Source organism: Cryptomeria japonica, chromosome 7, assembly GCF_030272615.1.
Source record: "Cryptomeria japonica chromosome 7, Sugi_1.0, whole genome shotgun sequence".
Lineage (NCBI taxonomy): Eukaryota > Viridiplantae > Streptophyta > Pinopsida > Cupressales > Cupressaceae > Cryptomeria > Cryptomeria japonica.
Window position 1 is genome coordinate 686,766,815 of NC_081411.1, and position 72,089 is coordinate 686,838,903.

Here is a 72,089-nt window from a genome sequence, read left to right on the forward strand (position 1 = left end):
TTCATCCTTTTAGTCTAATTATCCTTAGATTTCTGATGATTTCAAAGATGATAACACCAATGTCAGTGCTACTTTTTAAAGGGCCATGGACATAGCTTTCTATGAACCGATCAACAAAATTATCCTGATTTATTTAGATGATCTAATCATGTTTTCAAAACACAAATAAGATCACTTTGACCACCTGAAACTGGTTTTCTAGAAATGCTTAGAATTTGGTGTCTCCTTGAATCCAAAGAAGTGCACCTTTGGGGTACCAAAAGGAAAGTTGTTGGGACATGTGGTGTCAAAAGAATGAGTATCAATCAACCTAGATCACATGAAAGCCATCAAGGAGCTTTCCTTGCCAATGAACAAAAAGGGCGTCATGTCCTTTTTAGGAAAAATCAACTTTATCAGCAGATTCATTTCAGATTTTGCTGGTATGGTGAGGCCTATCACACTCATGCTTAAAAAAGATGCATTTTAAGTGGACCCCTGAAGCCAAAGAAGCTTAAAAAATCAAAGAAGCTATCTCGTCTGCCCCTGTTCTAGCTAACCCAGACATGTCTCAGGATTTTATAATGTACATCTTTGCGAGCGATTTCAGTATTATTGTTGTACTAACTCAGAAAGACGCGGAGTCTAAAAGAGAACACCTAATCGCCTTCCACTCCAAAATCTCAAAGCATATTAGATCAAGTACAATTTTATGGAAAAGAAAGCATTTGCCATTGTAAAAGGTCTGAAGAAATTTAGGCATTTCATTGATTGCAACAAAATGACAGCCTATGTAGCTCACCCTGTGGTCCATGAGTATATCATGGAAGGGGAGATCATAAAGAAAAGAGCTAATGGGATCACTAAGATCCTCAAGTACAGCATAGATGTAAGGCCTACCAAAGTGATATGAGGCAAAGGTCTTTGCGAGTATTTAGTTCAAGAGTCTGAAGAGCTAAAAAAAGCTCAAGATGAAATAGTGTTGATGCATATAGGAGAAGAGGAAGAGGGTTGGATGGTCGATGGCCAACATTTTATGTAAACTAGAGTTTTCCCCCCAAATCTCCCTACGGAGAAGAAAAGGTTTTACAGGCTCCAAAATAGTGGCTATCTGTTGCTGGATAGTCTTTTGTTCAAGCAAAATTTTGATGGAATCTTATTCCATTGTGTTGATAGGCAACAAGATGAGGAAATTCTGCGTGAATTCCATAGTGGTTCCACAGGAGGCCACTTCTCAAATCAAATCACTATCATGAAGATCATTTGCACGGGCTATTATTGGGCCTTGTTATTCAAAGATGCACACGCTATGATCTGGGGATGCAAAGAATGCCAATTCTATGATGGAAAGTGGAAAAATGCAGCTATGCCACTCAGGCCTATAGTAGTAGGTGAACCTTTTTCTCAATGGGGATTGGATTTCATATGAATGATTAATCTGGTCTCCTCCTCTAGTCATAAATAGATCCTTACGACCATGAATTACTTCACCTGCTGGACAAAGGTGGTGCCCCTTAAAAATTCCACTGAAATGGAAATTGTCAGTTTCCTCAAAGGGGTAGCTATGCATTTTGGTTTGCCTAAGACCATGATATCTGACAACTCTAGAGCATTCATCGGGTCCAAAGTTATCTAGTTCGCTCTCGATCACACCATTTATTTAAAGACCTCTTCGAATTATTACCTGCAAGCGAATGGTTTTGCCGAGTCTACAAATAAAAATTTGATTTGACTTATCAAGAGGATTGGAGTAGAACATAAAAGAGAATGGCATTGTCATCTACAAAGTGCACTTTGGGAAAACAGTATCACCCCTAAGAAGGTGTTGAAAAAATCCTCTTATAAGCTTGTATACGGGAAGGAGGCACATTTCCTAATCTCATCAGAGATTCTAGCACTACAACTCTTGAAGTCTTTTGAACTAGAAGGGAAAGAGCCCATGGAAGTAAGGCTGACATAGCTCATGGAGCTTCAGGAAGAAAGGGAGGTGGCCTTTGAGTCACTCCTATAGTGTCATAAAATTGTGACCCTAGCAATTTTTGACCGCATTAGGGTCCTCACGCATGCAAGATCGAATCCCCTATCTTGATTAGAGACCGGAGATTGCACAACCCTCAGAAGCTGCTTCTTTCTTGGCCTCTACACCACCCTATTTACACTTTTCCCTAGAGAAAGGGGCAAGATAGGGGAGGACAAGGGTGTGGTGCCCCTGTCCCTGCCCTATTTTGGGGTAAGACCTTTCCCAAGCATGCATTGTAGGTTATGAAGTGAGCGGGAAAACTCCCTCAATGTCATCCTGTGATGAAAATCAAATTCATTAACATGTATTTAAGGGGAATTTGTCATCTCATTCGCATAATTTAAGTGGGAGAAGTTGGTCAAGTTGCATAAGCAATAAAGCATTCAAGAGCATTCAAACATTCAAGCATCCCTTTCAAGCATTGAGCATATCAAGTCTCCCTTCAAGGATACGTGTTGCATTCAAGTCAAAAATTCAACCATTGAAGAGAAGATTGATTCCAACATTCAATTCCACACAAGCATTTCTATCAACATTTCTATCACAACCTCCCTTGAGGTGATTTACATTTCAGTCTTCATTTACATCTACTTGCAAGTACTTTCTTTCATTACTTGGTTAATTCCAAAACTAGGGTTTGATATGAAGGCAAACCACCAATCCCAAACCCTTTTCATCTCTTTTCCATGTGTAGGTTGCAGGTGCGTAGCTATACTTTCAAATTTGGACTCCATTTGCAGAGGTGGAAAAACCCTTTTCGTTTCGCGGATTTTTTGGAGGACCGTGTACATTCCTGCCATGGTTTGGGCAACTTTTCCTCAAATTCACAGGGTGACTTTGTCTCGACATAATACTGCCAGATCCAGCTACACAACTTCATCCCATACTCTGATCTCAATTTATAATCAGTTCTTTGTCACTTTTGCACTACATAATTCAATCAATTCCTTTCCATTTCAAATAGGAAGAGGGGATCAACTTATCATTCACATTTCACTTAGAATTCTATCTTCATCTTTGGAGGTTGAATCTAGTGAATTTTTCTCTCCTCTTCCAATATAATGTGTGAAAAGTGTTTGAAGGGAAATCCATAGTGAAACTCTTCCTCTTGATCTCTCATTGACACATTTTTCATCCACCAATACATTTTGGTGAACCCGACATCTTGCATGCTTTCCTTATAACAAAATTGCATATTTTTCATTTGCAAGTTTCAAATTTCTACAAAATTAGTGGTTAAATCATTACAAACCCTAGTTTTTAAAATTAAAATTGAACTTGTGATTTGTAAAAATTGCTTGTGGTTATCTGAGATCTAAAAATTGTTTTGTTTGTCAAATTCAATTTCTTCATTGTCTTGTCCAATTTGCAAATCAAATTTCAAAATTAAGCGGTTACTTGTTAAAACCCTAATTTTCAATAATCATCTTGAACTTGTGCAAAAATTGGATTTCCATTTAATTTTTAGATTTCTGATTGTTCTCAGACTTGTTTTCATTCCTACAATTCAAATTTTCAATTTCCCTCCTTTTTCCCAAAATTTAAATTTTAAAATTAAGTGGTTAGGTCATAAAACCCTAATTTTTAAATTGGATTTTGTGCAAATTTCACTCAATTTCATTCAAATTCAGATTTCTAAAACATTTTCCAAGGTGTCCCTATCCATTAGGTTTGACCATTTTCAAATTTGCAATTCAAATCCTCTTTTTCTTCAAAACCCTAATCGGGTCCTATTTTTACATTCGAACCTTCATTTCGCCCATTTAGAAATCATAAAATTCACCAATTTTTTGGGGTTAGCTTTGAAATCATCATAATATTCATTCCTGAAAATTTCAAAAAAAGTTGGTCGTACCATGTGCATTCTCGCCACGGTCCTCAACTTTTTTCCCAAAATTTCAAGAGACTATTATGACTGTATTTAATAGCCTAAATCCATAAGATTGGTTGATTTTGTCATTTTTTTATCCCTCTAAAATTGGAAATACCTCCGAAATTCAATATTTCAAATTTCAAAAAAAAATTTAAAATTAAGAGGTTAATTATAGTTTGCATTGATTTTAAAATTAAGTGGTATTCCCTGGGCCCTAATTTTAAAATTCCAATTTCCTTTCATTTTTGGAAATTGTAACATCCTCTTCCTCCAACAAAGTTCAAATTGTGTAATCATTATTTTCTTACATTTTGCATTACTCAATTTTGTAAGCTTTATTCCAAAATTCAAAATTCAATTTTTCCCTCTAGTGCATGAGTTTTACCACTATTAGTCCTACCTATACTATCCTTGATAGATGAAACATTATAATTAAGGCCTCCAAAGGTTTAATTACTGAGGAGATGGAGCCTAATTTGGGTGTTTTCTTTAATGAGGATCATGTTAATTCTTCCTATCCTACTCATGTGCCTATTCACCCCATTAATGAATCCCATGATGAAGTAGAAGCTTTAACTAGGGTCTCTATAGATCAACTTTCCACATTGGACAATCAATTTGATAAATTTCAACAATGGATGTCCCAAGAATACCCTAATAGTGAAGCTCTTCCATTAATTGAAGGCCTCAAGCGCATGATTTAAAATGATAAGAATGGAATTGATATATTATGTGGCATTGCACATATTGTTGATTCTAATGTCATGCCTATCAAGAGTTGTGTCAAAACCCTAGGTTATTCACAACCTTCAACACAAGTCAATCCTTCAATTCCTGTGACTACTCTTATGACTAGTATTCTTACTCAAAAAACAATTGGTCATGGGGGAAATCCCTCTTCTTCATTCAATCCTCCATCTTTACCTATGTCTTCCATAAGTATTCCTATTATTCCTCAACCAATCAATGTGACATAAGGGGGGAATTCCTTCAACAACTTTGTTCCTCCTTTAAGTGTCCCTTTTCCTACCCAATCATCACCTATGCCTACTTATCATAATGTCCCACCACCTTATTCTCAGTCCATGCCTTCTTTCAACAACATCACACCACCTTCTCAATCACCTATGTCTAACATAAATTCTTCCACCGAAATGACAATCAACAATCTTGCCCAAACTGTGTCTTCTTTACAATAACAAATTGCTTCTATGAGTTAATCCAAGTTTAGTGTACCCACCTTTGATGTTGTGAGCCCACTTTCTCTTAATATTGTTAAAGTCGTGCCACCTAAACATGTTGAGATCCCTCAATTGGAACTCTATAATGGAAAAGGTGATCCTCTTATGCATGTCTAAACACTTCAAACCTTGTGTACTTATTTTGCTTATGATCAACGTTTGCTTGCAAAATTGTTTACAAGAACACTAAGAGATAAGGCCTTACAATGGTATTGCTCTTTGCCTTCTTATTCTATCACTTCCTTTCAACAACTAGCAAATGCTTTCATCCAACAATTCCAAAACAACATTGGTCATAAAATCACTTTAACCGATTTAATGCATTGTAAACAAGGTCTTAAAGAAAAAGTGACCGATTTCATTGGTAGATATATGCATTTGTGTGCTCAAATTTATTTTCATGTACCTGATAATGATATTCAAATAATTTTCATTTCTAATTTGCAAAAAGATATCAGGGAAAAACTTCTTTTGTTTGAGTTTACTTCCATTACGCAGTTGTGCGCAACACTCCACAATTATCAACTGGTTGTGAGTCAAATGGAGCAATCCACTCCTATGGCTCTAACTAATAAGGGGGAGAGTGTTCAACAACCATTTGTGAAGTTCAAACCAACAAAAAGCTTCATCAAGTTCAATGATACAATCAACAACAACAATGTGAATGCTACAATAGGTGTGCCTTATTTTTCCAAAGAGAAAGGCAATTTACTTCTTTGAATGAATATTTACATAGTAAAGAAATGTTATCAAACTTCCTCCTATAAAACCAGTTGATCCTTCTGAACTTGCATCCCTTTATTTTCATAACAATTCATTTTGTCAATTTGATCGTCAGCCTGGTCATGATACTGAGAAATGTTTCGCATTGAAAAATAAGATTCAAGATTTAATTGATAATAATACTATATTTGTGGTAGGTGTGAATGATAAAGGGAATAAATCAGTAGCTACTCCTAGTCAAAATCTTAATATTTTCACTTATCCCTTGCCTTCTCATACCTCTAACATTATTGACATTGTGCCTAATTCTTTCTCTTCCAAGGAATTCACTTCTATGGCTCCGAACTTGGTAAATATGATAGAAAAACAAGATACCCCTATGGATCCTTGTATTACATTTGACCCTAGTGAGATCATTAGAGCACCCGATGACCCTTTATACATAGTTGCAAAGGTTAAGGATATCCCTTGTTGTCATGCCCTTATTGATCCCTCTTGCATGGTTAATGTCATCACTGAGGAGTATCTTTTTACTTTACGATTGCATCAACAAATATATGATGCTTCTAATGTGGTTGTTAAGTTATTTAATAGATTCTCTTGTCCTACCATTGGCTTCATCACCCTTCCTATAGAATTCATACTAAATCCATGGATGTTGACTTTATTATCATACCCTCTTTTGATTAATTCCATGTGAAGTTGGGCTATCCTTGGCTATCTTCCATGAAGGAAACTGCTTCTCCAATCCATAAATGTCTTAAATTTCTTCACAGTGGAGAAATCATAACCATGAACCATATCTTGTCTTGTCCATCCGAAAGAAGCCTCGGTGTTCCTATTGATTTCTTTTGGCCTAAACAATTTCAATCTCTTCCATCAAGGAGCGATACTCTTTTTCAATCTTATAAAAAATGGAAGAAACATATGATCTTATCCTTTAGTCAGCCTCGATCCCCAACACTTGACATTCATATTATTCTTCAGGATGAGGTTCTTCCCCTCATGGATATAACTAATCTCCCTCCCAAGGAATCTCATTCACCTATTCCTATGGATGTGACTATACCTTCTCCTAAGAAGAACAACAATAGTCTTCCTAAGGTTAGACCTGTACCTCCTCCTCATGATGGACATGGTATCCTTCCTACACCTAATATTCCTCCTTCATATAGCATATTTCCACCTCTTTCCTCTTAATGAGAGAAGAGGTCGGCTTCTCCTCTAACCTAAACCTTCAACTATCAAGGAGAGAAACATTCCTACTTTTTCAAGTGTTCCTCCTCCTTCTTAGCCTTCCACTAAGACTCGATGGAATCGTTGTGCGAGAAAACATTGATGAAGATGTCATGTTCGAGTTCGTGAAGCTATCCCTCAAAATACTCAATATCCTCAGACTTCGACAGTTGACATGATTCCCTTTTCTCCTAAGCAAGATGTTCAACCTACATCTCCAAATTATAAGTTGCACAAAACATGTGATGGCTTTACTCCTATTCATGTTCTTGCTCCTCTTTCTCTAAAATTTGATGAAGAAATGGGTGAAAATGTTATTCATAATGACAATAAAACTCCTAATGCTTCTGATAGTGAGTATGAATATGTTGATGTGGACAAGCATTTATCAAATCAATTTTCACAAACCCTAATCTTAGCTCCTAGAATCAAACAAAGTGACTTACAACATGAACATAGTCTTTGTTTGGATCTTGTGATAGCTCCATCTTCTATGCTGGATGTCGCTCCTTTGGTGTGTTTCTCGCCTTCCTGAAATAGTGATCAGCAAGATCGGGAGGTGCATGTCGTGCTAGATTAGTGATATTAGCACTGTATATTTTCTCTATGTCTCCTTTCTTGCTCTTTTGTGAACATTCTTCTGTGTGTATCCTTGTGCTTCTATTGTTCCCTTAATTTCTACTTGGGGATGATGCAAAGCATTGAGATCTTTCCTTGGTCTCTTTCACGTTGACTCAAAAGACATCCTCTCCTCCCTTTCTTCCAAGGTAGTGTCCTTCTTTGGGGAATGACAATAATTATATGCACATACATATATGATATTCATGAGTTATCATACAACATACTGACCCCGAGGAAAGTGACACTACCTCGTATTTTGTGTTGATTATCTTTGGGTTTATTCCTCGATTGGGGGCTAAATCCTTGCGATAACATTCTCCCTCTCTTCTCTCTCTCTCTTGAGTGTATCCTACCTTAAATCCATCGCTCCCGATAAGGCGCATGCAATCACTTTAACGTGGGGGCATACACTCCGCTCATATTTTCATTCTTGATACTTATAATTACTTAGTGAACTTTGTTTTGCTTTGTAATATTTGGTATCCTTGCTTTCGTGACTCATGGTGAGGGGAAATTTGATACTTAAAGGCATGGTTCTCCCCTTCTCAATCTTGCTTTTTACTTTTTCAATTGAAGTCCTAAGATCCTAAGTCCACTAGGGGCTTGGGGCATCTTGCCTCCTTGACGTGGTAAAAGTCTTTCAATCTTATTTCCTTGTACTTTACCGACAGTACTGACGTACACTCATACTCCTGTTAAAATGGGGGCTAAATCTAGTGTCATAAAATTGTGATCCTAGAAATTTTCGACCGCATCAGGGTCCTCACGCATGCAAGATTGAATCCCCTAGCCTGATCAAATATCAAAGACTGCTCAACCCTCTAAATATGCTTCTTCCTTGACCTCCGCACCACCCTGTCTGCACTCTGCCCTCGAGAAAGGGGCAAGACAGGGATGTAGCACCCTTGTCCCCCTAGGATAGGGGCATGGAGCCCTTGTCATCCCAGGACAAGGGAATGGCGCCCATGTCCCTGCCCTATTTTGGGGCAGGACCTTTCCCAAGCATGCATTGTAGGTTGTGCAGTGAGCGGAAAAACTCCCCTGATGTCGGCCTATGATGAAAATTAAATTTATTAACATGTATTTAATGGGAATTTGTCCTCTCATTTGCATAAGTTAAGTAAGAAAAGTTTGTCGAGTTGCATAAGCGATCAAGCGTTCAATGGCATTCAAGCATTCAAGCATCCCTTTCAAGCATTGAGCATCCCAAGTCTCCCTTCAAGGCTAGGTGTTGCATTTAATTCAAGGATTCAACCATTTAAGAGGAGATTGATTCCAACATTCAATTCCACACAAGCATTTCCATCACAACCTCCATTGAGGTGATTTACATTTCAATCTTTCATTTACATATACTTGTAAGTACTTTCTTTCATTACTTTGTTAATTCCAAAACTCGGGTTTGACCTGAAGGCAAACCCCCAATCCCAAACCCTTTTCCTCTCTTTTCTATGTGTAGGTTGTAGGTGCGCAACTGTACTTTTGGATATGGACTCCATTTATAGAGGCTGAAAAAACCCTTTTTGTTTCATGGATTATTTGGAGGACCATGTACATTCCCGCCACGGTTCGGGCAACTTTTCCACAAATTCACAGGGCGACTTCATCTCAACATATTACTGCCAGATCCAGGTGCACAACTTGATCCCATACTTCGATCTCAAGTTATAATCATTTCTTTTTCACTTTTGCACTACATAATTCAATCAATTCCATTCCTTTTCAATTAGGAAGAGGGGATCAACTTATCATTCCTATTTCACTCAGAATTCTATCTTCATCTTTGGAGGTTGAACCTAGTGAAATTTCCTCTCCTCTTCCAATGTAATGCGTGAAAAAGTGTTTGAAGGGAAATTCATAGTGAAACTCTCATCTCTCCTTGGAGCGAAAGGGTGGTTTTCCTCTTGATCTCTCGTTCACACATTTTCACCCACCAATACATTTTGGTACCATTACAACTCCAAAATCGCCAACAAACCATCAAAAGATGGTTCGATAGAAAGAGTTCAAACCCTAGTTTTAAACCAATGGATCTTGTCCTAAGATACAATGAGCATGATGCTCAGCCGGGACATCATGCCAAATTTGACAGTTTGTGGGAAGACCCATTCTGCATTATTGAATGCAAAGGTTTTAATACTTTTGTGTTAGAGGAATCACAAGGAGAGTTGTTAGGGATCCCAGTCAATGGGATCCACCTCAAGGCATTCTATTAAATCTTATCCTTGTGTTGTATGTAAATATTGTAAATAGTGTGCTTTTTGTTCTTTAGAGGTCTTTTTGTCTTTGTTCTTTGCCCTTTTTAAGTTATGTTCGAACCAAACCAAAGCAAACTTTTCTTTGTATTATATAGAGGTTTATTTACATATTTACAATGCAAAAGAGTCTCTTAGGCCTTTGTATCTTCGAGACAAAATACAAAAGAAAGAGAGAAAAGAAGAGGCGTTGTAGACAAAGTGTTAGTCTAACCATCCACTTCAGATTCAAGCTCATGCTCATCATAGTTGACATCATCATCATCATCTTCGCCATTTTATTCATCCCCAAGGTTGAGATCTGGGTTTGAATCTGAATCCAAAAAGCGCATAACCACCTGAAGTATGGGAGGATTTTCAGGGGTAAGAATCCTCATGAAGATGCAGTCCCAAAATTTAGAGTACCAAGCCACTCTAGTTGCTTCAACCAACATATGTACTCTTAATAAGAATTTGGCTTCCCGCCATGCTCGACAACAATGTGTTAATATAGACATGGTTTTAAAAGAAGAAATTGAAGGCAGACATGGAACCACTTCATCATCATCAATGAATCACCTCAAATATGAAGCAGTAGGTATACCCCAAATAGGGTTTGCATAATGAACTATCTCCTCCATACCATCTAAATATAAATCATGAAAAATCTCTTTAGTGAGTTGCAGGACAAGATGCTTAGGCACAACGATGTTAAGCAGGAAAGCCACAAATCTGGAGGTAATATACGTGTTCACATGGTAATGGTAATGGTCCTCGCATCCTATGAATTCCTCTCACATAAACCACTTGATAGCAGCTATGATGATAAGATTAGTATGGTCTGTCATCCTCTATAGACGATGGTCTGAGATAGTTCCTAAAAAAGAAACTTGTCTGTTTGTGCTTACTAGCCTAATGGGGGTATTCATTACTCCTATTCTAAGAAGCAACTCAAGCTTGTCCTAAACTGATAAGGATTGATTCTTTGTATGATCAAAATTGCCTTCTCTAAGTGGTATTTATAGAAAAGATTAGGCCAAAATCAGCTTCAGTGACTCTAGCATTAGCATAAGTTGGCGTTTAATGATGGTTATTTCTGTACAAATCAGCCTTAATCATCCCTCCTGCGTAGTCTTTTTCGGAGAATGTGTGAATAACAAGCTACCACCATGCTTCCGACCAAAATATTTCCTTTTCAAGCAAATCTTAAGTAATCTCTCGTGTTGGTATGTGCGACAGTTTTTTGTAAATATGTTGTAAAGTGGTAAGTCCTCAATCCAAGAAAATCGTACAACCCAGTACAAAAATATTTTAAATGGTGGCGTTAAAAGGCATCATTATCTCGCTCTTCAATGAGATGACAGTAAGGCACACGATATGCTAATTAATCTCACATGTATGTATGAGTTGGCCTTTCCATGAAGTTAACTCTCGGCTAACTTACCATGCAACGTGATTTTAAAGGACTCCATATCCATGAAAGTGGTTTTGTTAAAGAATAGACTGCATGCAACAACGAAGTGGAATAAGAACAAATTTTTCTGCCTCGAAGCGCAGACCCTGAGAAAACACAAAAATGGTATCATTTGCAGGAGTTTCTGGAACTGCTTTCAACAACCAAAATGTGAATATTTTCCAAGAAGCATCTTTCGCTACTCATGCCATGCCTCCTAAACTCGATCATCCTTTCACAAAACCAAAAGGAAAGAGTTATGTCAAGGATACAACCGTGGTCATGTATAGATTCAAAGACATTTTTGACCCAGATCTTCGCATGCCTCCAAAAACCCTCTGAGAAGCTGCTTATTAGAGATGGAAGAAAGGTGGTTTAGGTAGGTCTGCTTTTTAGCTTTGACACTTGGGTCTTCCGTAGTACATGGTTCCTCATTGCCCTAATTTCATTGACATGTGTGCTAGGAAGTTTACTCTAGAACCTTCAATAATTGAAGGGGAAAAATTGAAGGTGGCGATAAGTGTTGAATCCATCAGAGATATATTGGGTATTCCCCATATTGATTACAATACGATGGTTTTTAAGAAAAAGAGTTCAGAGGGTTATTGGTGGGACAGAGACACTGCTGTTAGTTTCTGCAACAACTTGATGAATAGGAGTCGGGAGAACATTAAGCCTCCTCGGTTCCCGATAGCTTATGGTGCTTTCGATTAGAAAGATGTAAAATATGTTGAATCCATGTTGACATACATTTTCGGTTTGGATAATGATCAAAATATTAACCCATTTCAAATGGATTTCCTGTTCAAATTCTGCAAGCAGAGAGAAGTTTTCTATTTCAACTTTGCAGATGTTTTGGTGCATGAGATGGTAGAACAACTGGTGAATTTTAAAAGTCACTGCAGGTTCAAGTATACCTCTTTTCTTGTCCATATGTTTCTGCACTAGAACCTTGGATTCTTTAAAGAAACCATGGAGTTTTCCATGTATGACAATAGAAATAAAAGAAATCTGGCAATAGTGTGGGCTCACTTGCTTTCTGCCAAATACGACGCTTATGCATTTTCGGATGCCTTCTTGGCTCCGGTAATGCAATATTTAAGTAAGAAAGATATAGATTTGATCACACGCTTTTCATATTTACAAATCACCTAGTTGACATCCAATTTGCTCCCATGTGATTGGTATCTAAGGTCAGATTTTTCTTTTATCACGACTCATGGGTTCTCTAAATAACCCTTTCACCTCCCGCAATCCGTTCTGGATGGTACTTTGGCTTTGGAAATGTTCAAGAAGCTGGTCATTATTGAACAATGAATAGGGTTAGGAAAGCATGGGGTTGGTATTTTTAAGGACAACACAATAATTGGACTTATTGTTGTTGTCAAAAGATGTGAAGCCGAAGGCATACTCACCTCAAATCTGGTTCAACTAGGTTTGATGGTTATTGATGATAAATGGAGTTATGACATAGATGAATGTTTAGCCAAAAGGAAGAACCCAATAGTGCATGTCTCACATGGCTCTATTTGGGATTCTTGGAGAAACCCACAACAAGATGACCTAACGGTATATGTAAACCTACACACCATTCCAAAGGAAGAAAGACTGCCCTAGTTGGCCTTCTACATTGTGAAAGAGAAGTATGATCTTGCCGAGAAGTTACCACTCCACTTATCCATAAAGATGGGGGAAGATAACTGGCTCGAAGATAAGAGACAGGCCTTTTGAAGATATAGACAAGAGATCAAAGAAGTCAAACTAGGATTGAGAAATCTTCATAGTGACAACGAATTCGAGCTAGAGTAGCGAAAGTATAATAGTGATGAAGATGATAATTATAATCCTCTTCCTTGTGCCATCGATGAAGGAGCTTTCACGGAAGTGGTTGAGAAACCCGAACGGAAGGGAAAGAAAATCAATATCATCTTCCCAGGCGCCACACCTGATACTACTTTCCACTCTATAAAGAAGTTTGTCTGCAGGCCTAGGTCTTAGACCCCAAGGAAGTGGTCAAGTCCATCACAGTAGTAAGGTTCTCCAGAAGAAGTCTCAACCTCTCAAAAGAAGTAGAAGAGAATTCCTAGCAATCTGGAGGCTTTGCAGACCCAAACTCCTGTATCAACACAAGCCTTGCTTGCACCAACAATCACTCCAGTGCAGGTACTTTTTTTTGTCTCTCTTCTTTCTTCTCAATCTTTGGTTTCTGTGTCGGTGTTGCCCTCTATCAACCCTGTTATCTTGCTAGATAGTCCTAAAATAGATGTGTTTCCCACGTTGTCTATGCAAACACAATCAATTGTAGCCTTCGCAAGCACATTTACATCTCCCTCACCTAGGATTATCACCTTTGATAGCTCAGCTAGCATGGCACGCTCTTTTCAGACCCCAAGTTGGTTGACTGATGTATCCTCTGCTTCATGTGCCCTTGGGTTTGTAAGTTTTTTGTCTGCCACTTCGTCAAGTATTGGGTCATTGTTCTCCTGCTTGCTGGTGTTTCCCCTAGGAATTCCCCCTTTTCCCCAACTACGCTCTACTTGACAGCTCCAACCTAATTGCAAGCTAGCCTGACTTCTATTCCTTTCGCCCCACCCCTAGGAGCTCCTTTCACAGGACAAATGATCTTTGTTCCTTCAGAATTCCATCAATATGTGGATCAAGTCAAGCTTGACCGTGCTTAGAGGTCATCAAAAAGAAAGGCTAAAGATTCTCAGAAGCCTACTGAACCTTGCATTTAGAGTATCTTTAGGGAGGATCATCTGAATTTAGTGTTTGTGGACATTACGCCAAACGTTGTCAAGCCAACAAATCAAATGCAGCCTAAAGACTATTCCATGCATGCCATTGGCATTGATTTGAGCAAAGCCCGACCACAAGACAAAGTAGAAATCATGGAAGAGTCCCATAAGGTGGTCTACTCGGACCATCTAAAATGTTCCCGTCGCCTAGAGAAACTCACGATTGAGCTAGGAAGAGTAAAAGCTACAAATGAGTAGTTGGTGAAGGAGGGGAAGGCTAGAGAATAAGAGATAACTCACTTACAATCTGGTATACTTCAAGAAAAGGTTGAGAGAGACAAACTTCAAAATGCATTAAACATATCCAAGGGCCAGTTCCGAGAAGAGCAGAATGCTAAGCAAACAAACTTCTAGGAACTACTTGATATAACACATGAATTATCATGTATCCAATCTGCCTCTTCCAATATGGCCCAAATTCGAGCTCAGTTGCAAGAAGCCGTTGCAAAAAAAGAGAAGGAACATCAGGAATTGGTCGACAGTTAAATCCTTCTGGCAGAGGAAAGAGCAACGGAAGATAAAGTTTTGCAATATTTCCAGACCTTGCAAACTTTGTCCACCCAAGAGCTTCGTGAATCTCAAGCGGCCATTGCAAATCAATAGGCAAAAGGCAAGTGATTGCAAGATGGGGTTCAAGATAAGCATACTAGGATAATAGAATTGCAGCACTAGGTAGCAAAGCAAGCACAAGACTTGAAGGAAATGCACAAGTGGTTAGAATCCAAAGAAGTCAAAGTGGAGCTCCTCTCAAAGCCATCTATCCATCAGCCTGCTCCCCCTATAGATTTCACTTATCTAATGCGGGAGCTTCATAATGCATATTGGGAAAAGATAAAGCAGTTCGCTCTTCTCTTGGAACCAACTCTGCGTTTCTTAATGGTTTCTCAAAATTTACATGCTAAGGTTGACCCTTTCATTGAGCATGCCATGCAGGTTTTGGCCCCTAAGATCCCCGAAGCTCAGAGGTTATTCGATTGTTTTTTATGTCATTTCTCCCAAGGGTTAACTATAGCGGGAGTCACAGATTTTGAGGGAATAATTCAAAAGACTAAGCACTTCATCAATTGTAGTAAAATGGCCAAACAAGTTGCTTCAAGTCTGTCAACTTTAAAAGACTCCATCAACCTTGTCACAGAGCGCCTCGAAGACTTTGTCAAGCTCAACCTATCTTCCCCTTTTCTTCTGGATGGTGCAATTACGTGAGCCGAGAAACTATCAGGTTTGATAGTGTAGAAGTAGCAGGATCAATCATCCCTCTAATCATTAAGTGATCTCCCTGAAGTAGATGAGTTCATGGCCTTGTTTCTTCCTTTGGCTAAACTCATTGTTGTGCTCAAATTGACAATGAACCAGAAATAGTTCCTTTCAAGGATGTTAGCGAGTTGGATCACATTTTTCAAGCTCTTAAGGCTCAACCTATCCCTTCCGAGGAAGATTAGTCTCCCCTAAAATAAATTTTGGATAGGCTCTTCAAGCCAAAAGCATAAGCTTGTTCGGCGAACCAGGATTTTTGGGTATTGGCATCCCGCAAGCGATATTTTCTCAAAAGTCACCAAGAAATATAGACTTTAAGTCTCCCCTATCACATTCGGGGAGTTAGCTTCTTTTATTTTTCCCCGAGCCTTAATTCTTTTTTGCCTGAAGGTTTTTGCCTCTTCGTGTCCGTGTGGCAACACGACTCGTAATGTTCAAATTTATCCTTTTCTTTTGCTAGGAACCCGAGCGGTGTTGACATGTGGCAGTGTGTTTTTTTCACTATTTTGGTGGGCCCACATCTCCAAGCCCATATGTTAGCAATTTTTTCACCCACGCTACGTCGCAGTTCCTCGTGAGGCTTTCTATGCATTTTTATTGCGTCCCTAGGACACTCCCTCCTGCTGCCACGTTGAAATTGATGCAATCTCCAGGCATTGTTGTTTACCAACCTAAGAAGATGGGTTTTTGGTCACCAGTGGCTTGCGGTTTCAATAGTGGCTGTAGATTCATTTGTTCTGATCCGTCGTTAGAAGACTTGATAGTAGTTGTGCGAACAGTTGAATCTTTTCTGTTTTAGCTTTTGGGAGGTTGTTTCACGGTTGCTAATAGCATTTCCAGTGATGCTTGCGGTTTTAAGCACTCTCTTTGTTTTCTCCGTTGGGCCATTGGCTTGGGCTTATTTAAGAGATGCTTTTTGCTTTTGTAAAGGTTCAGAAATTAGGAAGGAGAATATAGACAATTGCTAGTAAAATTGTGCCTTTAATTTGTATTTATACTTTTGAGACTCTAATCAAATTGTGCCTTTGGCCTTTGTGATCATGGTATTTCAGTGTGCAAGGACTTGTTTCTATGCAATTTTGTAATTATGTACGACTTCAGGAATATATGCTATAAGACTCTGCAGATTGAACTATGTTTTTATGAACTTGTTATCTAGCGGATGAATGGTACTATTGCTTTATGTCAAATGAGTTGTTGTTTATATTTCATTTTCAAGTTTTTGGGCATGTAGATTGTTGAATGGGCCTCAGAGCTGCATGTTTATGAAGTTATCTTTGTGCCTTAGTTCTAAAATTATCTCAGCGCATCGCTATAGAGTAGTTTTGCTTCCAACTTTCCTTTTATCCCTTTCCTCCCCCAACATATGAAGAGTCGTCTTCTAAAATACCAGAGGTCACTTAGTGTACACACGCAGTTCCCCCATCACTAAGTTTCCCATAAGGTTGTTATCATAGAAGTATTTTTATCGATCAACAAAAAGTTTTGAAGTCTAGTTTACATTGAGACGCCTACTAGCTCTACCATGTTTTTCTTGAGCATATAATGGCATTTAAATCCCCCTCTAAAACTATATTTTGATTTGGAAAGAGAGCATGCTAAAAATTTGTTTCCTCCCATGTTTTCCTTTATCTATGGGGTTATTAGGCCTATGACTATTAAACATAAAAACAAAACATTATTATGAAAAGTTTTGAAAGATTAGATTGACCAATTAGAGATTTTGGTCACCACTTGAAGTTGAACACACTAAGGATTCCATGCCATACCTAGGCCTTCTAATACTACTATAGCATGTGAAGTAATCCCAAGCCAAGGACTAAAACTTTCAATTGCAATAGTTTTATTTCTTGAATGAATACCATATATGGCTTATATAAACAAAGTTGGTTTTTAACTAACTTCCTTTAATTAGAACTTAGGGAAATTCAAGCACCTAACATTGAATTTTTTAAACCACCTACAAAAAAATGTTTCCTCTTTATCATTACCTTAGAGTTGGGTGGAGCTACATTGTCAACATTTAAATTTATCCCAAAAATACATTTATAGCTCATTTAAATTTGAACCTACATCTATCTATATATTCATGTTGGTGAAAATTAGCAATACATATTTTTGTCTATTTATATGCTTACAATTTGATACATACTCATAGACAAAAGAGCTTACTTTATTTATTCGTAAATAACAACAATTTGTTATTAAATGACCATTGATTATTATGAGTGAAATTAAATAACTCATAACAAATCTATAGAATGGATAGATGCCCTCAGTCCTTAATCCTAAATTGAAAAAATTCACCAAGTGCCTATTAACTACTTAAAAATGTTCGGAAATATTTTACTAAAAAAACAAACAAGAAGTTGCCATCAATCTCCTAAATACATTATTTTTTGTTCTTGATGTATTTTTTTTCAACATATTGTCAATCAAATCAGTATCCCAGGCATATCTTTTTAGTAAATAGGAATTAAGAGTGCTCACCATATAATCACTCGATTTAGGAAAAAATAGCAACCACAATGCATTTGCTGGTTGTGTCAACAAATTTTGTTTAATTCACTACGACCATTGCAAAATGGTTTATAACACTGATGAAACAGTACGAGAGTAATTAATGACAACATGATTTTATTTATATTGAAACAATGTAGAAATACAAGAAATAACAGGTTCGAATAATCACAACATAATTATTAGATTTCAAGACAACTGTCATTTGGGAACGAGCTGGATGGTCGAATCCATGGATACACCATCGTCATCGGCCATATTTGCAAAACTCTGCTGCTGCTTTTCTTGTTGACTTGCATTCATCTCATGGCTGCTGCCAAAAGCTTCACTTGTTTCTCTCTTATAAACATACAGCCGTGAAACTACCAGAAAGAAGATTATATTCAAGAAACTAAGAACAGCCAACAATGCATAATAATAGTAAATCCGGGATGCATTCAGATTATCTAGAATCCAACTTGTGTGGCCCTTTTTTCCAGTTATATCAGCCACTGTAGTCAGAAGAGAACTATTGATAAAATTCCCAATGCCTAACGTGGTGGTAAAGAGTGCAGTTCCTATGCTCTGCATGCTCTCAGGTGACTGGTAATAGAAAAATTCTAACTTACCCACTTCAATGAAGGCATCTCTGAATCCCATAAGTAAAAACTGAGGAAGCAAGATGAAGACTGTGAGGGGTGCTGCTTCTTTTGGGTGGCCTTCAAGCCCATGTTCTTTCACAACCCTAATCCTGTGTTGCTCTGTTATTGCTGCAATTACCATAAGTATTGTATCAATAACTAGACCAATCCCCATTCTTTGCAACATAGTTATGCCTCTGGGATTTCCTGTAAATTTTCTGAAGAGCTTGACAAGGAATTTATCGTAGATTACAATAGACACCAGCATTGAAAGGGTGACAAATGCTGTGAGGCAGCCAGAGGGGAATGTGAAGTGAGGGCCCATGTTCCTCTTTAGTACATTTCCCTGCTTTATGAATAGTGTCTGTACTTGGGCTAGTATGGTGCTTGGTATGAACATGGCAACCCATATTGGGATTAGTTTTATCATGAGTTTGGTTTCTTCTACTTGAGTCACAGTGCATAGCCTCCATGGACTTGATGTAGGACCGTCCTTTGTTGCTGCCTTATCCAGGAATCTGAATCAAAATAAATTTTAAGCGTTACTATTACTATTAAACATCAAATGTATGAGGCAATTTGAAGTTGACTTAATATGAAATAAGATAAAAAAGATTAATATAAAATCATAATCAGTGCCTTTAAGAATTAATTATAAAATAAAATCTGTTCATTTCATCTATAGTTAATCATAGAAGATAGAAATCCCATTCCCAGATCCAATAAACTCACATCAACATCCAAAATCAATCAAAAAAACACTACCAATTTGGCTGCTAGGCATTACAAGTCTCATCTATGCAAGCATAAAATGATTTTCTAAACACCAGAAGGGTTAAAAAAATTGCCAACAACTGATTTACAGGGGATTTTATCACAGATGCAATATTGGGAAACCTCTCGTTACAGCCTCTAGGAAAGCTTAATAAGATTAAACTAGTCTGTTAAATCAAATGATGCAACAGGGCAAAGTATTGTTAAACTCACCTCAAGATTGGAGTGTTAGATATAGGGAATCTTCCTTTGGCGAGATAGGCTTTAGGCTCCAGCTCATAAAGCTCTTCTGCATCAGCAGGTACCTTCACTCTCCATTTACGAACTGCTGCAACTATTACCTGAGCAATTCGACCAAAAGGATTCCCTTTCTGAAGTTTATATCTGTAATATGGAGTACCCACTAAGAATATAGCCACTGATATAATCAAGCCAAGAGTAGGAACTCCATATCCCACAGGGAATCCAATTTTTTCCTGGATGTATATCAGAAAAGTATTTGCAAACAGTGCTCCAAAAAACACACTGAACATCCACCAATTGAAGAAGGAGACCTTTTGAACCCTCTCTTTGGGCTCAAACTCATCAAATTGATCTGCACCAATGGTGGAAATATTGGGCTTTGTGCCACCTGTGCCCACAGCAAGCACATATAATGCAAAATAAAAAATTCCAACCTGAAATGTAGAGGCCTTTGGACACACACTCACATCTTTACCACATCTTGGTGGTCTCAGAGATGGCAGTGAGACAGCCAATGTCAAAAGAACCATTCCCTGCACACAATATGCCAGCAGTAAAAACCTGATCTTCCCAGGTTATGTACATAAAAATATGTGGTAGAGATAAAGAAAAGATGCAGACCAATATATAAATGAAGGAAAATATTGTGAAGGTCCAGTAGCGTCCCCAGTGGGTATCTGCAATATATGCACCAAGTACAGGAGTGATCCAAATGGCACCAGTCCAATTGTTTACATTCCTTGAAGAAGTCACTGTGCCCTCATGCAACATATTTGTTAAGTAATTCACTAAGTTGGACGCAATTGCAAAGAAGGCCATCCTTTCAAATATTTCATACCCTGCATGTAACCACCAATTCAATCAATAATTTATTAGGAACTAATACAATCTTTGAAATCGATTAATGAGATCTAATCAATTTTATGAATCTATAACTGAGATTTAATCATTTTTTTTTAATTGTAAATCTGTCATGAATAATGATTACAAGATTGATATGAAACTTTCTAACAGATTATCCATCCAATATCTAAAATTTCTAAATTTATGTGAAATTATCTATTTTTGCTGCTCTATATTTTTTCATTCTGATAATAGATCAGAGAGAGTGATCCGAAATTAACAATAGAATCCATAAAAACAAGATGTAATAATAGTTATCTGTCATCACAAAACACAACATATTTAAAAATCACTATATTTTCTTAATATATTTTACCAACTAAAAATGAGCAGGCTTTCCATCTTCCAGTTTTGGATCTGAGAACAGGCCTGCCCTTCAAATCAACAGAACCATCCATAGTGAACCCTTCCTCAGATTCCATCCTACTTTCTTCTGTAACTTTTTCAGTACTCATAATTTTACAAGAATTGAACTTATTACTTAAATAAAGATGATAAAAGATTGTAACCAATTCTCTTATTCATATAAGAAAAATCCCTCTCCTTATAAATTTTCTCAGAGAATTATTGTGACAGTTGAATTTAGTAGCAGAATGGTCAGTATGACAATTAGCTGAGGACTAACATGGATTACATCAATTTGGACTGATATAATCCAATACTAAATTATTTAAGTGCTGCATAATCCAAAAGGTCATGGCTGGTGGTTGAAATCTAAATAATTAAATTGGTATGATAATGATTTATCTCCTCGTATAAGTTACCAGGTTGGTTAAAGATTTTTCCAAAGTCCCTTGTGAATGGCCTATTACAGAGGCCTTGGAGGTCCTTCCAGCTTTGAAATGTCGTTTAATGAGCTATGGGCGGACTGTTGATTTACATATATTTCAATCTGGACAAACAAAACTTTTATAATTTATTTTTTTATACAATAAATTTGGCTTGGGATGTTGATTTTACTACTATAATATAATATGATCGATGTTAACAATGTGAAGGAGAAAATAGTTTTAAATGATTTTTTTTTTCTTTGGGTAGGTTTCTAATCGAAGTAATATGATTACTAATTAGATTTGTTATAAGATTTTTCAAAAAATTTAAATGATTGATTTTGTATCTATATTTTTTTTTTCAAATATTTTATTTTGTGAGGTAAGGATAAGAAATATCTATTATAAATATATTTTGGATAAATTAAGGAGTTGAGTAGGATAAAAATAGTTTGAAAGAAAATTAATTGAATTGATTATGATAGAGTAGGGCTCACCTTAAAATTAATGTAATATGGAGTTTGAATAGTGTGAGAGACAAAAATTGGAGTTTAAAAGTTGATATGATATCAAAGGCTTGAAGCAATCGAGACTTATGAATTTGATAATCTAAGATAAGGTCATGTCTATTGAGATTAAGATGTCTTAACCTTAGAGTCTTAACATGTTGATTATTTTATTTTATTGTACCATTGTATTTTGCTCCACTTTGTCTTTTATGCTATCTTTCCTTGAACTGTTATCCATAGAGGGATCCATAGACATTGAATAAGTCACATAAATGTCTCCAATCTTAAAATTAGCTTCTTCTATAGAAATTGATGAATCATTTGATGTATGCATGTTAAAGAAAGCTTCTTGAAGAGCTCTCTGAATATATTCATGCAATTTAGATGGAGAGGACAGGTTTGAGTCAACCAACAAAGCTGCTTGTCCAAAAAATTGAGCATTCTAATCATTAGGAGGAATAACATAATGATAGGGTTGAACCCCAATTCACTAGGGTGGTCATGTGGCTTGATTTCCCTTATAATCATGAAATATTATATTTGGACAAAGGGGAGTGGAATGTTCAGTACAGAAGCATTTCCTACACCTAAAAGCAATGCTTTCATAATCTACTTGTCACCTCCAACAATGGTTGCCCATTTAAATAAAGAGATTTCAACATAAACACAATTATATTATAGCCACGAGGAAGCCAAAAGTAGCTTTATTCCAAATGTGATCGCTGAAATATCATAGCTTACCAAAATCAAACCGATAGAATCACCATAGAATTCAACCAAATCTCTTCTCATGGATTCAAAGTACATCCAATCTCACGATTTAAACAAATAAAAATGAGTTAGTCAAGCCACCCCATCCAATTTTGTCTATCGGATCCCTACCACAGTACCGCCTTATCCAATACTTGACTGAAATATAGAGAATCCATTTGATCGATCAATTTAAACAGTCTTTATCAAATCTGGCCACTCAAAAAGATTATAAACAATCAAATCCCCATTAGCACAAACACCTAGGTTTGCCATGTAGTCTGCGACCTTATTGGCCTCTCTGTATACATGGGGTATCTTATAGTCCCCGATCTTGCATAACTTGGCTTTGATTATCTTAACCCATCTTAACAACTTCCAATTTGAGATGTGCTCCCTTGTAATGTCGTTGAAAGTAAGAAGAGAGTCGCCTTCTATATCTAAATTGCAAATTCCCTTACTTATGCATAAAGCCAATCTGCTATCCAGTGCTTCTAGTTCAGCTTCATTGTTGGTGGTATTCAGATTTGCAATAGGCCCATACACAATTACCTCTGTTGGGCAAGTGAACAAAGATGGGGGACCAAAAAGGTGGTCCAAAGACCTTTTTGGCTTTCATCAAGCCTTTTGGTGTATATAAAATAAGGTGTGCACCAAATAATGAAAGTGATGTAAAAACTTAAAATTCGCATTTCATCTTCATTTTTTCTATCAAGTCCACGGGTTTAGTTGTGTTTTTCACCTTCTAGACTACGTACGTCAAATAGAGACATTTTTTTCTCCCAGAGGCGTGAGATCTTCATCAAAATGGCACCACGACGTCAAGCGGGTCGAAGAAGTATGTATTTTTTGTTTTTTTCCTCTCAAATTTTGTTTAAACTATGGATTAAATTAGGTTTTTTAATTGAAATTTGTTTTAAATTTTAGGAATTCAAAGTCCATCTTAAAAATATTGAAAACCCATCACCACCTCCTCATCAAGAGCATTTTGAAGAAGAGGCACAACCAACCCCTCCCCCAATTCCTAGACATCCTCTAGGCACTCAAGAAAACATATTAGGACAGATTGAAAACAACAAAAACTAACTTGAGGAGTTGATAAATAGGCTTAAAGATCCTATTCAACAACCTCTCAGAGGACAAGCCTTGTGAAGTCACTACAATCTATCGTATCCCATGTAAGTTTAGTGAGTGGTCAAATTAATATGTGGTTCAGCAAAAGAGAAAAACAAAACCAATTTTATGTAAATAAGTTATCATATGCACTGCAATAAAGAAAAAGAAAATAAACAAAGTTGACCTATGTGCACTTTTCATGAACCCTCAAACCAATAAACCCTTATAGCCTGGATGCAAGAGGTTCCCTATCTATTGGTGCCACCACGAAGGGATAAGGAATAAATTTTGGGATAGGTGGTGGATAGTTTTCAATCAGTTGTCATGTAATAATCATGAGGTGCCTTAGTACTTTTTGAGGAAACTCTATTGTGAGTTTGTCCTCAATGATATCCCTAACTATTTTGACTACCTAAATTTCCAAGATAGGGATGGGGGATCCTCACATGACAAAGTAGCCCGACATAGCGTGACCCAAACGTGGCACCAAGACCCTTGGGTAGACCAATGGTGGAGCACGTGACTGTTCCTTGTATTGTGAAGGATAGTGTTGAGGTTGATACCTTAGAGTCCATTAGCTCGCCAACTCAGACCCTCATACAATATGTCGAGCCTCTAGTACATGTTGATGGGGGTTAATCTTATAGGCCTCAAGTGTTGGCAGCAACAATGCAGGAAAACTAAGAGGGGGGGGTGAATCAAATTTTACCAAACTTAACCAAATTAACCTTAACTTTAGATATGATCAAGAACATCAATAATATAAATAATCACCACATCAACAACGCACATAACACATATTTTTGACGTAGAAAACCCAGTTAAGGGAAAAACCACGATGTGAACATGGGGAATGTGCATGCATTCAAGACACTGCCTAGAGCTCACTGATCAAAACAACAAAGGGCAACAACCCTAGGAAGGCTCACTGCCTTACAAGGATTGGACAACAATCCAGATTACATGAACTGAAAGAATAACATCTCCAAATGCCTGATCACAATTCTGGTTAAGCACACTACACAACACCACTTCTCTTCTCTTCTCCACTACCAAAAGATAAATTTGCTTGATTGCACATACAATATACTCTCAGATCATAAACACAATCGCAAACACACAACTTAAATAAATACATCACCTATTTTTACAAATCATCAACCTTGACCTCAAGGTCATCTCAACACATAAGACCTAATTACAAAACTACACCATATGATACATAAATCCATAATTGGACCAATACAATGGGTAAGTGCACAAAGATGGTGGTCAAAAAGGGGGGTATAAGTGGACACTTTTTTTCTAGAAATCAGGTGAACCTGAACTTGGAGGCAAAATTTGAAAGTCATCCACTCAAGATATGAAGATAATCAAAGAACAAATATTGTAGTACTTTGAATCTAGTTTCCAAACTACTAAACTTTTTCAAAATTGGATAAGATTAAGGGGGTCAAATCTTTCGCGCACAAAAAACTGACCCTGATTTTTTCTCAAAAACATAACATAGTGTCTAACGTGCGCATAAAAAAAGTCATAGTTAGATTTAGTATTTTGACAAATCCTTTGGAAGAAAGATATTTAAGAGTGAGCACTAGAAGACGTCTATTTTTTTGTAATTTTTTGTTGAGCCTTTTTTTTTTTTATGGTTTTTCCAATCGAGCACATCCTTAAAATTAGGTATTTGTTCGTGCGCGAAGCATAAGTTGCACTAAACAAATCGAAAATACAATTTTATTTTTTTTAAATTGTAAATAATCAAGTGCACTACAATAATATATAAAGTTTTTTAAATTTGGATAAGTATATAAAAAGTTATTCAAAAAATGGTTCACCTATGTTTGTGAGAACTATGGAGACACTGGTAAAAGAAATTCAATAATAATATGTTATTGTTGTTCAAATTGAAAAAAAATTATATGGTTAGAAATCTCAGAAGATGGGTGAAAATATGGTGACAATTTTAGAAATACCCACTTGATGAAGTGTAAACCTGATAATGACAAAGTCGATAAACCAAGTTGATAAAATAAAACACGTCAAAAATGAGAGAAATGGAGGGAAATCAAACTTCCAAACCGTAGCTTTGTCATCCAGGCCTATTTCCAAGCCTAAACAGTCAAAAGCGTGTACAGGGTACTTATGATTTAAAAAGTGCGTATGGGATACTTATGGTGTAATAGCACGTACGCGCTCTTTTTACTATAAACAGCGCATACGCGCTATTGTATAATATGATATTGTAGATAATATGTGTATAATATGATATTATATATGTAATATGTGTGTGTGTGTGTGTGTGTGTGTGTGTGTGTGTGTGTGTGTGTGTGTGTGTGTGTGTGTGTGTAATAATATATAATATATTAAGTATATATATACACATGTAAGTGTATTGTCTCCCCCTCTCAAATGCATACAAGGTGCCTCTCTCTCTCTCTCTCTCTCTCTCTCTCTCTCTCTCTCTCTCTCTCTCTCTCTCTCTCTCTCTCTCTCTCTCTCTCTCTCTCTCTCTCTCCTTCTCCCTTCCTCCATACCCCATCCCTCTCTCTCTCCCTCCCTCTCTCCCCTTCTCCCTTCCTCCATACCCCACACCCCATCCCTCCCTCTCTCCCCTTATCCCTTCCTCCATACCCCATCCCTCTTTCTCTTCTTCTCTCCCTCCCTCCCTCCATACCCCACTGCAACTGTGTCTGCACTTCTATAGAAGTAAGTGAATTTATTTCTTGTCTGCAACTTCCTCTTTGATTTTTATCATGCATGCTCTCCTAAGAAAATTGATTCATGGATTTGTGTGTGTATATTGAATAGGAGGAATAGGGTTTGAAATTGAATCACGGGTGTATTACCGTGACAAACAAGGAAACCTGCAACAATATTCTTCTCAAATGTGTTTTTAATGAGTAGAGCAGATGTGGAAAATAGTGTCAACAAAGCAACATGATGAGTCAGAGTACCTGCAATATGTTTTTCAGAAGGAAACAACCGGTAGGAAGAGAAAGAGGGAGAGTAACACAGATGATGTCCTAGAGAATGATAGTGGTGGGTATGCGAGAGTTCCCATGTTGTTACACAACGTCTGTCACCTAAATAAATTAAAGTTTGTTGTATGCATGGCAGTGGTAGTATATGATGATCATCACTTATCAAACGGCTTGGAACGGTACATACCCATGAAAGAAATCAAGTGTGTAATTCCTATAGTCACAATCGAGATCAGTCCTATAACCTTTCAAATTTAATAGCATCATATGTTTTAGTTAGGCAGTACTCTTCGGGTTAGGTCAAGCTCTTACACTTGCTTTTTAGCAAAGCCTCGTTGTTTGTTCGCTTGGAGTCTCGTTGTATGATGTTTTATTCATAACTTTAAATTTAATATATCATTTTATTAGCCCACCATATAACCCCTTAGGTGTCATTAGAGGTCGTATTGTTTTCTAAGAGGTCATATGGTGTCCAGTGACCCCTTAGGACACCATATGACCCCTTAAGACACCATATGACCCATAACAACACCATGTCCTAAGGGGTCATAGGATGCCATATGACCCCTCAGGACACCAATGACCCATAACAACACCATATGATGTTCTAAAGGGTCATATGGTGTTCTATGACCCCTTAGGACACTATTTGGTGTCGTTATAGGTCCCGTGGTGTGCTAAGGGATAATATAGTGTCATATGACCCCTTAGGACACCCTATGACCCCTTAGATGTTGTTAGGGGTCATATTGTGTTCTAAGGGTCATATTGTGTCCTGGATTCGATATCTCTTCCTCTCCCTCCCCCTCCTCTCTCTCTCTCTCTCTCTCTCTCTCTCTCTCTCTCTCTCTCTCTCTCTCTCTCTCTCTCTCTCTCTCTCTCTCTCTCTCTCCATACCCCATCCCTCTCTCTCTCTCGCTCTCTCCCCTTATCCCTTCCTCCATACCCCATCCCTCTTTCTCTTATTCTCTCCCTCCCTCTTTCTCTTCTTCTATAATTCCTATAGTCACAATCGAGATCAGTCCTATAACCTTGTAAATTTAATAGCATCATATGTTTTATAACTTAGGCAGTACTCTTAGGGTTAGGTCAAGCTCTTACACTTGCTTTTTAGCGAAGCCTCGTTGTTTATTCACTTGGAGTCTCTCTTATGCTGACAATGGTCTAACTTAGCTATATCAAAACTAAACTACTGAAATTCTATTGTATGATTTTCTATTCATAACTTTAAATTTAATATATCATTTTATTAGCCCACCATATGACCCCTTAGGTGTCATTAGAGGTCGTATTGTTTCCTAAGAGGTCATATGGTGTCTTGTGACCCCTAAGGACACCATATGACCCCTTAAGACACCATACGACCCATAACAACACCATATGGTGTCCTAAGGGGTCATTATCAGTTAGATGAGAGGGGGGGTGAATCAGATAAACTCACAATTCCAAATATTTATCAAATTCAACCTCGGTAGAACTTACTTGATATGCAACTATGATTGTAAATCATTCAAACTCATAAACTGATAAACTTGAAACAACAAAACACATTTAACACCAGATTTAACATGGAAACCCAAATAGGGAAAAACCACTATGGGATTCCAGACCCACTAAGAAAATATACTCTTCTAGAGTATGCTCGGTTAAAAGCCAATCCTGTTAAAGATTACATAAACACATTGCTAGATGTGACCCGGTCAAGGGATTTCCCTCAGATCTATCAGAATCTTGCACTTTGTTAGAAGTGACCTTGTAAAAGGATTTCAAACACTCATTCAGAATGTTACCTTGCTAGAGGATTTACAAATAAGACTGTTAGGTCCACTCGGTTAAGAGATTTCCTGTCACTTACAAAATAAATAACAGTAATAAAATATATCTGCAACTTCACATCTGAAATGTTAAAGCAGACTCTATGTGCTCAAAATAATCTTGTCATAAGACTTATCTTCCTCCTTGCTGGGCTTCTCAATCTATTATTCAATCAAATCTTCAATCTTCTGTACTCGGTAATCACCTCTACAGTATCACTTCTCTTCTATTTGCCCGCATACTTTGTTCATCAACTATTCCTTATTTATAAGCAATTCCTAACCGCTTAATCTCCTTAATCACATTTCCCATGATTAATCTTGGCCATCGGATCTTCAAACTTTACTAGGTTCATTGAATCCTTCTAACTGAAAAACATTTTATCTTGCCTTGAAACTTGTATACCTTCCTTGGTACTTGTGCTCGGTTATGACCGTTCAATCTGTGCTGTAGATCCAACTCTTGAATTTTCATTGTCGTTGATCCTTAACAAACTTCTTGCATGACATTCCAATCTTCTATAAATCTCCAGCTCATTGGCATCCTTCATTTAATAATGTATTTATTCATCCAATGCATTTTGTTACTGCTCAGTTGATACTCGGTAAATACAGAACTTTACTCAGTAACTTATTTCTTCTTTAACCGACACTGATAACCTTGGTGTTTACCGACTAGCTCCTTGCTCGGTAAAATAGAACAGTATCAAACCTTTACTGATTTTGTTGCATGAAATCTTTTCACCTTCTTATTCAGTCTTCGAATACACATATATAGGATATCAAAACAATCAACATAACATAATCTCACCACTGTCTAACTCGGTAATAGTTGCCCATTGAATAACTTATTACTCCCCTTCATTTTCACATTCTTTTTGTGTCACTTACCGACATTTTTATCCTCCTCAAAACATACTCTTTAAGATATGGCAACATCATACTGAATCAGAAAATCAACTGTTTGACATCAATGACAAAATAATATTATTAAGACAGTAATCATCCTTTATCAATTATATCATTAATCTCCAACAACCTTCTCAATATCATCATACCAACAAACTTAATGTAATGCCAATAGTCATAAGATGCCATATGACCCCTCGGGACACCAATGATCCATAACAACACCATATGGTGTTCTAAAGGGTCATATGGTGTTCTATGACCCCTTAGGACACTATTTGGTGTCGTTATAGGTCATATGGTGTGCTAAGGGATAATATAGTGTCATATGACCCCTTAGATGTTGTTAGGGGGTCATATTGGTGTCCTGGATTCGATCTCTCTCTCTCTCTCTCTCTCTCTCTCTCTCTCTCTCTCTCCTCTCTCCTCTCTCTCTCTCTCTCTCTCCCTCTCCCTCCCTTCCTCCATACCCCATCCCTCTTTCTCTTTGGTCTCTCCCCTTCCTCTTCTCTTCTTCTTTAATTCCTATTAGCCCACCATATGACCCCTTAGGTGTCATTAGAGGTCATATTGTTTCCTAAGAGGTCATATGGTGTCCTATGACCCCTTAGGACACCATATGACCCCTTAAGACACCATACGACACATAACAACACCATATGGTGTCCTAAGGGGTCATAGGATGCCATATGACCCCTTAGGACACTATTTGGTGTCGTTATAGGTCCCTCCCCTCCCCCCTCTTCTCTCCCTCTACCTTCCCTCCCCCATCTCTCTCTCCATCTCTCTCTTTGTCTCCCTCCTTCCCTCTCTCTCTCTTCCTCTCCCTCCTCTCTCTCTCTCTCTCTCTCTCTCTCTCTCCTCTCTCTCTCTCTCTCTCCTCTCTCTCTCTCTCTCTCTCTCTCTCTCTCTCTCCCTCTCTCTCTTCCTCTCCCTCCTCCCCTCCTTTCTCTCTCCTTCCTCCTCCGCCTCCCTCCCCCCTCCCCTCTCCCTCCCCCCCTACTCTCCCTCTCCCTTCCTCCATACCCCATATTCTCTCCCACCCTCCCCCCTCTTCTCTCCCTCTCTCCCTCCTTCCTTCCCTTCTGCCCCCCTCCTCTCTCCCTCCCCCCTACTCTCTCTCTCTCTCTCTCTCTCTCTCTCTCCTCTCTCTCTCTCTCTCTCTCTCTCTCTCTCTCTCTCTCTCTCTCTCTCTCTCTCTCTCCTCTCTCTCTCTCTCCCCTTTTCATTCACATTTTTCTACTACCAATAAGCACGTACGAGGTACTTAAACTATTAGTTCATTGCCTTGCCATAACTTTTTTAAGGCGTAGGAGTGCGTATGTGATACTTATTACTTTTAAGCATGTACGAGGTACTGAGCCCATTATTTTCTACCCTACGATAACATTTTTTAGGCTTAGCAGCGCGTACGCACTACTTATTAGTACAGAATGGGAAAAAAAAATACCGTTGGGCTTGCCAACATTTTATGGACTAACAATGCATATACAGTTATTAATGTAGCGCGTACACGGTACATAGACATAGTTTTAGTTGCCCAAGAGCCTCAATGGCCTCAAAAGAAGTTTTTAAGGTCGTTGAAGGCCCCACTGGAACTGTGTCTACACTTCTATCACTGTTTTATACATAGAAGTAAGTGATTTTTTTGTTTTTGCATGATTTCAAATGATTGAATTGTTGTTCTTATTAGTTTTGTCAATAGTATTGTGATTGTTTAATAGTTTGATTCCAAAAAATAGTGATAAGATGCATATTTATAGTTATTTGTTTGTTTATGAACTTGTTTTTACATATATATCTAGTATGATTCTATTTAGGACAACTGATATCAACCATGGGAAAGAACAAGTGAGGAACGATGGAACAACAAGAGGCTAAAAAGGAAAGACAAAGGTAGCATATGCAGAAATTGCGTGACATAAGAACAATGGGAGAAGAAGGTATGTCATCCTCAACATCTCAATTTGATTTACCAAATGAACATAATGCACCTAATGCAATTGAAGAAGAGACATTTGATTTACTGTATGAACCTAATGCAATTGAAAAAGATACCGCATTGAATAATCAATTAAATGATGAACATACACCTTCTCTATTTGATGAATTGAATGTACATAATGCACCGATGTTAACACCTCCTAGAATAATTCATAGAAAACCAAAGTATCTAATTGACATTGATGAGAATATATTGAAGCCAATGCCCAATGAAATGAATGAACGAACTTGTAGGAGAATGGTTAAAAGAATATGGCAAAACTATTTTGAAAACCTAAGTCAAACCACAAGATGTCAATTAATTGTTCAAATGATTAAAATTTTGAATTTTAGAGAGACAATGAAAGTTCTAGGCCTAAGATCATCTAAAAGTAATAGTGAAAGAACCATTGTGAGAAATCTATTTGATGCATATCAAGATATTGGTTCAAAATCACATACTAAAGATTCTAATGCTACTCGACGTGTCATTACATTAACCATAATGAGCAAGAAAATAAAAAAAAGATCGTTTGATAAGCAACACAAGTAAGTCATTAAACGTTAGTAGAACAACATTAAGTAAAGCATTAAAGAGGCGGGAAAAAATAGAGGAACCTAACAATAATTCTCTTTTGGGCATTCTCGGGTAGACTACCAAGCAAAGACAAGGTTGTTGTTGATGCACTAAGAACATTAATTGAAATTTTTTGGCATGACAACACAAGAGTTTCGCCCAACCAAAGAGATGTTTTTAGAAGGCGAATTGGGTCTACAAATCGTGAGCCACATGCCAAACACTATTTGGATATGACTCAAACTAAATTTTATGAAAGATTCTTTCAAAAGTTTCCTCAAATAAGAATTTCTCAAAGATTTTTTGAAATGGCAAAACCTTTTTATATTAAGATTAATCATGTACGCACCACGTGTTGTTGTAGGATGCATATTGGATTTTCCATGCACTATGATATTTTTCGTCATATTTGTTCTACTTTGCACACTAACAATGTTTTGCAGGAATGCAATATACAAGCACCTCCTAAGTCGATAAGAGAATTTATTTCAAGTGTGCTATGTAATAGACATGATGGTTGCATTTATTATAAGATGCCTTGTTTGGAAGGTTATTATGCTATATGTGGTGGTTTGCAACGTTTACCAAGATACGTACATTTGGAGAGCACACATGAAATTGGTACGAAACTAGTTTCTTTCAGAAAATACAAGACAGTCACATATGGAGTTAAAGATGGAAAAGATTTGAAGAGATGTGAGCAAGTGAAAAATGATATATGTGTAGTTGAATTTATGAAAATATTTCAAGAAAAACTAGTTTATGAGTACATAATGCATACACATAGAGATCGATGGTTAGATGAGCAATTCAAGTTATGTAAGGACACATTTCCTCTTGGCACCATTGTCTCTATCATTGATTTTCCTGAAAATTATACACTACAACCTCAAAATGAAGTGCAATCTATGTATTATCACTCTACACAAGTTTCTATTTTTGTACACATAGCATTCATGCATGCAGATGATAGCACAGAGGATGATAGAAAGGTTGTAAGAGAGTATCACTTCTACATAAGTGATGATCCTACTCATTCATCAAAGTTTGTACAAGGATGCTTTAAATTTTTCTATGATAGTTTAAGGGAAAGGAAGATATGATACAACCGACACTTAATATGGTCAGATAATTGCACCACACAATTCAAGATTGCAAGGATGTTTTATTGGTTGACAAGGATGCATATGACAAGCAGTGTACAATATTTTTGGAATTTCACTGAGGCTGGACATGGTAAGGGAGAGCACGATGGTGCAGGAGCATGTGTGAAAAGAGCCCTAGCTAGAGAAGAATTGAAGTACGAAGGTGGTGCTGAGTTGATAGATGCAGAAACAATTGTGCGATGGTGTAAGTCTACGATGGGTCCAGGTAATCCAGGTATGTCAATGGTTCATAGATATTTTTGGTTGATCACTGAATCTAACATTGAAAACTATCTAGATTATTGTACAGTTTTAGGATCGAGGGACATGCACTCATTTATGAGTTCAAATTCAAGTTCACTGGTAATTTATACGAGACAGATGGTATGTTTTTGCTCTTCATGCATGTATTGTTTGTGGGAAGAATGTATACACAATAGTGGGTTGACAAATGGTCTTGTAGACCGTTGGTTCCCATTGATTCATATCAAATTCCCAAAGCACTACAATTGAGCCAGATGGAGACATCAGTGGATTTTGACCATGTATCCGACCTAGTGGATTCAGGTGATTTTTTGAGTTAATTTTTTTGCAAGTATTATTTTTGGTTCATTTTGTTGTACATCATACTTTATTTTTGGTATTAATTAACACTTTATAAAATGCAAGTCATGTGTATGCAGTTGTTGCAGAAGATAACAATGAAGAAGGAACAAATTACTATTTGTGTCGTTGTGTTGAGCCAAAAAGAAAATTGACAACCACAATCATTGACGGAGAGGGTATTGAGTACCAAATAGGGTCTATTATCATGACAGGAACATGGCTTTGGAGATACCCTATCAAGAATTTTGGTGTTTGGTTGTTCGAGGACTTTGAAACACACAGACATATTCTTCATTTCTCTAACCTTCTTGTTGCAACAAATATTCATTTGATGAAGTATTATGGTAGACCTCATAACAAGATTTTATGGAAAGTTTGTGAATCTGACCACGAGGCAATACTTGACACAATACGAGTTAGAGTCGATCCTGAAGGCTCGCTTGATTGATTCTATGGTTCAGAGTAGAATGATTTTGAGAATTTTGTGTAAATCGTCGACGAATTGTTCTATATTCGTTTTTTGTATATATAAATGCCCATGAGCTGATTTTTACATGTTTAGGGGCATAATTTTGTATATTTAAATGGAAATGAGTTGATCTGTACATATGTACATGCCAATTTTGTATATTAAAATGGCGATGAGCTGAATCACACATATTGTAATGCCAAATTTTGTATAAAAGCCCATGAGGTGATTTGTATATTAAAATGGTGATCAGCTGAATCGCACATATTGTAATGCCAAATTTTGTATAAAAGCCCATGAGATGATTTGTAAGACATTTTTTTGTATAATCAAATAGCCAAGAGCTGATTTGACCATATTTAGAGGCAAATTTTTGAATAATGTGTGACTATGTTTTGAGTATATGTGATGTGTCCCTGGTCAATCATGAGCATTCTTAATTCTTGTATAATCATGGAGAATTATTTGAGTCATTATCAGATCATAGGGGTCATACATTGAGACTAGATACAATTTCAGCAAAAAATTGTCATTGTTGTCAAAAAAATTGTCAAAAAAGTTGTCAAGCAACTTCTACATTACGTCTGTAAGGTATGACTCTCGACGTTCCGACGCTTTGGGATGCATGAGAGGGGCATGCCCTAGCGTAAAAATGCTAACCCGGATGCCCTCGTGACGTCAGTTTGTGCACATGACGAACCAAATCATTTCTAGTCAATCTTGCAACTTTGCATTGTATGCAACTGATGGTTTTTGCAACAGGCAAAAAAATGCTACCAATTGAAAAAGGCTCCGATTCATCAAAAACCAAGATAGGCCATTGTAGAGGAGCCTCACACGACCCTACGAGTTCAAACGGATCGACCATATGTGTCCTGGATTTGAAGAAACATTCCGTCAAATTTTGATAATTTTTTGGACTCATGGCACTTGAGAGATTGCCCCAGTACGGTATGACTCTCAACGTTCTGACGCTTTGGGATGAACAAAAGGGGCATGCCTAGTGTAAACTTGCCCACCCTGATGCGCTCGTGACGTCGGTTTGTGCACATGACGAACCAAATCAATTCTATCCAATCTTGCAACTTTGCATTGCATGCAACTGACAGTTTTTGCAGCAGGCGAAAAATGCTACCAATTAAAAATGGCTCTAAGTCATCAAAAACCTAGATAGGACATTGTAGAGGAGCCTCACATAACCCCACGGATTCAAATAGATTGACCATATGTGTATTGGATTTGAAGAAATAGTCCGTCAAATTTTGACAATTTTCTGGACTCAGGGCACTTGAGAGATCGCCCCGGTATGGTACGACTCTCGATGTTTCGGTGCTTTACGATGCATAAGAGGGGCATGCCTAGTGTGAAATTGCCCACCCGGATGTGCTCGTGGCATCAGCTTGTGCACACAATGAACCAAATCAATTCTAGCCAATCTTGCAACTTTGCATTGCATGCAACTGACGGTTTTTGTAGCAGGCGAAAAAATGCTACCAATTGAAAATAGATCCGAGTCATCAAAAACCAAGATAAGAAATTGTAGAGGAGCCTCACATGACCCCATGGGTTCAAATAGATTGACCATATGTGTCCTGGATTTGAAGAAATAGTCCGTCAAATTTTGACAACTTTTTGGACTCATGGCACTTGAGAGATCGCACCAGTATGGTATGACTCTCGACGTTCTGGTGCTTTGAGATGCACGACAGGGGCATGCCTAGCATAAACCGCCCACCCAGACGCGCTCGCAACGTCGATTTGTGCACACGACAAACAAAATTTTACCATTGCGAGCGTGAGGGTGCTCTAGCACCAAACACATATTGTTGTTTATATTCATATTGTTGATTACATATGCAAATATTCATTTAAATTTATAAAATGGAATCCACCAAATACAGCGAATACATGATAATGAATTGAATACAAGGATTTTTGTAGGGTTAATTAAACATTTTAGAAATTTTATCAAATCATATTCCACGATAGAAATGTTTTATATCATATATTTTTGTTGTTTATATTCATATTGTTGATTACATAGGCAAATGATCAATTAAATTTATAAAAGGACAACCACAAAATACAATGAATACAAAATAATGAACTCAATACACATTTATTGGATCGAATATCAACATTTATATATGTATAAAAAAGGCATGTCTGCCAAGTCAATACAAGTATTACAAAAATGTGGCATATGCCATGTCCAAATCGATATACAATAAAAATGTAGAATATATCTACATGTATTGGTCATTCTATGACCAAAACTAACACTATATGATCCTAAACTTGTGGTGGATCATCAAAATCAAGCCTCTTCGATGTAGTACGCGGCTCTGTAGATGGCTGCAAAACACACTTCAAAAGCCAAGTTAGAATTCTTTTGTAGAAAATAGTTCATAATTAACAACATAACTATGCATTTAACTATAATTCTTTTGCAATTGAAATGTAGATTACCTCATCGGCTAATCTAGGAGCTAATGTCTTCGCTCTCCTCTCCTTGTCACTCTTAGGGGTTTTCTTGAAGACATACTTAAATGGATCCACATTATGGTTGTACCGCGAAGGGGTCTATTGTAGATTAAATGTACAATTAATATAATGTACTAACATAAATATATCAAAAACACTTAAAAGCTATAATATAGAGAACAATGATGTACCTGTGCCTAAGATGCTTCTCTAATGGACTGAGGATGGCTCACCATCGATGGAGAAACTGTCGCTATTACCTATACAAAAAATGTTCAAAGATTAAATACAATTAATAAAATGATAAGTATTGAAGGTTAAAAGCAATTAATTTTATATATCAAACAAAAGTGTACCAGATCCCGAGATGCTTCTCCAGTGCACAGAGGAGGGTTCGCCATTGATGAAATAGGTATGGATATTTCCTGTATGAAAAAATTATAAGATTATAATATATCACAAGTTCACATGTACACGTGCATATAATCATGAAATCAAGAAAATAAAGTAGAGATACATACCTCTGCCCTCTCTTGATCCACGGGCGAATCAGGTGCATTCAACAAATCCACATAGCTCAATGGCCATTGTACATGTAAAACAGACAAAAAACACTAATCAATCTACAAACCCCAACTAATACTTGATTTCAACATTTTCAAACAATTGTACAACTAAAAATGTGTTCAATTACCTTCTTCCCACGTTTTGGCGTCTTCGAGGAATTCTTTTTCTTAGGACGAGCCCTAGACGCAAAGGGGGTACCCTAAAAAAACAAAATTAACATTAGATATTAGTACAGATAATAAATAAAACATAATTTTAAAAATCTAAAATGAAACGACTTGCATATTCCATCAAAACAATACATAAAAAGGGTTGTACAAAATATGATACCGTATAGCCTTGTAGGCCAAAATCGATCGCTGAGAGTGTGATGTCATCAATTTGGGACATTTGGTCCCCTTTCGAAACCTACAAACCAAAAATTGGACCAAGCATTAAAGATAGTTAGTATATCTTGTATTTTTTTGAATTTAAAGTGTACTATTCTATTTTAACATGTTACAAAATTTATACCTCAGGTATCAAAGTTGCAGCTATAGTAACTGGGGGAGGAGTATGGGATACCACTGCTGCATCCTAAAATGTATATTATTTGTCTTAATTCAAATCGATGTATAAATAAAAATTCATTTATGTACTTACAAAGTTAAAGTGACTGATAAATAAAATGCTATGAATTCAAATCAACACACCTATGTCTGTCGCTCATGGGCAAACACCATGTCCATCAACTCATCTGTCAGCATGAAATCCTCAGTCGTGCGGGCCTGACATCTACTCTCGCAAATCATGCATAGATGAGATGAGGATCCATCTACATCGTTTGCATCATCTATCCCCAAGCATATCCCCGAGCAACTGACACACATTTGTTGGATGGGCTCTTTGTTGCCACCTGGAGCAACTAATGGCTCATCATCCAATACAATAGGGTGTGCTAATGATGTCCCATGCTGGATGATGGCACCAATCAAAATTGTGGCCGCCTGAAGAGTCTGTAGCTCCATTGACTCTTTCAGCTCTAATGGGACAGCTTGATGCACCTTGGGTTTAGGTGCTAGTGGGTGATGACTCTCTGCGGGTAATCGCCTACGGGCTCCAGGTCTATCTTGGGCAGAGCCACCACCTCTACCATGGAACTCTCTCATGTCAAAATAGTTTGGGTACACATTGAGCACAAACTCACAATATACTTTCTCAAAAAATATAATGGCACCTCATAATTATTACAAGGTGGATCATCGAAGACCATCCACCACCTCTGCCAAAAAAGATTCTTCATCTGCACATTGGTACACCAATGTATGGGAAACCTCTTTGCATTAAGAGGTAATGACTGACCAGTTTTGGGATCAACGAAGAGGGCACATATTTTTTGTTTACTATTATTTTTGTTTTTTACTCCCTCGTATGATAGCCCATCGGCATAGAATTGACGACACCTATCCCTAAAGCTTCCCCATTTGGTAATTTGTGTGGAAATAGCTATGGCACCACTAGCTAATGTTTCTAGGCTAGTGGCGAGGGATTGATGATGCTCAAGTTCGGATGTTTTCAATTTAACAATCAGTCTATTGATTTTAGATGTATTTTATCCTAACTGATTAATTAATTGCTCCCGTGTTTCGGGTGTACGATCAAAAGGAGGAATTGGGGGTGTATCTTGTGGGTTTTCAGGAGGTGCATTTGGTTGCTCTTGTTGTGGATTAGAAGAATCTGGTTTTTGAAACAAAAAATGAAAAAACCTAATCAAAATTAATGAAATTAAATTCAAAACGTAAAACAAATTGAACAAACGGGAAAGAAAGACAAAAATAAACAAAAACTAACCTTGATCCATAGTCTAGAGGAGAAATCTAGCACCCCATTCGCGGTTTAGGAGAGAAAATGAAGAAAAAACGAAGTAAAAACACGCTATTCAGGGGAAAATGAGACCCGGTTTTTTCTATAAACTTTTTTTGATAGGCACCGCGTACGCGGTTATCTTGGGATTATTAGCGCGTACGCACTCATTTTCCTATAAGTAGCGCATACATGCTCATTTTCCTAGGCGTAGCGCATACATGCTCATTTTCCTAGGCGTAGCGCATACCTGCTCATTTTACTAAAAGCAGCGCGTACGCGCTACCTTCTCTAGGCTTGGGAACAAAAAACCTAAGCGCGTACGCGGTGAATTCAAATTTTAAAACCGCGTACGCACTGCTTGTTTTTCCATGTTTTTTTTGGGTGTTGTCCACTATTCTGACCACCATCTTTGTGCACATACCCCAATGTCGGCAAGGACATAGCATGGACTCAAATCAAATTCTCGAACATGCAAAACCATCAAATAATTCACCAAGATCATCCACAACACGCTAAACCATCAAATATGTCACATAACACGAAGAATACCTCCAGACCAATAAAACCTTCAATAAAACACACCATGATCAATGTGGACCACCAAAATGCATAGGACACAATCAATTAACATCTACAAGCAACATGAATTCCACTATAATCACCGCAACAACTCGAATAATAAGAATTATCATTATTTCATCATCGGAGCTCAAGAACATCAACTGACAAACTGAAAGATATGCTTGCGAAGTTCCAAATCATGAACCATCTGATTTGAGGACACACATGAACATCTCAAACACTCTCCAAAATCCATACCACATAAGGAATCAATTCCAGAGCAATACAATCCAGAAATCACAACTCAACAATACCGAATCATTAGAAAAATCAACCACTACACCAGATCACATAACTCAACCAAATCACCTTCTAGAACATTGAAACTCATATTGAATCAACTAAAGATAAGTATCTCAAAACCCATTAATCCGCATCAGCACATTTGCAACAGATCGTCCAAACCCAACAAACCAATTCTTCGCAACAAAATAATATGTTGACATAAATGACAACAACACATTCCAACAACTCTAATATCCAACATCAAGTTCCAGCTCGCTATTGTGAGTGTTTCTATGAGAGAGAGAGAGAGAGAGAGAGAGAGAGAGAGAGAGAGAGAATATGTGTGTGTATGAGAGAGAGAGAGAGAGAGAGAGGAAGAATGGAGAGATAGAGAAGGAGGAGGGGAGGGAGGGAGAAGATGTGTGTGTGTGTGTGTGTGTGTGAGAGAGAGAGAGAGAGGGAGAGAGAGGGAGGGAGGGAGAAGATGTGTGTGTGTGTGTGTGTGTGTGTGTGTGTGTGTGTGTGAGAGAGAGAGAGAGAGAGAGAGAGAGAGAGTGAGTGAGAGAGAGGTAGAATGAAGAGATAGAGAGGGAGATATAAGAGGGGAGGGAGGAAGAAGGTGTGTGCGTGACAAAGAGAGGGGTGGTAAGAATGGAGATATAGAGAGGGAGAAGGAGGGGAGGAAGGGAGAAGGTGTGTGTGTGTGTGTGTGTGTGTGTGTGAGAGAGAGAGAGAGAGGGGGGGGGGATGGAGGAAGGTGTGTGTGTGTGTGCGTGTATAATTGAGAGAGAGAGAGAGAGAGAGAGAGAGAGAGAGAGAGAGAGAGAGAGAGGGGGAAAAGGTATGTGAGAGAGAGAGGGGGGGAGGGAGATGATGTGTGTGTGTGTGGGTGTGAGAGATAGAGAGGGAGAAGAAGAATGGAGAAGATGTGTGTGTGAGAGAGAGAGAGATAGAGAGCAAGGAAGAATGGAGAGATAGAGATGGGAGGGAGGAAGAAGGTGTGTGTGTGTGTGTGTGTGTGTGTGTGTGTGTGTGAGAGAGAGAGAGAGAGAGGGAGAATAGAGAGATAGAGAGGGAGATATAGGAGGGGAGGGAGGAAGAAGGCGCATCTTGTTGGGAATTAAGGTGTCTCAACCTTAGCAATTTCAAAATTATGTATTTATTATTATTTCACATTTTCCTATGGTTATTTGGCATTTATGTAATTAAATAATTATGCTCCAACATAAGGGGTGTGGGTTTTATTAGTTGGCACTTTTGTCAAATGTCGATGCCTTAAAAATCAAGTTTTTAGTTGTCAAAAGATGCTCATCAAGTGATATAACATGTAAGGCCTATTTTAGGGATGTTATAATGGATTCTATGACAACTGTAAGGGCTAAAAGTGGGGTGAATCATTTTTGACATGGGAATAAGTTATTATGACACACGTAAGAGCATCCTTACATTTGTTATTAATAGTCTATGATGCATGTAAGTGTATCTCCTATATTTGGGGGGTTCTTATGACAACTTGTAAGAAGGTGTAATGTCATATAGGAGGTTGTGTTTGGCATGTAGGGGTTGAATGGAATTTTACTATAGTTATTTGGAACCTTGTTTTGATCCATGGTAATATTTTATGGTGGTAAAATGAGCCCCCAAGGGTCTATATATTGAGGGGTTGACTTGGAGACAAGTAAGTTGTCTTACAAGTACACAGATGCTATCGAATTGATGCAAGATTGAGGAAATGTTTTTGTATCATAATCTCTTTGAGGAGTAATACAAATTTCCCTATTTTCTTGGTGGAGTTTTTTCTTGAAAGGGTTTCTCCACATAGTCACAGTGTTATGTGTTTATTATTTTGTGGTGTTATCTTTTGATGTTATAGCTAATTTCTTTCATACGATAAACATTGTTAGATCTGATTTATAGTTTAATTTGAAGCTTCTATTATTATTGTCCACCTCTTATTTTATAACATTTGGTATTAGAGCCTGGCCAATTTTGTGGCTTGGGTGGTAGAAATGAGGGTTTTTGAGAATTTGTGGGAGTTTCAGTTGATTTGTTTTTTGTAGATTTGTGTTGATAGCATGTCTGCAACTTCATCTCGTTTGGACATAGAGAAGTTAAATGGAATGGGTTATGAGTTGTGGAAGCTGAAAATGGAAGATCTCCTTGAAGAACAAGATCAATGGGTGGTTGTAACAAATAGAGAGAAGCTAGAGAAACTTTCTGATGAAGACTAGGAGAAGGTGGATAAAAAAGCAGAGGGTACTATCAGATTGTGTCTTTCAGATTCAACTCTTTTAAATGTGTCAAAAGAGAAGTCGTCATATGCTTTGTGGCATCGAATCGGTGAGATCTACCAAATCAAAGTTTGGTAAATAAAATTTACTTGAAACAAAAATTGTTTTCTCTTAAGACAAAGGAAGGTGATACAATAGTCGAGCATTTGAAATAATTTAATTTAATTTTGAGTCAACTAGCCTCTATTGATATTTCAATTGAAGAAGAGGATAAATGCATTATGCTTCTTTGTTCTTTATATGATTTATGGGAAAATTTCATTCTTGCTATCATTGCTAACTTTGAAGATCCAAAGATGGATGCACTTGCTGGAGCTTTGTTGGCATAGGAAATGAGAAGAAAGGATATGGATAGTTCAAGTGATGCTCTCAATGTCAGGAGAAGGCCTAAAGATGAGGGTCTAAAGAAGATAAGAATGGGCCTAAGGACAAGTCTAAGGGTAGATCTAAAACTACTGGTAAAAAGAACAGAGTGAAGTGTTGGAACTTTAGAAAGAGAGGGCATGTTGAGAAGGAATGTAAGAATCCAAAGAAACATTTTGATTCCTCTACAAAGAGATCCTCAAACTCAAGTGATGATGCTTTGATTTCTTCTCTTTATGTTATGACTAAAGAAAATTGGTTAATTGATTCTGGATGCTCGTACTACGTGACACCTCATAAGGAGTGGTTTTCCACAAATGACAAATATGATGGAGGATAAATCTACCTTAGTGATAAATCTTCATATCCTATTGTCAAAAGGGGTAAGATTCATTTGTATTTCAGTGATGGGAGAATTAATCTCTTTTAGGTATTTTGCATGCCCCGGGTTTAGAAAGAAATTTAATTTCAGTTTCTATGTTGAATGATATGGAATTGCAAGTAACATTTGACAAGCACGGTTGCATATTAGTAAGAGGAAACTTGATGGTAGCAAAAGGGACAAGAAAGGGGACTCTGTTTAATCTTGAATCCACTACAATTGTTAAATCTTCTATTGTAATTGAATCTGAAATACTTGTATGTTGTGGTGCCATAGATTGGGCCACATTAGTGAGAATGTCTTAAAAATCATTTTGAATAAGAAGTTATTAGATGAGTTTTCTTATTGTGATGAGAGTTTTGAATTTTGTGAACATTGTGTGTTTGAAAAAAAAATAGAAAGTCATTTCCTTCAAGGAGTAATAAATCTAAGATTAAATTGGAAATTATTCACTCATATGTATTTTGGTCTAAGTGGATATTGAATCAATTGGAAGATCTAGATATTTTGTCTCCTTCATTGACGGTGTTTCTAGATATACATGGTTATACTTTATAAGGCATAAATATGAATTTTTCACTAAGTTTAAAGAATTTAAGGCCTTAGTTGAAAAGCAAACATATTATAAAATCAAGGTTTTAAGAACGAATAATGGAGGAGAATATTGTTCTAAGGAATTTGATGAATTTTGTAAGCATGCAGGAGTTGTAAGACAAAAAACTACTGCTTATACTCCACAATAGAATGAAGTGGCAGAAAGGTTAAATAAGACAATAATGGAAAGAGCTAAAAATATGTTAAGTGGTTTTGGGCTTGATAGATGCTTTTGGGCAGAAGCTGTAAGTACTACTTGTCACTTGTTAAATAGATCTCCTTGCAAGGCTCTTGATATGAAACCTTATGAAGTGTGGATAGGTAAGAAACCTTTTGTTTCACATTTAAGTGTATTTGGTTGCAAGGCTTATGTTCATGTGCCTAAAGAAAAATGAACTAAGATGGATCCAAAAGCTGAAAAGTGCATTTTCATTGGATATGTTGATAATGTAAAAGGTTATAAGTTATGGAATCCACTAGCCAAGAAAATTATCTTTTTTAGAGATGTGATTTTTAGGGAACTTAGTGTTATTTCTGATCTTGAATAGCCAATAGGAAAAGATAAGGAAAAGAGAGTGCATTTTGAAATTAAGCATGAAAGTGCACCTCGAGAAGAACAAAGAGATGGACATGAGGATGAGGATGAGGAAGAAGAAGAAGATGAGGGTTCAAAAATAGTTACTAATCAAATTGATGAATAGGAAGAAGTTGAGAAAGATCAAGAACAACAAGAGCCACATACTCTCATTCTTAGAAGGTCCATAATACAACACAATCCAATTGAGAGGTATAGCCCTCCAGATGTCCATTATATATTTTATTTATTAAGTTCTAACGATAACTTAAATCATATAAGGAGGCTATTTTAGCATATGATTGTGATTCTTGGCAACAAACCATGATAGAGGAGATGATGGCATTAGAATCATGTGATACATGGGATGTTGTTCATTTTGCCAAAGGCAAAAAAGCCATTGGTTGTAAATGGGTCTACAAAAATAAATTTGGGTAGATGGTTCATTAGAAAAGTACAAAGCTAGAATGGTAGCTAAGGGCTACTCCTAGAGAGAGGGAGTTGATTTTGGTGAGATTTTCTTTCCTGTTGCTAAATTATCCTCTATTAGATTGCTTTTATCCATTGTTGTTGCTAATGATTTTGAGATTAAGCGAATGGATGTTAAAACCACTTTTTTGCATGGAGAAGTTTGGAAGAGGAAATTTATAGACAAAAATCTAAATAATCTGAGGTAAAAGGAAAGGAACATTTGTTTTGCAGGTGAAAATGATCTCTTTATGGTTTAAAAACAGTCTCCTCGAATGTGGTATCAAAAATTTGATTCATTTGTCATAAAATTGGGTTTTGTTAGAAGTGTAGAAGATCATTGTGTATACATTAAATGTATTGATGATCACATTCTAATCATTGTCTTGTATGTGGATGTATGCTTCTTATTAGTAATTCTAACCTAGTGATTAGTGAGCTAAAATCTCAACTTTCAGGGGCATTTGATTTGAAGGATTTGAGAGTTGCAAGTTATATACTTGGTATGGAAATCAAAAGAGATTGGGTAAACAAAAAGATTTGGTTGTCACAAAGTAAGTATGTTGGCACTATTTTGAATGGATTTAGTATGTAGGGTTGTAAACTAGTAAGAATTCCTATACAGGCTGGCACTAAGATTTCACTAAATATGTGTCCTAAGAATGATGATGATTTTGAGGCTATGTCTAATGTGCCTTATGCTAGTGCCATAGGAGGTTTAATGTACACAATAGTTTGTACTAGACCATATATTGCACAAGCAGTGGGAGTTTTAAGCAGGTTTATGTCTTATAATTATGGTAGAGAACATTGGAATCGTGTTAAAAGGGTGTTTAGATATTTGCGAGGAACTTCTAATTACTGTTTAGAATATTTCGAGACAAACAATGTGGATAAGACATTGGACATATACGGATTTGTTGATGTAGATTGGGCAGGTGACTTGGATAGTCAAAGGTCCACAAGTGTGTATGTGTACTTTGTTTGGAGGAGTTGTAACTTGATGAGTAAGAGGTAGCCTATAATTGCTTTATCCACTACTGAAGCAGAGTACATGGTTGCTACCCATGTTTCTAAGGCGACAGTATGGTTATAGAGGTTGTGTGTAGGTATTGGTTTTGATTGGTTGTGATAGTCAGTGTGCAATTCATTTAGCTAAGAAGCCTATGTATCATGCATGAACCAAGCATGTGGATGTAGAATACCATTTTTTTCATGAGTTGATTGCAAATGGACAGATTGAGTTGAAGAAAATTGACACTTGGGTGAATGTTGCATATTATATTACCAAACCTGTGAGCACAGAAAAGATTACTTGGTGCAGTAAGGCCACATGCCTTGTTTCTTGTTTCTAGTTTATTTCATAGTGGTGTGATTCCCCTAGCTTTTGCAAGATAAATTCGACAAGTAGGACAATGTTGAGAATTAAGGTGTCTCAACCTTAGCAATTCCAAAATTATGTATATTATTATTTCACATTTTCCCATGGTTATTTGGCATTTATGTAATTAAATAATTATGCTCCAACATAAGGGGCATGGGTTTTATTAGTTTGCATTTTTGCCACATGCTAATGCCTTAAAAATCAAGTTTTTAGTTGTCAAAAGATGCCCATCAAGTGGTATACCATGTGTGTGAGCTTGAATTTCATTCTTAAAATGTTACCTGTGATAAAGTTAGTTTCATAAAATACAATGGAAATGCATACAGGAAATCCAAAATCCACCAATGAAACTACATGAAATACATACTAAAATAAAATATTATTTTACCTTCATGGCTTATGTCTCATTGTGTCCTAACTCCACTGTTCCTGGTTGCAGATGGTGTGCTCTCAGACAATGCATTGTTGGCTTCCAAGATGGCGTATGAAGAATGGACTGATAACTTGTAGTTAACTGACACTATGATATGCAAATACTACATGATTATGCTAAAATGCTATATGATATTTGCTATTACTATTTTCTATTTGCTTCAAAAACTCATGGATGCATATGATCAATTTTGAAGACTAATTTGAAGACTCTTGAAGATTAACTTGAAGATTCTTGAAGATTAACTCTCTCAACTGAAGCTCTTGATTTTATAGACTTTGAGAGGATAAGATGATGTGGCTTAGATCAACGGTCATGATCAGATCTATAGATTTGGATGGCTATGAGCAAAGGTGAAGGTTGAGAGAAAGGGGGAAGGAGAAGACAAGTGTCACTCATCTCACCTTGACTGGGTTGTTTACTGAGAGAATCTAGGGATGGTTAGAGGAAATTTAGGCATGAGAGGACAAGTGGACTCAAGTCCTTCCTAAGATGTAGAGGGTGTTGGAGAGAATATAGGAAATGGTTATGAAATGTGTGTACGTACACAATTGTCATTAAGTTTGGAAGTTGGAGATAAATGATAAATTAATATTTAAGAAATATTAATTTCCTTTAGCCACATGTTTGATGAGTTGGCAAAAGGAAGATGAAGTGGAGATGGAAGAATAAGTTGGATAAGGGATTAAATAATTTTGAGAATTATTTAATATTTGAGACTATAGGATAGGAGAATAACCATTAAATATTGGATATTAAATTGTTTGGAGGAGATAATTAAATGTTAGATATTTAATTAACTTGGTTAGAGGAATAATTAAATATTAGATATTTAATTAATTAGAGGAATAAGATAGATGAATTAATTAATAAAATATCAATTAATAGAAAGACATGAAAATGAATTAAAGAAATTAATCTTTTCAAATTAACTATTTAATAGAAGAATAATATTAGATAAATATTAAATAAATATAGAATATTTATTTAATTGCTCATAGCCAATTTTAGGTGTATACATTTTGCCCCTCTTTGAAATGATGTGAAAACAACATTGTTTCAAAGATTAAATCAAGTCTCGACAATGCTTGATAGAGATTGAAAATCCTGATTGTGTGCCCCCTCAGGAGATTGATCGTGAAATTGTCAAAAATTCTGGTTTGAACGATTAATCTCATGATAATTGATAAAAATTTAGTCAATTAAATTCATTTGGAAAAATCAAATTAAATTGCCCCATTGAAATTAATTACTCTACAAAATAGTAAATATAAAATTAACCAAGGCTAATTTTAACTTTATTATTATCCTTGTCAGCTTTTTGGAGAAAAGATTCTTGCTGAGGTGGCGAAATGGTGATTCCGGTGGAGTGTCATCGATTTGACTGAGTTCGGCGTTACCAGCGACCTGTCAAGTATGGGTATCCAGTATGTATCTTATCCTAAGCCTTGTTTTCAAGTTTTAATTCAAAGTTTCATGTTTTTAGGCGCTTTTTTGGATTTTTTTATTTTTTTGAATTTTTTCGGCATTATTTTAGCGCTTTTGTAGTTTGTTTTAGCGCATATGCAACTAGGTTTAGCGCAAATGCTTAGATTAGCGCATATGCTCTGTATGTTAGCGCTTATGTTCAAGATGTTAGCGCTTATGTTCAAGATGTTAGCGCATATGCATAGGGTAACACAAATGCATTGTTTGTTAGCGCATATGCCTAGAAAGGTAGCGCTTTTGCATGGATTAGCGTATATGCCTATAGTTTTAGCGCTTTTGTTAAAAAGGATAGCGCATATGCACTAAGTTAGCACATTTGCATTTAGTTTTAGCGCATTTGTTGTAGTTTAGCGCAAATGCTCAATAGGATAGCACTTTTGCTTAAATTTGATATTTTTGATAAGTGCAAAAGCTAAAAATCACTTTGATAAGTAGATTTAACATGTGTAATACGTAGTGATGATAAAAATTGAGACTTGATTGAGTGATTGCATGTCTGATAGATGAATAGATAAGTTGATTGATTGATTTGATTGCTTTGATGGATAGATTTGATTGATAGATTGGATCGATTGAGTAGCTCTAAGAAACCGATTTAGTTTCTGATGTAAGAGCTTAGCAAAGTTTTTGAGTAAACTCGGTGTTTGATAAAAAACCATGATTGATAGGTTTTAAAATGTTTTGATAGCGTAAGTTGCTTTGATTTGATTTGATAGATAGATAGATTTGATGATTCAAGTTGATTTGATAGATAGATTTGATGATTCAATTTGATTTCTCTTGACAAAATAGGAGAAACTTGATGTTCTCCAGTGTCGGGAGAAATTACCGGCGGTGCATCATTTAGTTCCAGAGCTTACCTAGGCTGAGATTAGACACATAGATGCCTGTGGTTCATGCCATTTGTTATATATGCTCGAGATTACGCATAACAGAGGTTTGTTGACAGCATTGGCCGAGAGATGGCACAACGAGCATAACACTTTCCACCTGTCGACAGGTGAGATTAGTGTGACTTTGGAGGATGTCTACAGGATTCTGCATATCCCAGTGACTGGTGAGCTAGTGCAGTATGATTATCAGGATCAGGTTGGGACAGAGGCTTGCAGAGTTGTGTTTGCTGATGAGAGCATTGGTAGAGGAGAGATCTGATGGGTTGATATGGTGATGTATTACGAGGCTCTTCTTGTTATTCTTACTGGTTTGATTGGAGGATTTATATGTCTGGATAGGAGATCGCGAGGTTTTTCAGTTGGATGGGGTGAGATTCTCCTAAGTATGGTTCAACATCGTACTCGATATGCATGGGGTGTTTGCATGCTGGCACACTTATATCATGATCTTCATCAGGTAGTGTATGATGAGAGTGCGAGTTTATCTACTGGATGCACTTTATTGCAGATCTGGTGCTGGGAGCACATTGTTGTTACTCGGCCTATCCATCATAGAGTTCATGGAGAGAGGCAGCCATATGCATATTTCTATGCAGATATCCTTACTTAGCATAAGTTGGGTAAGATGGAGTATTGGCGTTGGGTGCTTGATTCATTGGACAACATCACTTGGAGACCATATCTTGATTGTGAGCCATGGATGGATGATGCATAGACATTACCATGTATTATGCAGAGTAGATATCTCATTGGTCAGACACCGTTTATTATTGAGCGACAGTTGATTGGTCGTATTTTGAGATAGTTTGGTATCATCCAACCTATGCCTACTGGTGTGGCGATATATGCTCGGTGGTGTAGAGATAGATGAGATTGGGGACCGTTGTCATTTGAGATTGCTCATGCAAAGTTTGTTGCTACTCTGAGAGTGGCTTATGATATGAGATTACACATTCTTGATCCTAGGGTTACTGCAGAGTATGCTCAGTATATACTAGCTCATCCATTTCCTCACATTACTGATCTAGCAAATCCTCCTCCTAGTTCAGGAGATGATGAGGATGACTCAGATGATCCAGTTTCTAGGAGACGCAGATGGAGATGAGAGCTTAGAGCTACTCATGAGGCTGGGGGAGGTGGAGATGATGGTGGGGATAGAGGTGGTGGTGGTAGGAGACCTGGATGGAGGGGAGGTCGATTGAGAGTCCGTGGAGGACCATTTGGACCGACTGGCAAGATTGAGAGACCACGTCTTATGGGTGGGAGAGATGTTGGATGGAATGGGAGAGAGCATGGTAGGACTGGTATGAGATCACCGAGAGGGTTTCCATTGATAGGAGGCAGGGTGACTGGACTGGATGGGGGTTGCAGGAGAGGCATTGATTTCAGACAGATTCAACCAGATCCTCGAGTTATTGCAGCGCATGGTGGAGATGATGAGGATCCTGAGGATCATGTTCCCCTGATTAGATGATGGGTGCGGAGAGTTACTCAGACCGAGATTCCAATAGTTGGACAGGTTGGTGGTGAGGGGATTGGGATTCATGCACCATAGCAAGATGTACCAGAGCAAGTTGCACCAGTGCATGATATGTCAGATGTGGTTATACCAGAGCATGATGTGCTAGGGCAGGATACTATTGACAGTCTGAGAGCACAGATTGATCAGCTTCGAGCACAGGTACATACTCTTATTACTGAGTGAGATAGAGCTATTAGGAGATAGTAGGATACTCAGGGTCTTCTTGATCATATTCAGCAGGTTGGATCAGGTACTCTCTCGATGGATACTGTTAGAGCACTAGTTCGGGCTGGGAAGGAGACTTCCCACTGGCGACGACGATATGAGGAGGCAGTTGTAGAGAGCCAGAGAACATGTAGTTATCATACCACCATGCTGATGGATACTAGCAGTGGTGGGGTCATGGGACCTCCTCAAAGGAGTGGGGAACATGGGGGACAGGCATCTGGAGGATCTTCTCGCCCACAACCATAGAGACGGACAGAGTCAAGTGGTAGTGGTATAGGACATCCTTGACTTGATTTGCATTGGATGAGGTATTTGTATTGTTTATCTGATATCATTGTATACTTGGACTTTTTATTGTTTTATGATGATCTATATGTAGATATGGACTCTATATGATGATGATGATTTATATGCATGTTACTCTATGTGATGATGATGCTTTATGATTTGATGATCTATATGTATGTTATTCTATGTGATGATCATATGGATGCAATGATTATATGGATGATGTTATGATTTTTTATTTTTATGATCTTGGATGGAAATGAAAATGATTATTATCTTAAATGATGCAAATGTAATGATCTATATGGAATGCAAGGAATGATTGATTTGCTTTTGATTTATGATTATGTAAATGCAAATGATCTATATGAAATATTTTTGAGTTTTTATGTAATGTTTATGATGATTATGAATCTAAGTGCAAAGATGCAACTAAATGATCGTTAATGAAATGATAATGCAAATAATGATGATGATACACTATATGATGAATAAAATGCACTCTATTAAATGCAAACTAATGTAATGATAAAATGCAACTAAATGAAATAAATGATAATTAAAATGATTCTAAGAAATGAATGCACCTATAATGATTAAATGCAAATTGTTTTTGTTTGTCCAAGTATACTCAATCTTTATTTATGACCGTTGATTTGTTTAATGAAATGATATGCTTATAATGAAACTGACAAATGAATTCTTATAATGCAGACGAATAATGAGCTAATGAAATGATCTAACTAAAAATGATACTACCAATCTTCATATGCGATCTTGTAACAGTGCTTGATTTCATCATTGAGCTTTTAAAATGTTGTAAGAAATACAAGCAACTTGACATAATGATTCAAGATGACATGAGTATTCCTTACATGGATTCTGATATAGAAAGTTAATACAAGTAGCTTGATATAATGGATCAAGTTGACCTGAGTATTGCTTGCAGAACAGACAAGGAGTATCTCCTTTCATGCATGACTTGGAACGTCCTCCTTGATCTTTTGTTGATCATATCCTGAGACAAGTTCATATCGTAGTAAGAGATAAACCATAGACAACAATCAAAGAAAATAATCATGCCCCATCATAGCTTCTTTGGTCATGGACATCCTTGAGTTGCATAGAGTACATGATTAGAAATAAAATCAAGATATAAACACTGAACCTAGTATGTCATTCACATGTTCTAATGGTCATTAACTGATATAATCATCTTGATGAATGATCTTTGATAATCCTTTATAGCTTGTTGGTTGATTCTTCATTTTCTAAGTTTGACGATTCAGTTGTTATGAAATGCCTTGATTTTCATTGCTTTGTTGCTTTTTATCTATTTCAAAACCCTAGATGTTTTTTGGATTTTCTAAGTTTTTCGAATGTTTTTGGATTTTAAAGATTCAAAAGATCACCTTAGCAAAAGGAATTAGGATTTTGCCCCCCAGTGGAAACAAAAATTTATTATGGATGTATGAATTTATCAAGATCCAAACCACGGTGGGATACAAATGCAGATTGATCGATGCTAATAAAATCTAAGATAGTGACTACGACAAGTATGTCAAAGATTGGTTAACTGTTGGTAAGCTACATATTTCTTGCTAAATGGTTTAGAGCAATGGATGCGAAAGACGTTTTGGATAAGCTAGTGATAGATAGCAACGATAGATGCAATAGGATGGAGTGGATAGGTGTGCAAAGCGATCTCATAGATGGAGGAACTCACATTTTTTAGATAGCGCTTGTTTACCAAGTTTTCACCATCTAAATTTATTGCATTTTTTGGATTTTATATGCTTTTTATTGATTTTTTTAGGACTTTATATGCTTTTTATTGAATTTTTTTTTTAGGACTTTATATCTCAAGCATAGAATTTCTTGAGATGGATAGAATTGATAGGTTCATCAAACCAATCACCTTCAAGAGTAGATAATTTGTATGCTCCTGATCCAAATGTTGCTACTATGACAAAAGGTCCTAGCCAATTTGGTTCAAATTTTCCCTTCTTTTCTCGGTCTTGTTGATTTCTTGGATTCTCCCTTAGAACTATATCTCCAATCTAGAAAATATGCGGCTTGACTATGTGGTTATAGCTTTTTGCCATTCTTTGTTGGTATACTTTCAAATGTTCTATTGCATTTTGGCGACGTTCCTGAATCAGTTCTAGTTCTTGGAGTCGAGAGACTCGTTGTTCTTCTTCTGGTATAAGACCGTGCAAGGATACACGTAGAGAAGGTATCTCTACTTCTATAGGTAATATAGCTTATGATCCATAGACCAAACAATATGGAGTTGCCCCTATTGGAGTGCATACGCTAGTTCGGTATGCCCAAAGAGCAAGATTTAGCTGAATGTGCCAGTCTTTTCCAGCTTCATTTACTGTTTTCTTCAAGATTTTCAAGATAGCTTTGTTTGATGCCTCGGCTTGACCATTTCCCTGTGGATAATATGGAGTAGAGAACCTATGTTGGATATGAAACTGTTCACATAGTTCTTTCACATCTTGATTTTTGAATGGCCTTCCATTATCAGTAATAATGGTCATAGGAACGCCATAGCGACAAATTATGTAATTCAAGATGAATGATGATATTTGTTTTCCTGTCACTGTTGTTAAAGGCACTACTTCAATCCACTTAGTAAAATATTCAGTAGCTATCAGAATGAACTTATGTCCATTATAAGATGAGGGATTGATCTTTCCTACCAAATCAAGGCCCCACTATGAAAATGGCCATGATCCCGTCATAGGATATAACTCTTGTGCTAGTGCATGGATTAGATTTCCATGGATCTGACACTGTTTACATTTTCTAGCATAGGTGAATGAATCTCTTTCCATAGTAAGCCAAGAGTAACCCATACGGATAAGTTTCTTAGCCAATGTTAAACCACTTGAGTGTGTACCACAAATACTCGCATGAATGTCATTAAGAACTCTCTCAGATTCATCTTTTTCAAGACATCTCAATAATGTACCATCTAGACCACGCCTATATAGGATATCAGTAATAATGTTATAGCGAGAGGACTGACAGATAAAGTTTCTTCATTGATTACAAGATAATTCCATAGGAAGGATATGATCTTTCAAATATTGGTAGGTTTGACCATATAAGGATTCACTGGTTCCTGATATATGGCAAATTTGATAGGTATGTTGGGATTGGATGGTAGGGGTTAAGATATCTTCCATGAGAAATTCATAATGCTGTTGATTCTCTTTATTTTGTAAGAGAGATGCTATTGTAGCCATCGCATCTGCTGCTTTATTCTCATTTTTGGGAATCTGGGTGAATGTGATTTCTTTAAAGTGTCCTTTAAATTCCTCTATCAGTTGTTTGTATGGCATAAGCTTATCATCCTTTGTTTGATATTCATCATTTATTTGATTTATGACAAGTTGTGAATCACCATAGACATGTAGTTCTTTGATATCCCACTCAATGGCCATTTTAAGCCTTATAGCCAATGCTTCATACTCTGCAGTATTATTGGTGCATGGAAATCGCAGTCTATACGATTTCAGAATTGTGTGTCCTTGAGGTGTGATGAAAAAGATTCTTGCACCTGATCCATATTGGGTATAAGAACCATCAAAGTATAATTCCCAAAAGTTTGTACTTACTGTCAAGATATCTGCATCAGGAAATTCGATGTGCAAAGGCATTGTATTGTGTAGAGGTGCATCAGCCAATTGATCAATGATAACTTGTCCCTTAATAGCTTCCTGGTCAACATATTCTATGTCAAATTCACTCAGTATCATAACCCATTTGGCTAGTCTCCCTATCAATGTTGACTTGCTTAATAGATATTTGAGAGGATCTATCTTTGCTATTAGTTTTATAGAATGAATCAACATATAATGTCGCAGCTTCTGGGTTGCAAATACAACTACTAGACATATCTTTTCCATTGAGGAATAATTTAACTCATAGCCAACAAGCATTCTGCTGATATAATAAATTGCTCTTTCCTTTCCTTCATCATCATGTTGAGCTAGGAGAGCGCCTAATGATACACTTGTTGCTGAGACATAGAGTAACAATGGTTTCCTCTTGGTTGGTGATATCAGTACTGGAGGACTCATAAGATATTCTTTTATTTGCAAGAAAGATTCTTCACATTTTGTATCCCATTTGAATGGAACATTTTTATGTAGAAGATGGGTAAATGGAAGACATCTATCAGCCAACTGAGAAACAAATCTCCTGATTGATTGCAACCTTCCTTGTAAAGATTGCAATTGACTTATGTTCTTGGGTGACTCCATCTCCATGATAGCTTTAACTTTTCCAGGATCTACTTCGATTCCACAAGTTGATATAATATATCCAAGGAGCTTTCCAGAGGTTACTCCAAATGCACATTTCTTTGGATTTAATCTCAATTGATATCTTTCCAGCCTGTCAAAAATCTTGCTTAAAATGTTCAAATGTTCTTTTCTTGTGTGAGATTTTGCAAATATGTCATCGACATAATCTTCCATGAATGTATGCATCATGTCATGAAAAATTATCATCATAGCCCTTTGATAAGTCGCTCCTACATTCTTAAGCCCAAATGGCATAACATTCCAGTAGTATGTTCCCCATGCACAGGTGAAAGTTGTCTTCTCTTGATCTTCAGGTGCGATTCTTATTTGATTATATCTTGAGAAGCCATCCATTAATGAAAACATCTCGTGGCCTGCTGATAAGTCCACTATGATATCAATGTTTGGTAATGGGAAATCATCTTTTGGACATGCTTTATTTAGATCTCTGAAATCTGTGCAGACTCTCATGCTCTTATCTGGTTTTGATACTGGTACGATACTTGAGACCCATTCTGGATAAGCAACTGGTCTTATGAAACCCACTTCTACTAGTTTCTTGAGCTCGGTTTTGACAAGGAGAGCAATATGCGGATGCATCTTTCTTAGTTTTTGCTTAACAGGTTTTGCTTTTAAATCCACATTAAGATGATGCATGATAAGATCTGGGTTAAGTCCTGGCATATCTGCATAAGACCAAGCAAAATTTATTTGTCTTTTCTTAAAGAATTCAATGTACTCTTTCCTCTCTCTTTCTGATAATGAGGCAGCGAAATGAAGTATTTTAGGACCTTTTGATGTATCAATGTTTACTGCTTTTGTTGGTTCTATTAGGATAGCAGATCTTTCTTGAAAATATGCAAGAAAAATGTTAAACTTTCCATCTTCTGGTGCCTCTAGGAGGTTTTCACCATCAGATACGCCCTTTGTTTTTTCTTTTGATTGATCTAATGTTGCCATGAAATGGTTTTCAACAATAGGTCTCTTTCCTTGTTTTATTTTGCTTTTGTGATTGGAAAGTTTGGCATTCTCTTGACTATGAGAAACATCACTTGATTTTGCAATGGAAGATATCTTAGGATGGATGGGTTCAACAATGTTAAGGTACATGACTAAGTCATGATCATTGGAAAAGACATTTAGTTCAGGATGTAGAAGGGGTAAATCATAATCACTGTCATCATTAGGTGTTTCAATATTCATGACATAATGATCATAGCTTGGCGTAGAATAGGTATTGTCATAGATTAAATGTTTTTGAGAATTGTCTTTCTCAAGCATTTCTGAATTAGTCTTAACAAGATTAATATTAGCATTTTGTATTTCACACTCAAGTGGTCCTTCAACTGACGTTTGTCCCTTAAACGAATGGATTATATCCACGCACACATCTTTGATATTGCAAATTCCTTCTTGATTGACCTCATTTACATTTTGGAGTCGACATATTTGTGTACATGATGAAGTAGATTCTTTTAATAGATTTTGTCTCCTTTCAAACTCAACTTCTTCTAGACTAATAGTTAGTCCAACTTGACTATCCCTTAGCTCTTCCATGGTTCTTCCATATCTGATCCGTGTTTGCGCTTCCTGTGGCATTTCTTCTCTGTCTTTGTCATTTCCTTTCCTTTTTGCATACGCCTCTTTTCTCTGGATTCTAAGTTTTTCTTGCCTTCTTTCTAACTTCATCTTTTGTTCTGCTATAGACAAGTCTTCTTTCATGATATCTACTTGATCTTCATTATGTTCTTTACTTTATGTAGTGGATAAGACATCTGGACTCCATTCGTATTCATTGGAGTCTGTTTCTGAATCCTAATCCAAGATTACTCCACTATACCATACTGGAATGTCGTATGGTGCAAAGAGTTCTCTAATTTCTGCCATCTCTATTTTTACTGCTTCTGGAATATCTTGTGAAGATTTTGCCTTTGTTTGTATTTTCAGAATTTGTTGACAAGATTTTTCTTCACCTTGGATGATGATCTCCTTTTCTTTATTTTCATGTTCTTCTTGCTTCTTTTGTTTATTGGTTACTGTTTCGGCCGCTTGATGTAGCTTTTCTTGCCAATTTTCTTCTTTAGAAACTGATTTCTTTCTCCATTTTTGTTGTTGATGATTATGTTGCTTTTGATTAGACTTCAGATATCCTAGCCCAGATTTATCTTTTGTGGATTGTGAGTGTGGACAAATGGGTTCTGAAATATCTTGATGTTGCTTACCAATTGGTCCTTTTCCTTCATATCCCATCTTTTGCATGACTTCATATCCTTTGCCATATTGTTTTATGGGAATATTGACTTCTGTTGATGTTGCTATAGTTTTATCTTCATCTTTGTATAACCAACCAAGAATATCTTTGTCTTCATTTTCCTCTTCAAGAGTTCCAACACTAACAAAGGTTCCTTTAAACATATGTTTTGGTTTTTCTGATGCCTTTGATTGAATATTTGTAGGTTTCCCATATGACTTAGGGGAATGTGGAATTTTTTGCAAAGAATACTTTCCCATTCCTTCATCATTTAACTTGAGCTTTTCTTCAAAAGTTTCCCATAACTTTGCTTGAATTTCTTTGGTAGGATATACTGATTCTCTGTTATGTGGAACTCTTGTATCTTGTGTTGGCTTCAAATTATTGCAATATTGACTAGAATCTGCAACTATAGTGATTTCTTTTCCTTCATGAGGAAATTTTACACATTGATGATATGTAGAAGGAACTACTTGCATCTTGTGAATCCATGGTCTTCCTAGAAGAATATTGTAGGAGAGGTTCAAATCTAAAACTTGACACAATGTATCCTTTTCCACAGGTCCTATCTTTATTGGTAGCACAACAGTCCCTTTCGAAGAACGTTCTGCTTCATCATAAGCCTTGATGGTTATTTTCTTTTTCGAGTCTACTGCATTCTCTGAATATCCCAAAGCTTTTATCAAACTCAATGCATAAATGTTAATCTAGCTCCTCCATCTATGAGCACACGTTTGACATGAGTTTCATTTACGAAGACTTCAACATGTAAGGGAGCATTGTGAGGATGTTGCAAGGATGTGTCATCATTTTCAGAAAATGATAAGCAATGAGGAGCTATGAGGTGTCCTACCATATTTTGGAACTGATCTATATCCAAATCTTTTGAAACTGTTGTTTCCACTAAAGCTTTCTCCAAAATGTCCATATGCATAGGTGAAATCTTGAGAAGTTCTAGAATTGATATTTGAGTGGGTATTCGTTGTAATTGCTCTACTAAATTGTATTGTTGTGGATTGGGTGTTGGATCTTTCGCTACACCTGGAAAGGTAACTTTTGCTTTGCTTCTCATGATAACATTGATTGGTTCTGAAGATGAATTTTCATTAACAATAATCACATTCACTACATCATCGTATGTATAAGTGTAATTCACCTTGGTTTTTCCTTTGTCATATTTTAATTGGGACAATTCACCTTTGTCATAATTTGGGAGTGGAGTTTTGAAAGCCAAGTGTGATTCGTTCATTTTATGGATATCCATTGTAATGGTTCCATTATCGATTAGATCTTGGATAAGGTGTTTCAATCTCTGATAAACATTTATTAGGTGTCCTTTATTCTGATGATAGTTGCAAAAATGATTGTCATTCCACCAATTGGGCTTGACCGGTGGTTCATAATTTCTTGTTTCTGGCAAAACAATCAATTTATTAGCAAGTAAAGTTTTTAGAGATGATTCTAAAGATTCTCAAATGTTTGTGAATTTTCTTCGAGGATTGGAGAAAAAGGACTTAGCTTTGTTGTTTTCTGGATTGTTATTGCTTGGGTTTTGACTTGATAGATTGAAAATTGGTTGTTGTTGTTTTGTATTACTATTATCGTCATTCCCTTCATTGCTGACATTCCTATTCTTTGACCAGAACTTGGGTTTGTCATTGTTGTTGTTGTTGTTGTTGTTGTATGAATTATTTAAAGTTTTAGTTCTCCTTTCTTTACCATTGCGTTCTCTATTTTTAGTCCATTCTCGATCATTTTGGAAAAAGAGGGAGGACATTGCATCCTTAGTCGATAACTCATTTCACTGATAAGATTATCAATGAATATGTCCATTTTTTCTTGATCAGGTACATCTTGGGGATACCTATTAAACATGCGTTTCCATCATTGTAAGAAAATCATAAAGGATTCACCATTCTTTTGTTTAACATTGCAAAGATCTAGCGTTGTTATTTCATTCCTTATATTATAGGAGTATTGTGAAATAAACCTATTCACAAGTTCTTCAAAGGATTTGATTCCGGATGGTAATCTTGAAAACCATTCCATTGATTGTCCATTTAAACTCCTAGGAAAAAGACGCATAAGGTAAGTTTCATCGTGAGCAAATTCCATGCTCATAGTACAAAACTCCCTAATGTGATCTTGAGGATCAGATTTTCCATCGTATTTGTCATATTTAGGAATCTCGCAATGTTGCGGAAATGGTGTCATATTCAGATTTTTATCAAAAGGATATGGGCATATATCTTCTAATGAATATTTCTTGGAGCTTGCCCCATTTTGCATGTCTTGTATTTGTTGTTGAAGAGTTTGTACTTGTTGATTAAGGTTTGATAGGGGATTATCTACATAGTTTCTTCTTGTTTCTTCGTGAGTCTTTTTGTCACTACGCTCTTTTCTTTTATCATCCCTTTCTTTCCTTGTTTCTCTGTTACTTTCTTTGTTTATGTCCTCGTTATTTGGATCATCTGTGTTTTGGGTGTTACTTGTCTCTGCATCTTGTTTCAAGCTTTCCATGTTAAAGTCTTATCATAGTTTAGCTCCAGATTTTGCCAACATCAAGAGATATTTTTCTTTTTGTTTTGCCAACAATTTTTCCATTAGCCTATCAAATTTGAAATCTTGTTCAAGGTCTCTAATGGTGCTATTGACTGCTTCTTCGTCAACAGCGGTAAATCCAAAAGTGTGGAATACAGGAGTATCTTCTTCCTCCATTTGTTGTTATTTTCTAAGTTGTTCGTGTTGGGCTCTAGTCCAAACTGGCATGCGTTTATTTTAAAGTTGTTGAAATTCCCAAAGGACAAAGTCAATAGGTGATTATTGGTTTAGGTAGATATGATTTGTTGATCTTACCACTATTGTTTGTTCGTTGGGATAAAGCATCTCTTTGTTGAAAGGCACGTCTTTGTAGAGTTTCACCATCAAATTTTGTACCGCAGCCACGTAAGTAGTGACGAAAACGGTGTAAGAATGTCCTATGTTTCAATAAGATTTTGTGATTGATATACAAGAATCTTATCCTTTTCTGAGTAGCTTTATAACTGGGTTTTCTTTTCTTAAGGTGATACTTAAAAGTCCTATAATCATTTGACAATTCACAAGTTTGTTTGATTCCAAAGTTGGTGCGATTTTGGTTTTGATATAACCTCGGTTCAAAATAGGAAAGATATATCCAAGATTAAGAACCTAGTATAGATTTGATCAAGCTTCGTGATAGAGGATTTGATTATCCTAATGAGAAACTTGACAAAGATGTTGATTTTTGCACTTAAGATATTTGAATCGATAGCTTGTTAAATGTTGATGTTTATAGAACCTTTTGAGTATAACTTGTTGGATTAGTAACCTAGTTGTTTGAGCTAGTTTGAAAAGTATGTGATGGTTTAGAGACAAAACCTACTTCAAGAATTATTTTGTTATTGATGTTTTGATACTTTGATTTTGGTGTGGTGTTTCAAGTGTTGAAAAGCTTTTGTATTACCCTTTTGATCAAACTTTTTCAGAAATTTGTTGGATTTTTTCTCCCTTGTAGATGATAATTTTCTTCAATTTTTGACCATTTGGAACATGTTACAGACATAGAAGACATGGTGTTTAATAAACAAAATGCACAAGAAAGTACAATCCCTATGGCAGGCTGAGACAATAGTTGTTGACTCTCACATGGAGTTTCCCTTGAGGCTATGCTATTCAAAGCGGATATTTAGATGCTTGACCCCACTGGCTCCACCCTCGGCACTCACTTCTTCAGGGCAGCCAAGCACCAGTTTCCATGAAATCTCCCCATGACAAACTTTATATCTCTACTAGGAACCGTATGTATGTGAGCTGCTACAAAGGTCCGACCTCTTGCACCAACAAGTAGAAGGATTTTGGCAACTAGTACAAGTGGTTTTTAGTAAAGGCTTCTGGTCATGTGGCCATACATGCGGCACTTTTGGCTCTGTAAATATAGAAGGTTCCTAGCCTATAGAGGTTACGCTCCATAGGGTTTATGGGGAAACATAGTGTCGGTATGAACTTATCAGCACATGTTGTTTGGGACTTTTGTCACAAACACGATTTATTTATAGTGGATTGGAAGGACTTGATATTAGCTCATTTCCACTTTAGGTCATTCCCCTCTCACTAGCCCCCTCAAGGCAGCTCGGGAAGGTAGGCCCTCTAAAAGGATTTTAATTTCTTGAAAGTAAAGAAAGCGTAAAAGAGTGGGTTTGGCTTTTTGGTCACCCAATTAAGGGGAGAGCATATACCTACCACTTTCGAGACACGGAATACAAGTGTTCTTTTTAACCTTTTCAAAGCAATTATTGGCCAAGTCTTATTTGGAGATGTTGCTCCAACAAGCATGGTGTTCATTTTAGCCCTTTTAAAAGTCTATGTACAACTATTTTAGAGAAAATACCAAAAATGCAAGTTGCATGTTGTCAATTCATCCTCTTAGTTAAACTAGATGAACAAGATATGATATATTACTTCCCAAATGAAGACTTTTAATTAGCTAGATGATAAAATGCATAAAATTTGCCTTAAATGCCATCCTGAACACACATGTTAGTAATCTAAAAAATCTAATTTCTTAGACATTCGGTCTTGCAAGAAAATTTTGTCAGTTTTATAAATAGAAGCGCTAACCTAACATATGTGCTATCTTTCTATTCAAAAGCGCTAAACTGCACATCAAAAGCACTAACTTAGACTACAAAAGCGTTGCTCTGTGGATACAAAAGCGTGATTTCTTTGACATATGCGCTAACCTATGATGCAAATGCGCGAGCCTGTGATGCGAATGCACAGAATTTAAGATAAAAAGCACTAACCTATATGATATATGCACTAACCTATGATGCAAATGCACAGTTTTTCAGACAAAAGCGCTAACCTGCATGACATATGCGCTAACCTATGATGCAAATGTGCTAACTTGTCGAACAAAAATGCTGTCAAAATTCACACATGTGTGAATCTGCATTACAAATGCGTTAATTTAACTTTTTGCAAGATTTTTAAAGGTATATGCGAGGTCCAGCCCCACGGTGGGCGCCAAAATGTGTGAGCTTGAATTTCATCCTCATGATGTTACCTGTAATAAAGTTAGTTTCACAAAATACAATGGAAATGCATACAGGAAATCCAAAATCCACCAATGAAACTACATGAAATACATACTAAAATAAAACATTATTTTACCTTCATGGTTTATGTCTCATTGTGTCCTAACTCCACTGTTCCTGGTTGCAGATGGTGTGCTCTCAGACAATGCACTGTTGGCTTCCAAGATGGCATATGAAGAATGGACTGATAACTTGTAGTTAATTGACACTATGATATGCAAATACTACATAATTATGCTAAAATGATTATGCTAAAATGCTACATGATGTTCGCTATTACTATTTGCTATTTGCTTCAAAAACTCACGGATGCATATGATCAATTTTGAAGACTAATTTGAAGACTCTTGAAGATTAACTTGAATATTCTTGAAGATTAACTCTCTCAATTGAAGCTCTTGATTTTATAGACTTTGAGAGGATAAGATGATGTGGCTTGGATCAATGGTCATGATAAGATCTACAGATTTGGATGGTTGTGAGCAAAGGTGAAGGTTGAGAGAAAGGGGGAAGGAGAAGACAAGTGTCACTCATCTCACCTTGACTGGGTTGCTGACTAAGAGAATCTAGGGATGGTTAGAGGAAATTTAGGCATGAGAGGACAAGTGGACTCAAGTCCTTCCTAAGATGTAGAGGGTGTTGGAGAGAATATAGGAAATGGTTATGAAATGTGTGTACGTACACAATTTTCATTAAGTTTGGAAGTTGGAGATAAATGATAAATTAATATTTAAGAAATATTAATTTCCTTTAGCCACATGTTTGATGAGTTGGCAAAGGGAAGATGAAGTGGAGATGGAAGAATGAGTTGGATAAGGGATTAAATAATTTTGAGAATTATTTAATATTTGAGACTATAGGATAGGAGAATAATCATTAAATATTGGATATTAAATTGTTTGGAGGAGATAATTAAATATTAGATATTTAATTAACTTGGTTAGATGAATAATTAAATATTAGATATTTAATCAATTAGAAGAATAGGATAATTAAATATTAGATATTTAATTAAATGGAGGAATAAGATAGATGAATTAATTAATAAAATATTAATTAATAGAAAGACATGAAAATGAATTAAATAAATTAATCTTTTCAAATTAACTATTTAATAGAAGAATAATATTAGATAAATATTAAATAAATATAGAATATTTATTTAATTGCTCATAGCCAATTTTAGGTGTATACACCATGTAAGGCCTATTTTCAGGAATGTTATGACAAATTCTATGACGACTATAATGGATAAAATTAGGGTGAATCATTTTGGACGTGGGAATAAGTTATTATGACATGCGCAAGAGCATCCTTATATTTGTTATTAATAGTCTTTGATGCATGTAAGAGTATATCCTATATTTGGAGGATTCTTATGACAACCCGTAAGAAGGTGTAATGTCATGTAGGGGTCGAATGGAATTTTACCATGGTGATATTTTATGGTTGTAAATTGAGCCCCCAAGGGTCTATATATTGAGGGGTTGAGTTGGAGACAAGTAAGTTGTTTTACATGTACATAGATGCTGCCAAATTGCTGCAAGATTGATGAAATGTTTTTGTATTGTAATCTACTTGAAGAGTAATACAAATTTGCCCTTTTCTTGGTGGAGTTTGTACTTGAAAGGGTTTCTCCATGTAAAGAGAGAGAGAGAGAGGGGAGGGGGGTGTGGAGAGAGATAGAGAGGGAGAAAACATGTGTGTGTGTGTGTGTGTGTGTGTGTGTGTGTGTGTGTGAGAGAGAGAGAGAGAGAGAGAGAGAGAGAGAGCGAAGAGATAGAGAAGGAGAATAAGAAGCAAAGGGAGAGAGAATATGTGTGTGTGTGTGACAAAGATAGAGGGGGTTAATGAAGGATGGGGAGGAAGGGAGGGGGAGGAAGAGAGGGAGAGGAAGTAGGGGTAGGATGGAGGGAGATGTTGTGTGTGTGTATATGTGTGCGTGCGTGTGAGAGAGATAGAGAGAGAGAGAGAGAGGACGCATTGTGAAGCTATTTTTAATATAGAGCATTTGGCATGCACCATATTTTGCACACGCCAAATGTTTTTTTTCATTTTTTCATTTGGTGCATGCCACGTGCACCATATTCGGCATGTGCCAAACTTGTTGCCTTGGAAAACACCAAGCCAAAGGCCTGGATTTGCCTTGGGCATCCAACCCAAATGCTTGGACTCCCTTCTCAGGCTTGAGATGTGTTTTCCAACAAATATTAAAAAAAAATCTTTTTTGTTCATGCTCATTGTCAGGTTTGCACAGTTTTCCATGCAAACAAAAAAAACATCATACAATAATTAAGCTCTCTTAGTTATCCAACCATATAATTATTTTCAAATTGTGATAATGTTAAGGTGTTCATCAATAATTTCTTTTGTTTGTGTGTCCATTTTTTTGTCAAAAACTTACATGTCGTATTTCGGCCATAGATTTTTACCCATTTATCAAATTTTGAAACAAATTACTTTTTTAGAAACTGGACTCCATTCTACAAAATAAAAAAATAAAATAAAAAAAGAAATTTTGATTTTTGATTAGTTTTCACAAATTTTTTAGGGGGAGCACGCTCAAAATTCTATTTTTCAAGATGTGTCTACTTCGAAAATTTGTAAAAATCAAATACTCATAAAAAAATTAACCAAAATATCCAGCATAAACTTTAATGTGTTAGTTACTTTCTCACCAGAGCAATTTACAAAATTCTAAAAAAAAAGTTAGCATTTTAGGGGCACCACATTTCGTGCTATGTTATGTTTTTCTTAAAAAAACAAGACCAATTAATGTGGTGCCCCTTTTTGAAACCCTTAATCTCCACTATTTTCAAAACAAATTAGTAGTTTAGAAAGTAGATTTAGAGCACTTGGATTTTTATTCTTGTTACATTTGCAAATTTTGACTATACCTATCTTCAATTTCTCGTCAAAGTTCAAACTTTGTTGATTTCAGAAAAAAAGTGGCGTCTTAAGGCCCCTTTTTGGTCCCCCATCTTTGTGCAACTACCCTGTTGTCTCTGATTATCCCACCACTGCCAGCCTTGCCTAGGTTGCCTTTGGAGGCCCCATTAAAACTAAGTTTGTATTTTCTTGGATTTGGGACGCTCCACATAACCACAACAGGACTCTATAGATTCCTAATAAAATCTCCTCGAGGATGCCTCACTTTTGACCACTTCAGATTCAACTTTTCATCCCAATCATACACAATATTATATATAATTTATCATATATTAATAATTTTTTGACATTTCTGTGAAGCGTAATCTTCAAAGTAGTTTTGGAGAAGGGAAGTCTTCTCCGTCTAAAGGAAAGAGGGGAGCCTCAGACTCCCCTCGAGAGAAATGAGAATTATATCTTGGAATGTTAGGGGCTTAAATGCCCCTAACAAGAGGCACTTAATTAAGTCCCAGATGGACTTAGTTAAGTGTGATATTTTCATGTTGCAAGAGACAAAATTGTCAAAGGAGTTTGTTGATTTGGTTTTTTCTTCTCGGAGAAAGAGGGATTTCCTCTCCTCTCCAGCTTGTGGTGCGTCAGGGGGTTTGGCATTGCTTTGGAATAACTATAACATTGAGGTTGAGCTAGTTGCCTCTGCTATAAACTGGATGTTGGCCTTAGTTAAAAGCAAGCTTTCAAAGGTTAAGTTTTGGATTTTTAATATTTATGCTCCTTCTGGTATTCAAAGGAAGACTAAATTATGGACGAGATTAAGAGGATTTCCTCCCCTTTAAGGCATGGTCCCTTTATAATCTTTGGGGGGGGGGGTTTTAATGCTATCACTGACTTGGGAGAAAAGAAAGGAGGTATTCTTCCTAATAAAAAAATTATGGAAGACTTTGGGATGTTCATTAAGGACATGGGTCTTTTTGATTGTCAGTTTCATAATGGGATTTTCACATGGACAAATATGCGAAGAGATTTTTCACAGATTGCAGAAAGGTTAGACCGGTTTTTGTTATCAGATGTTTGGATTGATTCAGAGTTTGAGTTTTTTTCCTCTACTCTTCCAGTTTCGGGGTCGGATCATTTTCCAATTTCCCTATCAATTCTGGAAGATAAAGCTCCTTTTAAGTCACCTTTTAAATTTGAACCTATGTGGTTTAGAGATTCTTCCTTTTTGCCTTTGCTCAAAAAATGGTGGAGTTCTGCTCCTTATTGCTCTGGATCCCGAATGTTTCAAATTGCTAAGAAGTTAAGTTTTTTGAAATTGAATATTAGAGAATGGAATATATTGCATTTTAAGAACATCTTTCGGGAAAAAAACAGAGGATTCAAGATATGATTGAATGTCTTAATTCACATGTGATTCAACATGGTATGGTGCCACTTGTTTTTGATGAACTAAAATTGCTAAAAGCAGAGCTTGAAGGAGTTTTGACCAGAGAAGAAATCTATTGGAGACATAAATCGAGGGAGATATGGCTTTCAGATGGTGATAGAAATACAAAAAAAATTCACTCTTCATCAAAAATTTAAAAGAAGTAGAAATAGAAATAGGATATGTTGTATTGAGTGTCCAAATGGCAAACTTTTAACAAAACAGGAGGATATTGCTTCAGAGGCAGTTAGGTTTTTTAAGTCACTATTATCTTCGGAGCATGGATATCTTCATAATAATATTTCTTCTAATATCCCTTCTTTGGTATCTTCAAAAGATAATAAAATGTTGATGTCTCCTTTTTCTTTAGATGAAGTTAAGAATATTGTTTTTGCAATGAACCCTGATAAGGCTTTGGGATCGGATGGTTTTACTCCTTTATTTTTTCAAAAATGCTGGGATTTTGTGGGAAATGATGTTTTATTGGCCCTTGAGGAAGCTAGAAGGAATAGGTCTGTTTTGAAAGAGATCAATAATACAATGATTGCAATTATTCCTAAAAAAGAGGTTACCAAGACATTTGCTGATTTTTGCCCTATTGTGTTATGTAACTCTTTGTACAAGATTTTTACCAAGGCTATTTCTTTAAGGTTGGCTAAAATTTTGTCTAGGATCATTTCTTTAGAACAAGGTGGTTTTGTTCCAGAAAGGGAGACAACAGAGGGAGCTATAGTGGTGCATGAGGTTCTGCATTCTATTTCTACTCAGAGAATCCCGACCATGATCCTCAAATTAGATATGATGAAGGCATATGATAGAGTAGAATGGGGGGCTTTGTGTGTTGTTCTACTTAAATTGGGTTTTTCCAAGGCATGGGTCAAATGGATTCGTGCTTGTATTTCTTCTGCAAGGTTCTCTGTTCTAATTAATGGCTCCCCTTGTGGTTTTTTCTCCTCTTCTAGGGGTTTGAGGCAGGGGGATCCTCTGTCTCCTTTCTTGTTCATTCTTCTAGCTGAAACGTTCAGTTGGGCTATAAGAGCTGCTAAGCTAGGAGGGCTTTGGAAGGGAATTAGGATTCAAAATGTTCCATAAAGCATTTTCCATTTCTTGTTTGTAGATGATACCTTGTTATTTGGTCAGGCTTCTTTGGGTGAGGCAAGAGTGATAAAGGGGATAATACAGAATTATGCATCCTTTTCTGGTCAGAGAGTAAATGTTGATAAGTCAAATATTTTTTCCTTCATGCTTCACAATTGGTTTAGGATAGATTGAAGATTTTTGGGGGATTTGCGCTTGGAAATCTTCCTTGTTCTTATCTTGGTATACCTTTCTGTTGGCATATGTGCAGAGCATGATGATATTGTATGTTGTCATTGATGTCAATATGTTGAAGTATGAACCAGTATATTGTAGTAAGCTAACTAGCAATAGAACCGGTATGATGATGTAAACCGGTATATGTGAAAAAGTGAAGCGGTCTGTTTGTTCAAGGTGAACCGGTATGTTGGAATGAGAACTGGCATATAGAATTTTTGTATCAGGGTCTCATTTGGCATGACATCCGGTTGGTAGTCTCATCTTCAGGGTTTCCGGTTGATGCATTGCTTGTGTGATTCAACCGATGACATCTTGTGATGTGTTAGCATTGTAATGAAGATCAGATCATGTTGCCACGTCAACCTTGTGCGCGTGAAGGATTTCCTTGAGGATATTGCATGAAGAATATCGATCCTATCTACCTCGGGAATGTGCAAAGTCTCTGTAAACGGTGGAGAGCATGTGGTGGGTTATCAGCTTCCTAAAGCGACAAAGAATGAACGTTGGAGAACGTCTTGAGATCTGTTCAAGATTGTTGTATTCAATGCAGTGTGATTAACAGTCACGATTGAACCAACTGAATTGTTAAACCTAAATGTTTAGGGCTTAGGGTTTATGCTATCGACCTATCTGTTTCCTATAAGGTCGTTGATGTTTTTCATTTAGAAGTTGTTGGCAAATGTTATATGTGTATCCAACTGAAGAGATACTTGATTCTTGCGAGACCAGAGAAGTGTGTTGATACCTGCAGAGTGTGATTGCAGAAGCAAAGGAGCTAAAGTGGATTTGCCTTGGCATTGAGTGTTGTTATCATATTAGTGTATTACCTGTTGACTTCTAACCATTTCAGCAGTTGGAAAATCCCTTAATCGGGTAGCTTTAATAGGCTTTTGTGTAAATCCTTTAACAGGGTGACTCAATTCAATGAGTTCTTCAAATCCTCTTGCGAGGTAACCTTTAACAGGGTTCTAACCTTTAACCGAGTATTTAGCCATCCCTTAACAGGGTGATCCCTAGCAGGATCTGTTCCTAGCAGAACCTATTGTAAAAGTCTTTAACAAGACTAGGCTCCTAACAAAGCAGACTTCAAAAGAGTTCAAAGAACAACTTGTGGGTATTCATCCCCACCGTGGTTTTTCCCAGTTGGGTTTCCACGTGAAAAATTAGTGTGTCATGTGTGATGCTTTTCATGTGATACTTTAATATTTTTTGTCAAGTGGTAAAGCATGTTGAACTGACAATCATTATATTTTTTATGATATATTACTTGTTTATGCACATGGGTGAAGTGGAAATGAGATATTAGATTGTATAGAGATCTAAGTGTTTAACGGTTTATGCTATTCATACTCTCACTGTGTGTAACCGGTAGTGCCCTGATTTAGACCGATGTTATTGTTTACTAGTTAAGTGCAGTCTTTGCAGTCAAACTGGTTGAGGGAAAGTTTTTGTCTGTATCGATTCACCCCCCCCTCTCAGTACCGGTTTGGTACTTACTGTTCATCATTATTCATCAATTGGTATCAGAGCATCTTCCAGGTCCTCTATGTTGTAAGCTTAACCGCTTGAGGAAAAGATCCCACTTTAATGATCAAGAGGGAAGGTCCAAAGTTCAACAAAGATAACTTTAAGATATGGAAGGACATAATGAATATCTACATCAGAAGCATGGGTGCTCAACACTGGAGCTATGTTGAGAATGCTTATGTTATTCCTACCGGTACTCTCACCGATGACCAAAAAAGAGAGATTTAGGAGAATGGGCAAGTCATGGAAGCCCTAATCAGCAGTCTATCTGACATTGAGTTTATTGATGCTCAGGATAAAGATAATCCCAAAGAAGTATGGGATGCTTTGGACAATATCTATGGTGGTGATGAGCATGTGAAACAAGCTAAGGAAGAGAGCCTTAGGGGAAAGTTTAAAGACATGCGGATGGTTGAAGAGAGACCATTCAACAATATGGAATAAGAATCAAAACTGTTATCAGAGACATCAAGAGTGCAGGAGGTAAAATAGATGATTCCACTATTGTTAGCAAAGTCTTGAGATCCTTATTACCGGTCTATGCAATAAGGGTTGCTGTTATTCAGGAGTTGAGGTCTATAGACAAGACAAAGGTATCCCTAGACTCCATCATTGCAAAGTTGACCGCATATGAGCTAAATAATTATGATGGCAGTATTCAGAAGACTGAATCAGCCTTTAGAGCATCTATTGCACCATCTAGAAAGGGAAAAGAAGAAAGTGCCAGTTGTGAACCAAGACAAAGCAGAGAAATGGATGATGAGGAGATCCTGATGGAATTTGAAGCTCTTCTTGCCAAGAGACTTCCTAAGGGAACTGGTAAATACAAAGGTAAGCTTCCTTTGAAATGCTTCTCTTGCAATAGGATAGGACATTTTGTTGTAAACTGTCCTAATGGTGATAATAAGGACAAACCAGAGAAGTTCAAGAAGTTCAAAGGACGAAACAGGAGAAACTGTTTTGTAGCAGTTGATGAAGGTGTCATTGATGAGGAATCAAAAGATGAAGAAAGTGAAGACATTGTGTTTGTAGAAGTTAAGGAAGATGTGTCAGACAAGAAGGCTCTTGTCTCCTGCTTTGATAATTCCAATGAGTGGATTATTGACAGTGGCTATTCTCACCACATGACTGGTGACCAGAGTAAGTTTATGTCTCTGGAAGAGTATGATGGTGGTGTGGTTTGATTTGGTAATGATGCACCATGTATGGTAAAAGGCAGAGGGTCCATCTCTCTGAATGGAAAAAGTAGTGTTGATAATGTGTATTAGGTAGAAGGCCTCAGACACAACTTTTTGAGTGTTACCCAGCTGAATGATAATGGACTCACTCTAGAATTCAGAGATGCAGTGTGCAAAATAAAAGGAAAGAGTGGTGAACTGATGGCCATCGGTATGCATACCAGAGGTAACTTATTTCAGCTGAATGCAAATATCAGTACATGTCTAATGGCTAAGTTTGATGATAGTTAGATATGGCATAGGAGACTCTGCCATGTAAACTTTGATAATATTGTGAAGGCCAGTAAGATCAAGGCAGTTAGAGGATTTCATGTGCTGAGCAAACCGAAGAATCCTTTGTGCAGAGAGTGTCAACTGGGGAAAATATCTTCCTCAACCTTCAAAGGTAAATCTTTCACTGCAGACAATTTACTTGATCTTGTGCATACTGATTTGTGTGGTCCTATGAAAACTAGGAGTGTGCAGGGAGATAGGTACTTTATGATTCTCTTTGATGACTACTCAAGAATGATGTGGGTCACAATCTTGAAAGATAAGTCAGAGGCTTTTGGAAAGTTCAAAGCTTTCAGAGCACTAGTCGAAAAGGAAAGTGGTAAGAGGATTAAGTGCCTAAGAACTGATCAAGGAGGAGAATTCACTTCCAGTGAATTCAACAAGTACTATGAAGAGAATGACATCAAGAGGCAATTGGTTGCCCCCCAGACTCCACAGTAGAATGGCCTAGCTGAGAGGAACAACTAGACTGTAGTTGAAGCAGCCAGAACTATGTTGATCCAAGGGAAGGTTGCTCACACTTTCTGGAGAGAAGCGGTGAGCACTGCAGTCTACACAATGAACCGGGTACTCATCAAGAAAGGTGAGGATAAAACTCCTTATGAGTATTGGACTGGTAAGACACCAGTGGTAAACTAATTTAGAGTGTTTGGTAGCAAATGTTATATCAAGAGGAGTGAACATCAGAGCAAGTTTGATGCAAAATATGATGAAGGAATATTCCTAGGATATTCCACCAAGAGTAAAGCTCTTAAGTGTTTCAACAATAGCACTTAGAGAATTGTTGAAAGTATCAATGTTAGAGTTGATGAAACCTCTGAGAAATCTGAGGAAACCGATAGTGAGCGAGTGGTAGATGAACTGATTGTAACCTTCTAGGAACTGGTTGCAAAACAACCTAGCACCAGTATCAGTGCTCCTACACCAATAGATGCCAATGCTGATGAAGATGAAGATGAAGAAGAAA

The 72,089-nt window shown here is 36.8% G+C and overlaps 1 protein-coding gene across 1 annotated transcript; it reads right to left on the reverse strand.

Annotated features, from left to right (window-relative positions):
- Positions 1–18,119: 18,119 nt before the first annotated feature.
- Positions 18,120–20,920, reverse strand: LOC131078514 (protein NRT1/ PTR FAMILY 5.2). Its single transcript, XM_058016236.2, has 4 exons — positions 20,809–20,920; positions 20,211–20,428; positions 19,560–20,122; positions 18,120–19,090 (listed from the first exon to the last, which is right to left on the reverse strand). The coding sequence occupies exons 1-4, from the start codon at positions 20,912–20,914 to the stop codon at positions 18,154–18,156; spliced, it is 1,824 nt and encodes a 607-aa protein (XP_057872219.2). The 5' UTR covers positions 20,915–20,920; the 3' UTR covers positions 18,120–18,153.
- Positions 20,921–72,089: the final 51,169 nt, after the last annotated feature.

Coding starts and splice junctions, on each gene's coding strand:
- LOC131078514 (XM_058016236.2), bottom strand. CDS start 20,914: ATGGAATCTGAGGAAGGGTTCACTATGGATGGTTCTGTTGATTTGAAG. Junction 20,123..20,210: donor TTTCCTTCATTTATATATTG/GTCTGCATCTTT, acceptor TATTGTGTGCAG/GGAATGGTTCTTTTGACATT. Junction 19,091..19,559: donor TCTAACACTCCAATCTTGAG/GTGAGTTTAACA, acceptor ATTTTGATTCAG/ATTCCTGGATAAGGCAGCAA.